Source organism: Paramormyrops kingsleyae, chromosome 23 (genome assembly GCF_048594095.1).
Source record: "Paramormyrops kingsleyae isolate MSU_618 chromosome 23, PKINGS_0.4, whole genome shotgun sequence".
NCBI lineage: Eukaryota > Metazoa > Chordata > Actinopteri > Osteoglossiformes > Mormyridae > Paramormyrops > Paramormyrops kingsleyae.
The window spans coordinates 12,466,333-12,536,520 of NC_132819.1; the positions used below are offsets into that span (position 1 = coordinate 12,466,333).

Here is a 70,188-nt window from a genome sequence, read left to right on the forward strand (position 1 = left end):
AGGCTTCGCCTTGAATCTTCTGCAGACATTACACCGCGATAGAACACTTTTCACCATCTGTCTCCCTCGCAATATCCAGTGTCTTTCTCTTAATTGAACCAGAGTGTCTCGCACACCTGCATGCATCAGGTGTTCATGGTTGTGCTGAACTAACAGTTCACAATATTTGCCTTTCGCAGGCAAGATCCATGGGTGCTGTTGCCTGAAGCTGAAGTCGGATTGCTGCAACCTGCCTCCAACACACAACAATCCATCCTCATCCAAGAACGGCCTTAACTCTCTAATCTTTGAATCTTTGTTTAAAGCCGTCCCAGTTTCCAAAAGTGACACTTCATTTGCAAAGCCTTGTCGTTGCGTCAACTTCATCCAGAACTTTTCTGCCTCAAACAATTCTTCTGCGGTCAGTTCTCCTTTCCTTTTTGTGGTCAAGCGTGTGTTGTCGGCAAATCTTCTTATCCAGGCTGTTATTCGCAATACTGTCACCAGCTTACTGTGTTTTTGTAGGTCTAATACTGGATTCGTTGCTTCATGCTCTTCACTGCTTAGCTGTACTGTTACATATTCACTTACTTCCAGCTCTTCTCTGACCATGTCATTTTCCACTGAATAGTCATCAGACTCTTTCTCAGGTTCAGATAAGACCAGAAACTCAGGCCCTCTCCACCACAGGTGACTCCGACTCAGGTTCACCACAGTCTGGCCACGGGTGGGGAGATCAGCTGGGTTCTCTTTACCCTTACAGTGAGACCATGATGCAGGGTCCGTCAGGGATTGAATTTCTGTCACTCGGTTGGCAACAAACTGTTTCCACTTATGTGCTGAGCTGTGAATCCAGTGTAGTACAATCATTGAGTCTGTCCACATGTAAAGTTGATAGGTTTCCATTTTAAGCAGATTTATCAAGTTTCTTCCCAGCCGGGCTCCTATCAGTGCTCCCATTAGCTCCAAACGCGGCAATGACAGCTTCTTCAAAGGAGCAACTCTGGATTTGGATGCAACCAGTCTAGCAGCCAGCTTTCTGTCTTTCTGCTCCAACTGTAAGTAGGCGACAGCACTGTACGCCTTTTCACTGGCGTCACAGAACACATGGAGTCTAGATGCACTGCCACTCTGTTCCACTCTTTCTCCATACCAGCGTGGTATAGATATTTGGTGAATCACTGGGAGCTCAGAACACCAGCTAATCCATTGTTGATTCAGATCAGGTGGAAGTTCTTCATCCCAGTCAAGCCCTCTTTCCCACATCTCTTGCAGCAGACATTTAACTCTTATGGTGAAAGGGGTTAAAAACCCTATGGGATCAAAGATGCTGGCTGAGTGCTGAAGAACACTCCTTTTGGTGCTCTTCCTCATTGGTTTTTTCAACAGAGGTCTTAGATCAAACACAAAGTCGTCAGTTTGGGTCCTCCACACTAAGCCAAGTACCTTGAGCACTGTTCCATGGGCCTCTGGTTCTTCAGCTTGGCCAATAGGTGTCTGCTTCCACCTTTCCTTCAGTGCTGTAGAGTTAGTCATCCACTTACACAGGTTCATGCCAGCAGCAGACATGATTTCCTTTGCTCTGGTTGTCACAGAGACTGCCTCTTCGACGTCACCAACACTGGCAATAAAATCATCAACATATAATGACTCTTTAATAAGCTGGGCAATATGAGGCTGTTCTTCATACTGCCGAAGATGCTTTCTCACTGTAGCTGCTAACAAGAATAGACTTGATGACACTCCAAACACCACTCTGGACATTCCTCAACACGCGCAGCTTCTCATCAACATCTTCCTTCGGGGTAGCAGTGAACCACAAAAACCTCACCGCATCTCTGTCCCTTTCTGCAAGAGAGATCTGCAAAAAGGCTTGCTTAATGTCGGCCATAAATGCAATTTCATGCAGTCGGAATCTGATCAATATGCCAAGCAGATCTGGATTCAGGTTCGGACCAGTAGACAGACAGTTATTTAGTGAGGGACAGCCTTCTTCATGCGAAGAGGCATCAAACACCACTCTTAGCTTTGTTGTCATCTTATCCTCTCGTACCACAGCATGGTGAGGTAAGTAGTATTCGACAGGTGATGTTAAACACTCACCCTGGTTCACTTCTTCAGCAATGCCCTGTTGAAGATAATCCTCTATTACTTCACTGTATCTCTGGAAGATGACTGCATCTGACCGCAACCTCCGTTTCAGTCCTTCAAATCTTTTTCTTGCGAATCTGTAGTTGTCAGGGAGTTCTGGTTTCTCATGCCGCCATGGCAACTCCACTTCATATCGCCCATTCTTAAACTGTGCTGTTTTCTCAAACCTCTGAAGTGCCTTCTCCTCTTCTGGATCACCAGGGTCCAGTCTTGTGATGCCAAGAGATTCTATCTCCCAAAAGGCTTTCAGCTGGCTTGAGATCAGTCTATCCTCTTCAACATGAATATGCATACATGCTGCTTCATTAACGCTTGACATTGTCATTGGTCCCTGCACACACCATCCAAATACACTCTCAAGAGCGACCAGCGAGCCAGTAAGTCTTTCTACGCGGCCTGACACTGTGCTCCAGTAATAGTCTGCCCCTATTAACACTGACAGTTCGACCTCAGCAACGCCATCTTCAGTTACATCGGCCAACTGTAGACCTCTTCCTTTCAATTCATGCTGAATGCGGTCTCCTGGAACCTTCATCACAGCAGTGCACACTTGTGGTATTTCAATTGCTTCAATTTCTATTTTCTGTCCCTTGTCCCAAATGTTCTCCAGAATTACCTTTACAGTATTGCGTTTCGTTGTTACAGGTGCAGCGGTGGCAAATGTATGAAGAGTGAAGGTCTCTTGTCTTATAACAGGTAGCTTCAGAGCTCTCGCCTGCTTTTCACACACAAAACTCCTTTGACTTCCTCCATCTAGCAGGCAGCGTACTAATCTCCGTCCACCTGGACCTACTGCATGAGCCTGGGCAGTCTGTAGCAGCACTGTATTCTGGTTCCTTGGTTTCACCTTCATTGAATGTGTAGCAAATGAAGAGATCACATCTTCTAATTTGTCACTGGTGAGTGGTGTAGACCTTTCATGGGTTCCACATACAGCACTGTGATGTCTCTTTCCGCACTGGTCACATGAGGTGTCCTTAAACCTACAGTTTCTTGCTATGTGCCTCGGTCCAAGACACACGAAACATCTTCCCATCCTTTTAAGTTTTTCTCTTCGATCAGCTACATTGTAGTTAGGACAAAGTTCTGGTTTGTGCTCTACACCATCACAAAATACACAATTTAGTGTCCTCTGGCTAGCAGTGTGCAAAGCAGCAGCTGATGACAGACTCCTTTTATGTTTTAACTCAGTAGTTGCATCAGTCCTTTTAAATGGTGTATGGAGGCTATGACTATCTTTCTCTATATTGCCTCTTAACAACTGCGTTGTTCTCTCCCTGCTCAGGATCTCATTTTGTAGAAATTTCATCACCTCTGAGACTTGCCATTCTTCACTCAAACATCTTTGTCTATTATACAGGAGAGCTATGTCCTCGGGTATTAGCTGCAGCAGGACTGGGCAGAGCAGACTGCCATAAGTCTCTGACACAACCCCTAGTGACTCCAAACTACGTATCTGTATCTCACATTCATCATAGAGCTGTCTTATAGCAGCAATGTCAGATGATTTCTTCACCGGTTTAAGATTCAGCAACTTTGTCATATGAGCATTCACTATAAGGTCTTTCCTTCCATATCTCTTTTGTAAAATCTCTAGTGCATGGTCGTAGTTGCTGTCTGATAACATTAGTCCAGTCACTGTTTTGGCTGCAGCGCCGGTAAGGTACGATTTTAAATACGTAAACTTTTCAGTTTTGCATAGCGTCTCATTTTTATGTATTGCCGTCTCAAATTGATTCCAAAAATCTCTCCATAAACTTAAATCGCCACTAAATCGTTGAATCGTCAATTTAGGTAACTTTACTGATTTCTGGCTTGGCAATCTCCCTGCCTCGCGCTCCCTTAGGCTACTCACGTTCTCTTGAACATTCCGGATCACTCTTTCTGCACGCGTCTTCATCGTAATAACTCGTTCCTTATATTCCTCCGCGTTCATGATTTCTCCTTCCAAATCTTCCGTGGCAGTTCTTTGTTCAATTTCTTTATCCAAATCCATCAGTGCTTCTTGTTTAACAGACAAGTTCGCTATTAACTCACTCAAACGTCCAACATCAGCATTTTCTTGGTTAACCTCCGTGTCGATACACTGCAGAAGTCTAGTTGTAGCCCCTCGTATTGCTCTTCGTTTCCTAATTAATCTACCCATTTGTTCATCCGTTTCCATTTCGACGTTTGTTGACTAACTTCCCGGGTTTCGGCACCAAATTTACTATTGTATTCTTCGTTTTCAAGTTAGCCAGCATAAAACCACGGACAACTCAAAAGGTCTCTCCTTTATTATTCTTCAAAAAAAACTCTTGCATGCTGGTATTTGCATGGTATCATGGGTAATGATGTTCAACCATATTGTATTATGTTATCATCAAATACAATTCAGTCTAATCAGAAATGAAATAATTATGCATATTAAATCAACAAACATAAATAATATATTATAATTAAACGAACAAACAACTTTAAATATATAGTTGCAACAGAGGCAAAAACTCGGGTTTGGGAAGAGTTTGGTGAGGCCATGGAAAATGACTTCCGGACGGCTTTGAGGCGATTCTGGTCCACCATCCGGCGGCTCCGGGCGGGAAAGCGGTGCAACATCAACACTGTTTATGGTGGGGATGGGGTGCTGCTGACCTCAACCCGGGACGTTTTGGGTCAGTGGAAGGAGTACTTTGAAGACCTCCTCAATCCCACCGACACGTCTTCCAATGTGGAAGCAGAGTATGGGGACTTGGGTGTGGACTCCCCTATCTCTGGGGTGGAGGTCGCTGAGGTGGTTAAAAAGCTCCTCGGTGGCCAGGCCCCGGGGGTGGATGAGATCCGCCCAGAGTTCCTTAAGGCTCTGGATGCTGTGGGGCTGTCCTGGTTGACACGCATTTGCAGCATCGCATGGACATCGGGGGCAGTGCCTCTGGACTGGCAGACCGGGGTGGTGGTCCCCCTCTTTAAGAAGGGGGACCAGAGGGTGTGTTCTAACTATAGGTGGATCAAACTCCTCAGCCTCCCTGGTAAGGTCTATTCGGGGGTTCTGGAGAGGAGGGTCCGCTGGATTGTCGAACCTCGGATTCAGAAGGAGCAGTGTGGTTTTCGCCCCGGCCGTGGAACAGTGGACCAGCTCTATACTCTCCGCAGGGTTCTGGAGGGTTCATGGGAGTTTGCCCAACCAGTCTACATGTGTTTTGCGGACTTGGAGAAGGCATTCGACCGTGTCCCTCGGGGAGTCCTGTGGGGCGTGCTCCGGGAGTATGGGGTGCTGGGCTTCCTTTTAAGGGCTGTTCGGTCCCCGTATGACCGGTGCCAGAGTCTGGTCCGCATGGGCGGCAATAAGTCGGACTTGTTTCCGGTGAGGGTTGGACTCCGTCAGGGCTGCCCTTTGTCACCGATTGTGTTCATAGTTTTTATGGATAGAATTTCTAGGTGCAGCCAGGGCGTTGAGGGTGTCCGGTTTGGTGACCTCAGGATTAGGTCTCTGCTTTTTGCAGATGATGTGGTCCTGTTGGCCTCATCGGACCATGACCTTCAGCTCTCGCTGGGACAGTTCGCAGCCGAGTGTGATATATCCATCCATCCATCCATCCATTTTCCATACTTGCTTGTCCTATTCAAGGTTGCTTAGGTCCAGGTCTCATGCAAAAACCTGTGGTAGCAAGGCAGGGAATAACCCATTGCAGTCTTGGTTTGTCTCCTTTGTGAAATACCAAACCTTGCTTGCCAGACCTTGCCACTTTTTTTCAACATTTTAAAAGAAGAACACAGAGAGACATTTTCATTGCTAATTGCCACACCGCAATGAGATGTGGCTGTTTTATTATGTAAAAATTATGTATTATGTATGTTCAGTCTGGACAAGCGTATGTCACATCACAGTGCACCACCAGACTCCCTGCACTCTCTCTTTCAGCAGTGGAATAGAGGGGGTCTCTGGGCTCTTCTGTCTCCATCTTCATCAGCGCTGGATCTCTTGCCAGCAGCCCAGCGACTAGTGCTGCCATCAGCAGCCAGAAAGATGTTCATCAATTAAGGGAAAAAAGGCAGACACAATGTAACGGATAGATGCTAAGTCAGCATTATGTAATGCAAAATAGAATAGGTCAGTGGTTTTAATGAACACAATCACTATATTTAAAAAAAAAAATTACACTCTTATGCTGTGATATATTCATGTATGTTTTTGAGTATTGAGGCATATTGTAAACACTTAGTGAGTAACACTGTTGCCTCGCACCTCCTGGACTATTGCCTTCACTCCGTGTCCATGTGTGTCCTACATGCTAACACATGCAGTCAGGCTAATTAATGTCTCTGAATTTCCCATTGTGTATGACTATGTGTGCATCCAGAATCATTGGAGGCCCATGTGGTTTCACTGCCTAGCGCCCCTGGAACCCGCTGCTCATGATGTCAGACAAGCACAAACAACAGGGGTAAAGAAGACTTCTTGTTGTTTAATGTTGTGGTTTTTCCTTCCCCGCCAAATCAGAAGTCAGAAGCCACTCGTGTAGATCCAAGTTCAGTCTTTATTACAACAATGAGGTTGCAACCAAGGCCGGACACTTACAAGTGTGTCCATACTGTTTTACACCAATTTTTATACATTTTCCTATCATACCAAACCTTGGCAGCTTCAGCCTGTTGCACATTGTCTAAGTAGAGGGTTGATGATATATTTGTCCTTCAACATAGTGATAAGATATAACACTAATAAAGCTAGATATTCATACATTCAGGGCTAACATAAAGAAGCTAACAGAAACAGAATTACACGATAAAGTACATTTAGTTTTTAGCAGTCTATTATTATATTTCTTATTAAATAGATTTATACAATCACTCGTATGTCAGCTCTTTCCTATAACTCATGTGTTTTTGTTTTTTTATATATATATTTTATTCAGAATAATTTACATACAACGTCAGAAAATATTATATAACAATGAACAATACCAGAGATAAAATATTGTCTACATATATAGTCTACATACATAACAATGCATAGCAATTCATTAGAAAATATGATACCACATGTACATCCAGCAACATAAATAAATATCTCGTGTTTTCCAAGCATTCAAGCCGAACGCTAACGTTGCCCCTCAGTATCTCTGCCACTCAGCGGGTGTGAGCGCAGTGACTTCCGTCTGCTGTGACGTTAAGGGCATAAGCTTTGCAGTATGAGGAGCGTAAGAATATCAGATAAGAAGATGATGATTATGCTGGAAGTATTTTACGGTTTTCTCAACTAGTAGGACGCTAATTTGCAATCTCTGTAAAAGGAAGAAAAAAAGTTTTGAGAGGCAGAAGTAGCGTTTAGTGGAAAATCCCACTGAACAAAGCGCAGACAATTGTGCCTGACAACGCGAGTACGTAATATGAGAAAAACAGTGAGTGATTTGGGAGTCGCTAGCTTGGGCATCTTGCAAGATATTCAAACTGACGCATAAAACAATTGGATGCACAGACAAAGTTTCTAGTAGTAGTAATTAAAGGTTTTGTTTTTCCATCTGTATTTGCTAGTTTAACAAACAATAATAGGCCTATATGAAGTATAAATATGTATATTATATTACTATATTATAGCAAAAAAACGATGTTCCCTCGGTGTAGCTCCCTCGTGGAACTGGTTAATTTCGCCTTTCCAAATCCAGCTTGAAAAAAGTGAGGAGGAAAATATGTAACAAATTAATAGCGTGCACAGCCTGCAGAATTACTAAAAAAAACTTGCAAAGAAACATTAAATACATCCTTGGCTGCATATGCCACAAAGGGAAATTGTCGGTCTACGTTATTGTAACTAATTAACTTTCATTTCCAGAGTTCAACAATGTCCGTGCTTGCGGCTTGCTTATCACAGGAATCGTATATATATATATATATATACAGTATATATATTTTTTTTTCTATTTTCCCCCTTTTTTGGTATTAATCGTATATTAAGTATATTACTCCAGCACAATAACAGTGCGATTCCTAAATTAAATAATAAATATACTTAACTAAATGCAACTTAAATTCCCCTTTATAAAATAATATCATGGCAACAGTTACATTGGCTAATTGCCGGCTTCCTCTCCGCTCGGTATATTAGCAGTACGGAGGCAGGGCTCCGCGCGCCATTTACAGCCGCTGCCCGTGGTGTTTGTTTCCCTCCCTTGGGTTTGGGTACCTGAAAAGGGTACAAAAAGCGTGTCAGATGGTTGATTTAATATTTTCATGAAAACTAGAGCACGATCGAGTTACGGAAATTGATTTATTTTTTTTTGATCGAACTATATAATGCAGATGGGTGTGTTTGCAGAAAAGTTTTATTTAATACCTGTGATTTTTTTGAAAAAAAAAACATGTTCATGTTTTCGTTCGAATTTCCGATGCAGTTGCGTAGTCATGGAACGTACCTTGTTCCGTTGCCTAGTTACTACAGACGCTCCCTCTGCGTTCTCTGTCTTTCTCTAGTCTTACTGCAACATGGCTTGTCCTGCATGGCTCGAAGCTCAGCGGAGAAATGAAGTGCCTGAGATCGTCTTTGATCCCAGAAATGAGCGGTTTTACCGCAAACTGGAACTGTTGGGAGAAGTATGAACTATAAAGATATTTTACACAATTAAGTTGCAATTTATTAGTCTTACTGTAGAGTAGATTCCGGAAAATGGACAATCAGCCACACAATTAGATATGGCAGAAATTCTTAAAATCTTAATACACTTGTGATTTTAGGGAGGTTTTGCGAAATGCTATAAGATGTTGGACATTTTCAGCGGAGAGATCTTTGCGGTCAAGGTAATTCCTATAAAGGACTCTGCTGGAATAAAAGAGGTATGTGGTCTGAATCCTGCTTGAAGTCAGCCCCCTTCACAGTTAAACTGCATTTCCCTTATGCTCATCGTGGTAACGCGTCTGACATTTCAGAGTCTCCGAGAAGTGGAGATTATGAAGAGGCTGCAACACCAGCAAGTCGTGAATTTTTCCCATCATATTGAAGATGAGAAATTCATGTACATCTTCATGGAGCTGTGCAGTAAGGGGGTGAGCCCAGTTGTTTCTGGCCTTTGCAGACAGTTTGTTAAGGTTAAGACTATATGTCGACTCACGCCGTCCTTCCTTTTCCCATTCCAGTCGATGCTAGACATCCTACAGGAAAGAGAGACTCTGAGCAAGCCTGAAGTGCGCTTTTACCTGAGGCAGCTCATCGAGGCTTTAAAATACATGCATGGTGAAGGCATTCTCCACAGGGACCTCAAATTAGGTATGTGTGCGTGTACACGTGATTTGTTTTATTCTTCACGTTAGTGTTGGTATTTTACATGGCATTTCCTGTGTGGTTTATATGATTGCTGCCTGCTGTTGTATTCTGCAATTGTTTAATGCCTGGTGTTATTAGGTGAAGTATTTGAGTCATTGGTCTTTCAGAGAACCTATTATTAACGGAGAACCTTCAACTGAAACTGGCCGACTTTGGACTGGCAACGAAGCTGGAGCCACTGAAAATGAGGCAGAAGTGGGTTGTTTTTCTTAGATTCTCTAGCAAATCTTTCAAATTGCTCATGCAGCAGGCTAAAGGACGTGTATACTGTTTTCATTTTGTGTGTGTTGTAGACGCTTTTGTGGCACTAAAGAGTATGCGGCTCCTGAGGTGTGGAAGATGGAGGGACACGGGCCAGAGGCAGATGTTTGGGCGCTGGGGTGTATCATGTATGTATACCTTCTCAATCGTCCTCACAGTCAGAATGCAGAGTCAAGAATGCATGGTATCTGAAATGCACCTATGCAGAATGTTGTTATATGCAATTGAAACTCAAATGCCTTTGCTCATTTTCTCAATACAGGTATACAATGCTAGTTGGTGCATACCCCTTTGATGGCACAGCTATGGAAATCATGCAGCGTGTCACAGAAGGACAATACACTCTACCCAAGACCCTCTCCTCATCAGCCCGGAAACTGATTTCTTGGATGCTTCAAAGGGATCCACAGGATCGGCCCACGTTAGACCAAATCCTGAGCCACAAGTTCTTCACTAAGGTTAGTGCACATGCAAACTGCTGGTCTGCTGAGTTCAATAATATTCATGCGTCCTGAGGAATTGGTTTGCTCAACCGAAACATCATAAACTACAACCCTAGGGCTTCACTCCTGAGGAACTTCCATCGAATAGCTACCACAGGGTGCCAAGATTTGGAGCTAAACGTGTGAAGAAGTTCTTTGTCAGGCTGTTCTGGCGCATGTTTGGAAAAAGGAGGCCCAAAGGTAAGCTCCTTCAACACAGACCTTGCTAGTCCAGTATCTCTCAGTTCATCAGGCTCAGATACCTGATTTTCCCATGTTTTCTTGCAGATATGCCCGGCAGCCAATGTAAAGTGAAAATCAGCAGAGAGAACAGCAGCCCTTTGGTCTGTAGCAGGGGTGTCCGAACCTGTTTTAGTGAGGGCCACATAAAGAAAAATATTCTGAGGGTTGGGCCAACATATTAGATGTTAGCTATATCAGCCCATCTCTTGCGTATTTAATTTAAATTCGGCAAATTTGGTCAATAAATTGTAATTATGTTTAATAATTTAATTTGTTTACGTCATACCCTGCTCGTCCGCTCCTCCCGTGTGCCATGCCCCCTCCAGGACTGGAGTTTGAGATCCCTGGTGTAGGAGCTATCTTGTTAAAAACAGCACCATCTAGTGTAAAATCTTAGAAGTACAACAGTCAATTTTCATGTGTGGGCCACATTCCATTATGCTTTTGCAATTTGAAGTGGGCCAATTAGAAATGGACAGTGGGCCGCAGTCGGCCCGCAGGCCGTAGTTTGGACACCCCTGGTCTATGGTGAAGCTTGTGGAACCAAATGCCAGCTCACATGTGGTTGCCAAGGTTGAAAACAGGCAGCTGAGCATCGCATCAGAAGCAAAGAAGTCAAGAATGTCTTTCCGGGCAAATCTTTCACATGGACACTTCTTGAGTCTATGCTGGGCAAGCAAATTTAAATGTTCATTTGTCCTGCCTGCCATATGTGTCTCAAATAAATCAGTGTGATTTTTTTTTACTGTGGTTATTGTCTATTGGCTTTTTATTTTTAACCCAGAGGGATTTTAATATTTATATTTGTCTATTTATTATTGTTTGTCTGTTTTGTGTGTGTGTGTGTGTGTGTACAGTAACGTGATTTATGAAATCACTTATTAAGCCAGTCGTAACTCATTCTTCAGTTACATATGTGTACTGTATATAACCTAACTATGTATGGTCCAATCTCCAGTAGAATTAACAGGAGTCCCATGTTCAGTAAAAGAACAGAAATACTGGAAAGCATCTGACTGGGGATCTCTTATTATATGCATTACCAGTGTTGTATGGTGTTCTTTCCACAAAATACTGGAAGCACCTCTTCCTTCTTGTTTTTGGAATTTATACTCTGCTTCAGGAAAAGGTTAAACTGGTTGACATTATTACTGCTGAGAAAGTACTGAAGAAATTTGTTATGGTGTTTGAAAGGTTGTACAGTAAGATGAACATCTCTTAATGTGCATTTGATGACAAGTGTGAGAAACTGGGGTCCTATTGAACTCGGTTCATATTTTAGCACATATTTTAGCACAATTGAATGCACTGTTGCTAGATGTAATTTCTAATGATCCTACCTTGAACAGAGTAGCGCCTAAAATTTGAATGCTTCAACAGTAAAAGCGAATTGAGGAATTAACAGCAGAATTGTTAATACAACTGTTCTCTGTAATGGGTACCGTTGTTTATATGGTTTACGTGAGATGTTGTTTGCAGACATTTATAAGGTGTATGTTATGCAATGTCATGTGCTCCCATGTCCTGGGGGAGGCGGGGGACATTGAGTCCGAATGGGCCATGTTCCGCGCCTCCATTGTGGAGGCGGCTGACCGGAGCTGTGGTGCGGCAATCCGCGAATCCGCTGGTGGACACCAGTGGTGAGAGATGCCGTCAAGCTGAAGAAGGAGTCCTATCGGGCCTTTTTAGCCTGTGGGACTCCAGAGGCAGCTGACAGGTACCGGCAGGCCAAGCGGGATGCAGCTTCGGCGGTCGCTGAGGCTATTGTATTCTTCGTTTTCAAGTTAGCCAGCATAAAACCACGGACAACTCAAAAGGTCTCTCCTTTATTATTCTTCAAAAAAAACTCTTGCATGCTGGTATTTGCATGGTATCATGGGTAATGATGTTCAACCATATTGTATTATGTTATCATCAAATACAATTCAGTCTAATCAGAAACGAAATCATTATGCATATTAAATCAACAAACATAAATAATATATTATAATTAAACGAACAAACAACTTTAAATATATAGTTGCAACAGACTCCCCCCCGATGAACCCTTAGTTCATCATTTAAATCTCCAAATTATATAACAATTGAACTGGTCTTCTCAGTAAGGTTCCAGACGATGTGCGGACTGCACAGGACCGAACTTTCCCATCACGACCAGGAAACAGGTCCTCCACTCTTCCTAGCTTCCAAGTCTGTCTTGGCACGTTGTCATTCCCAAGGAGGACAATATCTCCCACCTTTAACAAAGTAGGTTGCAATGTGTTGGAACAATGGGCTGACTTTAGGCTCAACAGGTAATCCTTTCGCCAGCTGTTCCAGAAAATTGTAAGGAGCCGTTGCCGGTACCGCCATCTCTTTGTAATCTTTTCTCTGTTCAGATTGGCATTCTCAGAGTCAGCCGTAAACTGCTTTGGTGGTAAAGAGGTAAGTCTTTTTCCCACAAGAAAATGGGCTGGCGTCAGTGGCTGTGGTTCATCCAGGTCATTGCTGACAAATGTAAGTGGTCTGGAGTTTAGGATGGCTTCTACCTCTGTCAGAATGGTGGTAAGCTCTTCAAAGTTCAGGGAAGCACGTCCTAGAACCTTTCTCAGGCAGCTTTTCACTGATCTAACTAGCCTTTCCCAGAAACCACCCCACCAGGCAGCTCTTTCAGCGATGAATCGCCAATGTATACCCCTTTTTGAGAAATGTTCTAAAAGTTGCTGCTCTTTAATTCCTTGCCATAGCTCTTTCAGATCTCTGTCAGCTCGTTTGAAGGTTTTTGCATTATCTGAATAAATGACCTTGCATAGTCCCCTTCTAGCGACAAATCTTTTCAGAGCTAACAGGAAATGTTCTGTTGTTTGACTGGAGACGAGCTCTAAATGTACTGCTCTGGTCACTGCACAAGTGAATAATGCAACATAGGCCTTGTCAAGGGTGCTGCCGCTCTTGACAAACAGTGGCCCAGCAAAATCCAAACCAGTGATTTCAAATGGAGGAGATTCTGTAATTCTGTCACGAGGCAATGGAGCAGTAACCTGTTGTACAGGCTTCGCCTTGAATCTTCTGCAGACATTACACCGCGATAGAACACTTTTCACCATCTGTCTCCCTCGCAATATCCAGTGTCTTTCTCTTAATTGAACCAGAGTGTCTCGCACACCTGCATGCATCAGGTGTTCATGGTTGTGCTGAACTAACAGTTCACAATATTTGCCTTTCGCAGGCAAGATCCATGGGTGCTGTTGCCTGAAGCTGAAGTCGGATTGCTGCAACCTGCCTCCAACACACAACAATCCATCCTCATCCAAGAACGGCCTTAACTCTCTAATCTTTGAATCTTTGTTTAAAGCCGTCCCAGTTTCCAAAAGTGACACTTCATTTGCAAAGCCTTGTCGTTGCGTCAACTTCATCCAGAACTTTTCTGCCTCAAACAATTCTTCTGCGGTCAGTTCTCCTTTCCTTTTTGTGGTCAAGCGTGTGTTGTCGGCAAATCTTCTTATCCAGGCTGTTATTCGCAATACTGTCACCAGCTTACTGTGTTTTTGTAGGTCTAATACTGGATTCGTTGCTTCATGCTCTTCACTGCTTAGCTGTACTGTTACATATTCACTTACTTCCAGCTCTTCTCTGACCATGTCATTTTCCACTGAATAGTCATCAGACTCTTTCTCAGGTTCAGATAAGACCAGAAACTCAGGCCCTCTCCACCACAGGTGACTCCGACTCAGGTTCACCACAGTCTGGCCACGGGTGGGGAGATCAGCTGGGTTCTCTTTACCCTTACAGTGAGACCATGATGCAGGGTCCGTCAGGGATTGAATTTCTGTCACTCGGTTGGCAACAAACTGTTTCCACTTATGTGCTGAGCTGTGAATCCAGTGTAGTACGATCATTGAGTCTGTCCACATGTAAAGTTGATAGGTTTCCATTTTAAGCAGATTTATCAAGTTTCTTCCCAGCCGGGCTCCTATCAGTGCTCCCATTAGCTCCAAACGCGGCAATGACAGCTTCTTCAAAGGAGCAACTCTGGATTTGGATGCAACCAGTCTAGCAGCCAGCTTTCTGTCTTTCTGCTCCAACTGTAAGTAGGCGACAGCACTGTACGCCTTTTCACTGGCGTCACAGAACACATGGAGTCTAGATGCACTGCCACTCTGCTCCATTTCATTAAAAAATTCATTATTGGAGTCCAACTGTCTTCAAAATCGATCAATTGATTTTTCTTACAGGCAGACATCCTCTCCATGGAAACATAATCCCAGAGTAGATTTTTGAACAGATTTATGTTTAAATTCTCTTTTGACGTCCAGTTCAGAAGGATTGTTTTCTTAGCAATGGTTAGTACTGTGAGAAGCATGCAAGATTTATTCATGTCCATATTAGTGTCAGTGAGGTCCCCAAGCAGGCAGAGTGAGGGGGAGGGTGGGATGGGATGCCCTAGGTGTGTCGATAAGTCTTCACAAATCCTTTGCCAGAATTCGTTGACCGGTGTGCAATACCAGAAAGCATGCAGGTAATTATCTGGTGCATCCGTCTTACAAGTTAGGCATATGTCAGTATCTCTGATACCCATCTGGAACATCCTCTGCCCTGTGTAGTGTGTTCTGTGTAAAATTTTGTATTGTAAAAGCTGCAGGTTGGAGTTCCGATTCATTCGAAAGGTATTCAAGCAAATTTGCCTCCAGAAGTTAGTGTCTTGATTGATAAGTAAATCCCTTTCCCATTTGTGGGTAGGGAGTGAGAGCGTTGTATCAGATTCTGCTAGATGCACGTAAATCCTAGACAGTAGTTTTTTAGTTGGAGTTATTAAGAAGTTTGCTATTTTAGGTGAAAGCTCCAGATCTAATTGCTTACGGCACCATCTATTGTGTATTATTGATTTAAGTTGAAGATATTCTAAGTATTTGTTTTTCTCAATGTTATAAGTTTCTGTAATTTTGTCAAATGATATCATGCAATTGTCTTGGATTATATGTTCGAGGCGCTTGATTCCTTTATTATGCCATGCCAGGAAGTTTATCACTTTTTTATTTAACAGGATGTCAGGGTTGTTCCAGATGGGTGTCAGTTTGCATGGGACCACTGAAGTTTGGTTTATTCTAAGAAATTCCCACCAGGCTGTCAGCGATGTGCTGATGTTGATGCTCTTAAAACAGCAATGTCGTTTAAGTATATGACTGATAAATGGCAGGTCCTCGACTCGAATATCATTACAGAAAGTTTGCTCAATATCCAACCAGTTAAGGTCTAAGTTATTTTGCGTAGTCCATTTTAGGACATATATCAATCTATTGGCAAGAAAGTAGTTGTAGAAATTGGGAAGCTCCAAACCCCCACAGTTTTTGGATTTCTGTAAAGTTTTTAAACTTATTCGTGGTGGTTTGGATTTTCATAGATATTTTGAAACTAAGGAGTCCAATGATTTAAACCAAGTCCGCGGAGGTTGACTCGGAACCATTGAGAACATGTAGTTAATTTTTGGTAGGATCATCATTTTGATTGTAGCTACTCTTCCCAGAAGTGATGTGGGTAGATTGTTCCACCGTGCAAGGTCATCTTCTATCTTTTTAAGCAGCGGACTATAATTTAATCGCGTCAGATCTGACAGCTTGGCAGAAATGTTAATACCCAGATATCTAATGTTCCCAGATTGAAGTGGGATAGTTGGATTGGACTGGAAGTCACAAGATATTGGAAGAGTAGTCGACTTGTTCCAATTAATAGAGTAATCTGATATGGAGGAGAATTTTTCTATAAGTCTTATCGTCTCCGTGAGGGAACCCTGTGTATTTTGAAGAAAAAGTAATACATCATCTGCATAAAGACTAATTTTATGGGTTATACTTGCTGTTTGAATACCTTTGATATTATTATTATTCCGAATTGCTGCTGCCAATGGTTCAATAAATATAGAAAATAGTGATGGAGAAAGTGGACAACCTTGCCTAGTGCCCCTTCTGAGAGTGAAGCTTGGGGAGATTTGATCATTCGTTTTTACACAGGCTTTAGGTGAACTGTATAAAATTTTAATCCAGGTTACGAAGTTCTCACGAAATCCAAATTTTAGTAAGGTTGCCATTAGAAATTTCCAGTTGACCCTGTCAAAAGCCTTTTCTGCGTCCAATGACATGATTATGGCTTCCTTATTTTGAATGTTGCAGTAGTCTATTACGCCAATTAGTCTCCTCATGTTGTTAGTGGACTGTCTGCCTTTAATGAAACCCGTTTGATCTGGATGTATTATATAAGGTGTCACTTTTTCAATTCTACTAGCCAGTGCCTTGCTGATGATTTTAAGGTCCGCATTTATAAGTGATATTGGTCGGTAGCTAGAGGGGAGAGCAGGATCTTTGTCAGGTTTGAGGAGCAGGTTAATGTCTGCACAATTCATATTTGGAGGGATGCTGCCAGTTTCTTTAATTTCTATAACCATTCTATGGAAGAGTGGTGCTAGCAGAGGCCAAAATATTTTGTAGAATTCTGCTGGAAATCCATCTGGACCTGGGGCTTTCCCGTTAGGCATACATTGTAGTGCATCATGAAGTTCCACTATTGAGAGAGGTAACTCTAATGCCGTTATTTGTTCATTAAACAAGTGCTTCTTGTTTAACAGACAAGTTCGCTATTAACTCACTCAAACGTCCAACATCAGCATTTTCTTGGTTAACCTCCGTGTCGATACACTGCAGAAGTCTAGTTGTAGCCCCTCGTATTGCTCTTCGTTTCCTAATTAATCTACCCATTTGTTCATCCGTTTCCATTTCGACGTTTGTTGACTAACTTCCCGGGTTTCGGCACCAAATTTACTATTGTATTCTTCGTTTTCAAGTTAGCCAGCATAAAACCACGGACAACTCAAAAGGTCTCTCCTTTATTATTCTTCAAAAAAAACTCTTGCATGCTGGTATTTGCATGGTATCATGGGTAATGATGTTCAACCATATTGTATTATGTTATCATCAAATACAATTCAGTCTAATCAGAAACGAAATAATTATGCATATTAAATCAACAAACATAAATAATATATTATAATTAAACGAACAAACAACTTTAAATATATAGTTGCAACAGAGGCAAAAACTCGGGTTTGGGAAGAGTTTGGTGAGGCCATGGAAAATGACTTCCGGACGGCTTTGAGGCGATTCTGGTCCACCATCCGGCGGCTCCGGGCGGGAAAGCGGTGCAACATCAACACTGTTTATGGTGGGGATGGGGTGCTGCTGACCTCAACCCGGGACGTTTTGGGTCAGTGGAAGGAGTACTTTGAAGACCTCCTCAATCCCACCGACACGTCTTCCAATGTGGAAGCAGAGTATGGGGACTTGGGTGTGGACTCCCCTATCTCTGGGGTGGAGGTCGCTGAGGTGGTTAAAAAGCTCCTCGGTGGCCAGGCCCCGGGGGTGGATGAGATCCGCCCAGAGTTCCTTAAGGCTCTGGATGCTGTGGGGCTGTCCTGGTTGACACGCATTTGCAGCATCGCATGGACATCGGGGGCAGTGCCTCTGGACTGGCAGACCGGGGTGGTGGTCCCCCTCTTTAAGAAGGGGGACCAGAGGGTGTGTTCTAACTATAGGTGGATCAAACTCCTCAGCCTCCCTGGTAAGGTCTATTCGGGGGTTCTGGAGAGGAGGGTCCGCTGGATTGTCGAACCTCGGATTCAGAAGGAGCAGTGTGGTTTTCGCCCCGGCCGTGGAACAGTGGACCAGCTCTATACTCTCCGCAGGGTTCTGGAGGGTTCATGGGAGTTTGCCCAACCAGTCTACATGTGTTTTGCGGACTTGGAGAAGGCATTCGACCGTGTCCCTCGGGGAGTCCTGTGGGGCGTGCTCCGGGAGTATGGGGTGCTGGGCTTCCTTTTAAGGGCTGTTCGGTCCCCGTATGACCGGTGCCAGAGTCTGGTCCGCATGGGCGGCAATAAGTCGGACTTGTTTCCGGTGAGGGTTGGACTCCGTCAGGGCTGCCCTTTGTCACCGATTGTGTTCATAGTTTTTATGGATAGAATTTCTAGGTGCAGCCAGGGCGTTGAGGGTGTCCGGTTTGGTGACCTCAGGATTAGGTCTCTGCTTTTTGCAGATGATGTGGTCCTGTTGGCTTCATCGGACCATGACCTTCAGCTCTCGCTGGGACAGTTCGCAGCCGAGTGTGATATATCCATCCATCCATCCATCCATTTTCCATACTTGCTTGTCCTATTCAAGGTTGCTTAGGTCCAGGTCTCATGCAAAAACCTGTGGTAGCAAGGCAGGGAATAACCCATTGCAGTCTTGGTTTGTCTCCTTTGTGAAATACCAAACCTTGCTTGCCAGACCTTGCCACTTTTTTTCAACATTTTAAAAGAAGAACACAGAGAGACATTTTCATTGCTAATTGCCACACCGCAATGAGATGTGGCTGTTTTATTATGTAAAAAAGCATACACTTCAGCTGCATTTCATGCCTTAGTTGTGATATATTTATCAGTACATATAAAAGGTGTGTAAAAGCAGGTTATTTGCGATGGTGCATAGCTGCCTTCATACTCTACTCCTGCAGCATGCTGTTCAGTCTGGACAAGCGTATGTCACATCACAGTGCACCACCAGACTCCCTGCACTCTCTCTTTCAGCAGTGGAATAGAGGGGATCTCTGGGCTCTTCTGTCTCCATCTTCATCAGCGCTGGATCTCTTGCCAGCAGCCCAGCGACTAGTGCTGCCATCAGCAGCCAGAAAGATGTTCATCAATTAAGGGAAAAAAGGCAGACACAATGTAACGGATAGATGCTAAGTCAGCATTATGTAATGCAAAATAGAATAGGTCAGTGGTTTTAATGAACACAATCACTATATTTAAAAAAAAAAATTACACTCTTATGCTGTGATATATTCATGTATGTTTTTGAGTATTGAGGCATATTGTAAACACTTAGTGAGTAACACTGTTGCCTCGCACCTCCTGGACTATTGCCTTCACTCCGTGTCCATGTGTGTCCTACATGCTAACACATGCAGTCAGGCTAATTAATGTCTCTGAATTTCCCATTGTGTATGACTATGTGTGCATCCAGAATCATTGGAGGCCCATGTGGTTTCACTGCCTAGCGCGCCCCTGGAACCCGCTGCTCATGATGTCAGACAAGCACAAACAACAGGAGTACAGAAGACTTCTTGTTGTTTAATGTTGTGGTTTTTCCTTCCCCGCCAAATCAGAAGTCAGAAGCCACTCGTGTAGATCCAAGTTCAGTCTTTATTACAACAATGAGGTTGCAACCAAGGCCGGACACTTACAAGTGTGTCCATACTGTTTTACACCAATTTTTATACATTTTCCTATCATACCAAACCTTGGCAGCTTCAGCCTGTTGCACATTGTCTAAGTAGAGGGTTGATGATATATTTGTCCTTCAACATAGTGATAAGATATAACACTAATAAAGCTAGATATTCATACATTCAGGGCTAACATAAAGAAGCTAACAGAAACAGAATTACACGATAAAGTACATTTAGTTTTTAGCAGTCTATTATTATATTTCTTATTAAATAGATTTATACAATCACTCGTATGTCAGCTCTTTCCTATAACTCATGTGTTTTTGTTTTTTTATATATATATTTTATTCAGAATAATTTACATACAACGTCAGAAAATATTATATAACAATGAACAATACCAGAGATAAAATATTGTCTACATATATAGTCTACATACATAACAATGCATAGCAATTCATTAGAAAATATGATACCACATGTACATCCAGCAACATAAATAAATATCTCGTGTTTTCCAAGCATTCAAGCCGAACGCTAACGTTGCCCCTCAGTATCTCTGCCACTCAGCGGGTGTGAGCGCAGTGACTTCCGTCTGCTGTGACGTTATGGGCATAAGCTTTGCAGTATGAGGAGCGTAAGAATATCAGATAAGAAGATGATGATTATGCTGGAAGTATTTTACGGTTTTCTCAACTAGTAGGACGCTAATTTGCAATCTCTGTAAAAGGAAGAAAAAAAGTTTTGAGAGGCAGAAGTAGCGTTTAGTGGAAAATCCCACTGAACAAAGCGCAGACAATTGTGCCTGACAACGCGAGTACGTAATATGAGAAAAACAGTGAGTGATTTGGGAGTCGCTAGCTTGGGCATCTTGCAAGATATTCAAACTGACGCATAAAACAATTGGATGCACAGACAAAGTTTCTAGTAGTAGTAATTAAAGGTTTTGTGGCATACATTTTCCATCTGTATTTGCTAGTTTAACAAACAATAATAGGCCTATATGAAGTATAAATATGTATATTATATTACTATATTATAGCAAAAAAACGATGTTCCCTCGGTGTAGCTCCCTCGTGGAACTGGTTAATTTCGCCTTTCCAAATCCAGCTTGAAAAAAGTGAGGAGGAAAATATGTAACAAATTAATAGCATGCACAGCCTGCAGAATTACTAAAAAAAACTTGCAAAGAAACATTAAATACATCCTTGGCTGCATATGCCACAAAGGGAAATTGTCGGTCTACGTTATTGTAACTAATTAACTTTCATTTCCAGAATTCAACAATGTCCGTGCTTGCGGCTTGCTTATCACAGGAATCGTATATATATATATATATATATACAGTATATATATTTTTTTTTCTATTTTCCCCCTTTTTTGGTATTAATCGTATATTAAGTATATTACTCCAGCACAATAACAGTGCGATTCCTAAATTAAATAATAAATATACTTAACTAAATGCAACTTAAATTCCCCTTTATAAAATAATATCATGGCAACAGTTACATTGGCTAATTGCCGGCTTCCTCTCCGCTCGGTATATTAGCAGTACGGAGGCAGGGCTCCGCGCGCCATTTACAGCCGCTGCCCGTGGTGTTTGTTTCCCTCCCTTGGGTTTGGGTACCTGAAAAGGGTACAAAAAGCGTGTCAGATGGTTGATTTAATATTTTCATGAAAACTAGAGCACGATCGAGTTACGGAAATTGATTTTTTTTTTTTTGATCGAACTATATAATGCCGATGGGTGTGTTTGCAGAAAAGTTTTATTTAATACCTGTGATTTTTTTGAAAAAAAAAAACATGTTCATGTTTTCGTTCGAATTTCCGATGCAGTTGCGTAGTCATGGAACGTACCTTGTTCCGTTGCCTAGTTACTACAGACGCTCCCTCTGCGTTCTCTGTCTTTCTCCAGTCTTACTGCAACATGGCTTGTCCTGCATGGCTCGAAGCTCAGCGGAGAAATGAAGTGCCTGAGATCGTCTTTGATCCCAGAAATGAGCGGTTTTACCGCAAACTGGAACTGTTGGGAGAAGTATGAACTATAAAGATATTTTACACAATTAAGTTGCAATTTATTAGTCTTACTGTAGAGTAGATTCCGGAAAATGGACAATCAGCCACACAATTAGATATGGCAGAAATTCTTAAAATCTTAATACACTTGTGATTTTAGGGAGGTTTTGCGAAATGCTATAAGATGTTGGACATTTTCAGCGGAGAGATCTTTGCGGTCAAGGTAATTCCTATAAAGGACTCTGCTGGAATAAAAGAGGTATGTGGTCTGAATCCTGCTTGAAGTCAGCCCCCTTCACAGTTAAACTGCATTTCCCTTATGCTCATCGTGGTAACGCGTCTGACATTTCAGAGTCTCCGAGAAGTGGAGATTATGAAGAGGCTGCAACACCAGCAAGTCGTGAATTTTTCCCATCATATTGAAGATGAGAAATTCATGTACATCTTCATGGAGCTGTGCAGTAAGGGGGTGAGCCCAGTTGTTTCTGGCCTTTGCAGACAGTTTGTTAAGGTTAAGACTATATGTCGACTCACGCCGTCCTTCCTTTTCCCATTCCAGTCGATGCTAGACATCCTACAGGAAAGAGAGACTCTGAGCAAGCCTGAAGTGCGCTTTTACCTGAGGCAGCTCATCGAGGCTTTAAAATACATGCATGGTGAAGGCATTCTCCACAGGGACCTCAAATTAGGTATGTGTGCGTGTACACGTGATTTGTTTTATTCTTCACGTTAGTGTTGGTATTTTACATGGCATTTCCTGTGTGGTTTATATGATTGCTGCCTGCTGTTGTATTCTGCAATTGTTTAATGCCTGGTGTTATTAGGTGAAGTATTTGAGTCATTGGTCTTTCAGAGAACCTATTATTAACGGAGAACCTTCAACTGAAACTGGCCGACTTTGGACTGGCAACGAAGCTGGAGCCACTGAAAATGAGGCAGAAGTGGGTTGTTTTTCTTAGATTCTCTAGCAAATCTTTCAAATTGCTCATGCAGCAGGCTAAAGGACGTGTATACTGTTTTCATTTTGTGTGTGTTGTAGACGCTTTTGTGGCACTAAAGAGTATGCGGCTCCTGAGGTGTGGAAGATGGAGGGACACGGGCCAGAGGCAGATGTTTGGGCGCTGGGGTGTATCATGTATGTATACCTTCTCAATCGTCCTCACAGTCAGAATGCAGAGTCAAGAATGCATGGTATCTGAAATGCACCTATGCAGAATGTTGTTATATGCAATTGAAACTCAAATGCCTTTGCTCATTTTCTCAATACAGGTATACAATGCTAGTTGGTGCATACCCCTTTGATGGCACAGCTATGGAAATCATGCAGCGTGTCACAGAAGGACAATACACTCTACCCAAGACCCTCTCCTCATCAGCCCGGAAACTGATTTCTTGGATGCTTCAAAGGGATCCACAGGATCGGCCCACGTTAGACCAAATCCTGAGCCACAAGTTCTTCACTAAGGTTAGTGCACATGCAAACTGCTGGTCTGCTGAGTTCAATAATATTCATGCGTCCTGAGGAATTGGTTTGCTCAACCGAAACATCATAAACTACAACCCTAGGGCTTCACTCCTGAGGAACTTCCATCGAATAGCTACCACAGGGTGCCAAGATTTGGAGCTAAACGTGTGAAGAAGTTCTTTGTCAGGCTGTTCTGGCGCATGTTTGGAAAAAGGAGGCCCAAAGGTAAGCTCCTTCAACACAGACCTTGCTAGTCCAGTATCTCTCAGTTCATCAGGCTCAGATACCTGATTTTCCCATGTTTTCTTGCAGATATGCCCGGCAGCCAATGTAAAGTGAAAATCAGCAGAGAGAACAGCAGCCCTTTGGTCTGTAGCAGGGGTGTCCGAACCTGTTTTAGTGAGGGCCACATAAAGAAAAATATTCTGAGGGTTGGGCCAACATATTAGATGTTAGCTATATCAGCCCATCTCTTGCGTATTTAATTTAAATTCGGCAAATTTGGTCAATAAATTGTAATTATGTTTAATAATTTAATTTGTTTACGTCATACCCTGCTCGTCCGCTCCTCCCGTGTGCCATGCCCCCTCCAGGACTGGAGTTTGAGATCCCTGGTGTAGGAGCTATCTTGTTAAAAACAGCACCATCTAGTGTAAAATCTTAGAAGTACAACAGTCAATTTTCATGTGTGGGCCACATTCCATTATGCTTTTGCAATTTGAAGTGGGCCAATTAGAAATGGACAGTGGGCCGCAGTCGGCCCGCAGGCCGTAGTTTGGACACCCCTGGTCTATGGTGAAGCTTGTGGAACCAAATGCCAGCTCACATGTGGTTGCCAAGGTTGAAAACAGGCAGCTGAGCATCGCATCAGAAGCAAAGAAGTCAAGAATGTCTTTCCGGGCAAATCTTTCACATGGACACTTCTTGAGTCTATGCTGGGCAAGCAAATTTAAATGTTCATTTGTCCTGCCTGCCATATGTGTCTCAAATAAATCAGTGTGATTTTTTTTTACTGTGGTTATTGTCTATTGGCTTTTTATTTTTAACCCAGAGGGATTTTAATATTTATATTTGTCTATTTATTATTGTTTGTCTGTTTTGTGTGTGTGTGTGTGTGTGTACAGTAACGTGATTTATGAAATCACTTATTAAGCCAGTCGTAACTCATTCTTCAGTTACATATGTGTACTGTATATAACCTAACTATGTATGGTCCAATCTCCAGTAGAATTAACAGGAGTCCCATGTTCAGTAAAAGAACAGAAATACTGGAAAGCATCTGACTGGGGATCTCTTATTATATGCATTACCAGTGTTGTATGGTGTTCTTTCCACAAAATACTGGAAGCACCTCTTCCTTCTTGTTTTTGGAATTTATACTCTGCTTCAGGAAAAGGTTAAACTGGTTGACATTATTACTGCTGAGAAAGTACTGAAGAAATTTGTTATGGTGTTTGAAAGGTTGTACAGTAAGATGAACATCTCTTAATGTGCATTTGATGACAAGTGTGAGAAACTGGGGTCCTATTGAACTCGGTTCATATTTTAGCACATATTTTAGCACAATTGAATGCACTGTTGCTAGATGTAATTTCTAATGATCCTACCTTGAACAGAGTAGCGCCTAAAATTTGAATGCTTCAACAGTAAAAGCGAATTGAGGAATTAACAGCAGAATTGTTAATACAACTGTTCTCTGTAATGGGTACCGTTGTTTATATGGTTTACGTGAGATGTTGTTTGCAGACATTTATAAGGTGTATGTTATGCAATGTCATGTGCTCCCATGTCCTGGGGGAGGCGGGGGACATTGAGTCCGAATGGGCCATGTTCCGCGCCTCCATTGTGGAGGCGGCTGACCGGAGCTGTGGTGCGGCAATCCGCGAATCCGCTGGTGGACACCAGTGGTGAGAGATGCCGTCAAGCTGAAGAAGGAGTCCTATCGGGCCTTTTTAGCCTGTGGGACTCCAGAGGCAGCTGACAGGTACCGGCAGGCCAAGCGGGATGCAGCTTCGGCGGTCGCTGAGGCTATTGTATTCTTCGTTTTCAAGTTAGCCAGCATAAAACCACGGACAACTCAAAAGGTCTCTCCTTTATTATTCTTCAAAAAAAACTCTTGCATGCTGGTATTTGCATGGTATCATGGGTAATGATGTTCAACCATATTGTATTATGTTATCATCAAATACAATTCAGTCTAATCAGAAACGAAATCATTATGCATATTAAATCAACAAACATAAATAATATATTATAATTAAACGAACAAACAACTTTAAATATATAGTTGCAACAGACTCCCCCCCGATGAACCCTTAGTTCATCATTTAAATCTCCAAATTATATAACAATTGAACTGGTCTTCTCAGTAAGGTTCCAGACGATGTGCGGACTGCACAGGACCGAACTTTCCCATCACGACCAGGAAACAGGTCCTCCACTCTTCCTAGCTTCCAAGTCTGTCTTGGCACGTTGTCATTCCCAAGGAGGACAATATCTCCCACCTTTAACAAAGTAGGTTGCAATGTGTTGGAACAATGGGCTGACTTTAGGCTCAACAGGTAATCCTTTCGCCAGCTGTTCCAGAAAATTGTAAGGAGCCGTTGCCGGTACCGCCATCTCTTTGTAATCTTTTCTCTGTTCAGATTGGCATTCTCAGAGTCAGCCGTAAACTGCTTCGGTGGTAAAGAGGTAAGTCTTTTTCCCACAAGAAAATGGGCTGGCGTCAGTGGCTGTGGTTCATCCAGGTCATTGCTGACAAATGTAAGTGGTCTGGAGTTTAGGATGGCTTCTACCTCTGTCAGAATGGTGGTAAGCTCTTCAAAGTTCAGGGAAGCACGTCCTAGAACCTTTCTCAGGCAGCTTTTCACTGATCTAACTAGCCTTTCCCAGAAACCACCCCACCAGGCAGCTCTTTCAGCGATGAATCGCCAATGTATACCCCTTTTTGAGAAATGTTCTAAAAGTTGCTGCTCTTTAATTCCTTGCCATAGCTCTTTCAGATCTCTGTCAGCTCGTTTGAAGGTTTTTGCATTATCCGAATAAATGACCTTGCATAGTCCCCTTCTAGCGACAAATCTTTTCAGAGCTAACAGGAAATGTTCTGTTGTTTGACTGGAGACGAGCTCTAAATGTACTGCTCTGGTCACTGCACAAGTGAATAATGCAACATAGGCCTTGTCAAGGGTGCTGCCGCTCTTGACAAACAGTGGCCCAGCAAAATCCAAACCAGTGATTTCAAATGGAGGAGATTCTGTAATTCTGTCACGAGGCAATGGAGCAGTAACCTGTTGTACAGGCTTCGCCTTGAATCTTCTGCAGACATTACACCGCGATAGAACACTTTTCACCATCTGTCTCCCTCGCAATATCCAGTGTCTTTCTCTTAATTGAACCAGAGTGTCTCGCACACCTGCATGCATCAGGTGTTCATGGTTGTGCTGAACTAACAGTTCACAATATTTGCCTTTCGCAGGCAAGATCCATGGGTGCTGTTGCCTGAAGCTGAAGTCGGATTGCTGCAACCTGCCTCCAACACACAACAATCCATCCTCATCCAAGAACGGCCTTAACTCTCTAATCTTTGAATCTTTGTTTAAAGCCGTCCCAGTTTCCAAAAGTGACACTTCATTTGCAAAGCCTTGTCGTTGCGTCAACTTCATCCAGAACTTTTCTGCCTCAAACAATTCTTCTGCGGTCAGTTCTCCTTTCCTTTTTGTGGTCAAGCGTGTGTTGTCGGCAAATCTTCTTATCCAGGCTGTTATTCGCAATACTGTCACCAGCTTACTGTGTTTTTGTAGGTCTAATACTGGATTCGTTGCTTCATGCTCTTCACTGCTTAGCTGTACTGTTACATATTCACTTACTTCCAGCTCTTCTCTGACCATGTCATTTTCCACTGAATAGTCATCAGACTCTTTCTCAGGTTCAGATAAGACCAGAAACTCAGGCCCTCTCCACCACAGGTGACTCCGACTCAGGTTCACCACAGTCTGGCCACGGGTGGGGAGATCAGCTGGGTTCTCTTTACCCTTACAGTGAGACCATGATGCAGGGTCCGTCAGGGATTGAATTTCTGTCACTCGGTTGGCAACAAACTGTTTCCACTTATGTGCTGAGCTGTGAATCCAGTGTAGTACGATCATTGAGTCTGTCCACATGTAAAGTTGATAGGTTTCCATTTTAAGCAGATTTATCAAGTTTCTTCCCAGCCGGGCTCCTATCAGTGCTCCCATTAGCTCCAAACGCGGCAATGACAGCTTCTTCAAAGGAGCAACTCTGGATTTGGATGCAACCAGTCTAGCAGCCAGCTTTCTGTCTTTCTGCTCCAACTGTAAGTAGGCGACAGCACTGTACGCCTTTTCACTGGCGTCACAGAACACATGGAGTCTAGATGCACTGCCACTCTGCTCCACTCTTTCTCCATACCAGCGTGGTATAGATATTTGGTGAATCACTGGGAGCTCAGAACACCAGCTAATCCATTGTTGATTCAGATCAGGTGGAAGTTCTTCATCCCAGTCAAGCCCTCTTTCCCACATCTCTTGCAGCAGACATTTAACTCTTATGGTGAAAGGGGTTAAAAACCCTATGGGATCAAAGATGCTGGCTGAGTGCTGAAGAACACTCCTTTTGGTGCTCTTCCTCATTGGTTTTTTCAACAGAGGTCTTAGATCAAACACAAAGTCGTCAGTTTGGGTCCTCCACACTAAGCCAAGTACCTTGAGCACTGTTCCATGGGCCTCTGGTTCTTCAGCTTGGCCAATAGGTGTCTGCTTCCACCTTTCCTTCAGTGCTGTAGAGTTAGTCATCCACTTACACAGGTTCATGCCAGCAGCAGACATGATTTCCTTTGCTCTGGTTGTCACAGAGACTGCCTCTTCGACGTCACCAACACTGGCAATAAAATCATCAACATATAATGACTCTTTAATAAGCTGGGCAATATGAGGCTGTTCTTCATACTGCCGAAGATGCTTTCTCACTGTAGCTGCTAACAAGAATAGACTTGATGACACTCCAAACACCACTCTGGACATTCCTCAACACGCACAGCTTTTCATCAACATCTTCCTTCGGGGTAGCAGTGAACCACAAAAACCTCACCGCATCTCTGTCCCTTTCTGCAAGAGAGATCTGCAAAAAGGCTTGCTTAATGTCGGCCATAAATGCAATTTCATGCAGTCGGAATCTGATCAATATGCCAAGCAGATCTGGATTCAGGTTCGGACCAGTAGACAGACAGTTATTTAGTGAGGGACAGCCTTCTTCATGCGAAGAGGCATCAAACACCACTCTTAGCTTTGTTGTCATCTTATCCTCTCGTACCACAGCATGGTGAGGTAAGTAGTATTCGACAGGTGATGTTAAACACTCACCCTGGTTCACTTCTTCAGCAATGCCCTGTTGAAGATAATCCTCTATTACTTCACTGTATCTCTGGAAGATGACTGCATCATTCCATTTCGACGTTTGTTGACTAACTTCCCGGGTTTCGGCACCAAATTTACTATTGTATTCTTCGTTTTCAAGTTAGCCAGCATAAAACCACGGACAACTCAAAAGGTCTCTCCTTTATTATTCTTCAAAAAAAACTCTTGCATGCTGGTATTTGCATGGTATCATGGGTAATGATGTTCAACCATATTGTATTATGTTATCATCAAATACAATTCAGTCTAATCAGAAACGAAATAATTATGCATATTAAATCAACAAACATAAATAATATATTATAATTAAACGAACAAACAACTTTAAATATATAGTTGCAACAGAGGCAAAAACTCGGGTTTGGGAAGAGTTTGGTGAGGCCATGGAAAATGACTTCCGGACGGCTTTGAGGCGATTCTGGTCCACCATCCGGCGGCTCCGGGCGGGAAAGCGGTGCAACATCAACACTGTTTATGGTGGGGATGGGGTGCTGCTGACCTCAACCCGGGACGTTTTGGGTCAGTGGAAGGAGTACTTTGAAGACCTCCTCAATCCCACCGACACGTCTTCCAATGTGGAAGCAGAGTATGGGGACTTGGGTGTGGACTCCCCTATCTCTGGGGTGGAGGTCGCTGAGGTGGTTAAAAAGCTCCTCGGTGGCCAGGCCCCGGGGGTGGATGAGATCCGCCCAGAGTTCCTTAAGGCTCTGGATGCTGTGGGGCTGTCCTGGTTGACACGCATTTGCAGCATCGCATGGACATCGGGGGCAGTGCCTCTGGACTGGCAGACCGGGGTGGTGGTCCCCCTCTTTAAGAAGGGGGACCAGAGGGTGTGTTCTAACTATAGGTGGATCAAACTCCTCAGCCTCCCTGGTAAGGTCTATTCGGGGGTTCTGGAGAGGAGGGTCCGCTGGATTGTCGAACCTCGGATTCAGAAGGAGCAGTGTGGTTTTCGCCCCGGCCGTGGAACAGTGGACCAGCTCTATACTCTCCGCAGGGTTCTGGAGGGTTCATGGGAGTTTGCCCAACCAGTCTACATGTGTTTTGCGGACTTGGAGAAGGCATTCGACCGTGTCCCTCGGGGAGTCCTGTGGGGCGTGCTCCGGGAGTATGGGGTGCTGGGCTTCCTTTTAAGGGCTGTTCGGTCCCCGTATGACCGGTGCCAGAGTCTGGTCCGCATGGGCGGCAATAAGTCGGACTTGTTTCCGGTGAGGGTTGGACTCCGTCAGGGCTGCCCTTTGTCACCGATTGTGTTCATAGTTTTTATGGATAGAATTTCTAGGTGCAGCCAGGGCGTTGAGGGTGTCCGGTTTGGTGACCTCAGGATTAGGTCTCTGCTTTTTGCAGATGATGTGGTCCTGTTGGCCTCATCGGACCATGACCTTCAGCTCTCGCTGGGACAGTTCGCAGCCGAGTGTGATATATCCATCCATCCATCCATCCATTTTCCATACTTGCTTGTCCTATTCAAGGTTGCTTAGGTCCAGGTCTCATGCAAAAACCTGTGGTAGCAAGGCAGGGAATAACCCATTGCAGTCTTGGTTTGTCTCCTTTGTGAAATACCAAACCTTGCTTGCCAGACCTTGCCACTTTTTTTCAACATTTTAAAAGAAGAACACAGAGAGACATTTTCATTGCTAATTGCCACACCGCAATGAGATGTGGCTGTTTTATTATGTAAAAAAGCATACACTTCAGCTGCATTTCATGCCTTAGTTGTGATATATTTATCAGTACATATAAAAGGTGTGTAAAAGCAGGTTATTTGCGATGGTGCATAGCTGCCTTCATACTCTACTCCTGCAGCATGCTGTTCAGTCTGGACAAGCGTATGTCACATCACAGTGCACCACCAGACTCCCTGCACTCTCTCTTTCAGCAGTGGAATAGAGGGGATCTCTGGGCTCTTCTGTCTCCATCTTCATCAGCGCTGGATCTCTTGCCAGCAGCCCAGCGACTAGTGCTGCCATCAGCAGCCAGAAAGATGTTCATCAATTAAGGGAAAAAAGGCAGACACAATGTAACGGATAGATGCTAAGTCAGCATTATGTAATGCAAAATAGAATAGGTCAGTGGTTTTAATGAACACAATCACTATATTTAAAAAAAAAAATTACACTCTTATGCTGTGATATATTCATGTATGTTTTTGAGTATTGAGGCATATTGTAAACACTTAGTGAGTAACACTGTTGCCTCGCACCTCCTGGACTATTGCCTTCACTCCGTGTCCATGTGTGTCCTACATGCTAACACATGCAGTCAGGCTAATTAATGTCTCTGAATTTCCCATTGTGTATGACTATGTGTGCATCCAGAATCATTGGAGGCCCATGTGGTTTCACTGCCTAGCGCGCCCCTGGAACCCGCTGCTCATGATGTCAGACAAGCACAAACAACAGGAGTACAGAAGACTTCTTGTTGTTTAATGTTGTGGTTTTTCCTTCCCCGCCAAATCAGAAGTCAGAAGCCACTCGTGTAGATCCAAGTTCAGTCTTTATTACAACAATGAGGTTGCAACCAAGGCCGGACACTTACAAGTGTGTCCATACTGTTTTACACCAATTTTTATACATTTTCCTGTCGTACCAAAACTTGGCAGCTTCAGCCTGTTGCACATTGTCTAAGTAGAGGGTTGATGATATATTTGTCCTTCAACATAGTGATAAGATATAACACTAATAAAGCTAGATATTCATACATTCAGGGCTAACATAAAGAAGCTAACAGAAACACAATTACACAATAAAGTACATTTAGTTTTTAGCAGTCTATTATTATATTTCTTATTAAATAGATTTATACAATCACTCGTATGTCAGCTCTTTCCTATAACTCATGTGTTTTTGTTTTTTTATATATATATTTTATTCAGAATAATTTACATACAACGTCAGAAAATATTATATAACAATGAACAATACCAGAGATAAAATATTGTCTACATATATAGTCTACATACATAACAATGCATAGCAATTCATTAGAAAATATGATACCACATGTACATCCAGCAATATAAATAAATATCTCGTGTTTTCCAAGCATTCAAGCCGAACGCTAACGTTGCCCCTCAGTATCTCTGCCACTCAGCGGGTGTGAGCGCAGTGACTTCCGTCTGCTGTGACGTTAAGGGCATAAGCTTTGCAGTATGAGGAGCGTAAGAATATCAGATAAGAAGATGATGATTATGCTGGAAGTATTTTACGGTTTTCTCAACTAGTAGGACGCTAATTTGCAATCTCTGTAAAAGGAAGAAAAAAAGTTTTGAGAGGCAGAAGTAGCGTTTAGTGGAAAATCCCACTGAACAAAGCGCAGACAATTGTGCCTGACAACGCGAGTACGTAATATGAGAAAAACAGTGAGTGATTTGGGAGTCGCTAGCTTGGGCATCTTGCAAGATATTCAAACTGACGCATAAAACAATTGGATGCACAGACAAAGTTTCTAGTAGTAGTAATTAAAGGTTTTGTTTTTCCATCTGTATTTGCTAGTTTAACAAACAATAATAGGCCTATATGAAGTATAAATATGTATATTATATTACTATATTATAGCAAAAAAACGATGTTCCCTCGGTGTAGCTCCCTCGTGGAACTGGTTAATTTCGCCTTTCCAAATCCAGCTTGAAAAAAGTGAGGAGGAAAATATGTAACAAATTAATAGCGTGCACAGCCTGCAGAATTACTAAAAAAAACTTGCAAAGAAACATTAAATACATCCTTGGCTGCATATGCCACAAAGGGAAATTGTCGGTCTACGTTATTGTAACTAATTAACTTTCATTTCCAGAGTTCAACAATGTCCGTGCTTGCGGCTTGCTTATCACAGGAATCGTATATATATATATATATATATACAGTATATATATTTTTTTTTCTATTTTCCCCCTTTTTTGGTATTAATCGTATATTAAGTATATTACTCCAGCACAATAACAGTGCGATTCCTAAATTAAATAATAAATATACTTAACTAAATGCAACTTAAATTCCCCTTTATAAAATAATATCATGGCAACAGTTACATTGGCTAATTGCCGGCTTCCTCTCCGCTCGGTATATTAGCAGTACGGAGGCAGGGCTCCGCGCGCCATTTACAGCCGCTGCCCGTGGTGTTTGTTTCCCTCCCTTGGGTTTGGGTACCTGAAAAGGGTACAAAAAGCGTGTCAGATGGTTGATTTAATATTTTCATGAAAACTAGAGCACGCCAAACTCTTAGGGTGTACATTGTGATCGAGTTACGGAAATTGATTATTTTTTTTTTTGATCGAACTATATAATGCCGATGGGTGTGTTTGCAGAAAAGTTTTATTTAATACCTGTGATTTTTTTGAAAAAAAAAACATGTTCATGTTTTCGTTCGAATTTCCGATGCAGTTGCGTAGTCATGGAACGTACCTTGTTCCGTTGCCTAGTTACTACAGACGCTCCCTCTGCGGTCTCTTTCTTTCTCCAGTCTTACTGCAACATGGCTTGTCCTGCATGGCTCGAAGCTCAGCGGAGAAATGAAGTGCCTGAGATCGTCTTTGATCCCAGAAATGAGCGGTTTTACCGCAAACTGGAACTGTTGGGAGAAGTATGAACTATAAAGATATTTTACACAATTAAGTTGCAATTTATTAGTCTTACTGTAGAGTAGATTCCGGAAAATGGACAATCAGCCACACAATTAGATATGGCAGAAATTCTTAAAATCTTAATACACTTGTGATTTTAGGGAGGTTTTGCGAAATGCTATAAGATGATGGACATTTTCAGTGGAGAGATCTTTGCGGTCAAGGTAATTCCTATAAAGGACTCTGCTGGAATAAAAGAGGTATGTGGTCTGAATCCTGCTTGAAGTCAGCCCCCTTCACAGTTAAACTGCATTTCCCTTATGCTCATCGTGGTAACGCGTCTGACATTTCAGAGTCTCCGAGAAGTGGAGATTATGAAGAGGCTGCAACACCAGCAAGTCGTGAATTTTTCCCATCATATTGAAGATGAGAAATTCATGTACATCTTCATGGAGCTGTGCAGTAGGGGGGTGAGCCCAGTTGTTTCTGGCCTTTGCAGACAGTTTGTTAAGGTTAAGACTAGAGATGCACCGATACCGATATTCGGATCGGTATCGGCGCCGATCCAGACCTATTTGACGGATCGGGAATCGGCCATGCGTGACCGATCCACGTCCTATACTTACTTATTTAGTTTTTGGCAATCAATCGCACGACAGCTCTTTCCCATTTTACATGTGTGTTTTTGCGGAATTCAAATCGAACGCTATCACTGCCCCTAAGTCTTTTTTGCTACTCAGTGGGTGTGAGTACAGTGACTTCCGCCTGCTGTGAGGTCATGCGCATACCCTTCGCAGTACGAGGAGCGTAAGATAAGACGTGACGATCTGGGAGTATTTTAGGCTTTTAACAGAAATCGGAAGCACAGCGTTTTGCAATCTATGTAAAATAAGGTTTTGAGGTGGGAATAGCGTTTAATGGAAAATCCCATTTAACAAAGCGCACGCAACTGCGAGACAAAACAAAGCAATGGATGATTTGGGAGTCGCTAACTTAATTGGACTGTTTTGCGAACTCGTTGCTTGAGATACAAGAGGGGCTGCCATCGCAACAAAAGTGTAACTGCGCTGATGCCAATGGGAGAAAAACTGTTAAAATTTTAAGCATTCGCCACTTGTGTATATTTGCTTTGAAGATATTCATATTGAACTGCAAATGCCTCAAAAACGCTTAAAACAAATGAGGTGGAACAGTACGTTATGTATGTTTGTAGTAGCCTAATTAAATATTTTTTGTCATACATTTTTTCCATCTGTATTTACTAGCTTAAAAAAAATAATATGTAAAGTATAACAAAGTAAAAAGAGCTCTTGTATCGGAATCTGTATCGGTATCGGCAGTTGTGTATCGGAATCGGATCGGAACTGAAAAAACGTGGATCGCCCATCTCTAGGTAAGACTCTATGTCGACTCACGCCGTCCTTTCTTTTCCCATTCCAGTCGATGCTAGACATCCTACAGGAAAGAGAGACTCTGAGCAAGCCTGAAGTGCGCTTTTACCTGAGGCAGCTCATCGAGGCTTTAAAATACATGCATGGTGAAGGCATTCTCCACAGGGACCTCAAATTAGGTATGTGTGCGTGTACACGTGATTTGTTTTATTCTTCACGTTAGTGTTGGTATTTTACATGGCATTTCCTGTGTGGTTTATATGATTGCTGCCTGCTGTTGTATTCTGCATTTGTTTAATGCCTGGTGTTATTAGGTGAAGTATTTGAGTCATTGGTCTTTCAGAGAACCTATTATTAACGGAGAACCTTCAACTGAAACTGGCCGACTTTGGACTGGCAACGAAGCTGAAGCCACTGAAAATGAGGCAGAAGTGGGTTGTTTTTCTTAGATTCTCTAGCAAATCTTTCAAATTGCTCATGCAGCAGGCTAAAGGACGTGTATACTGTTTTCATTTTGTGTGTGTTGTAGACGCTTTTGTGGCACTAGAGAGTATGCGGCTCCTGAGGTGTGGAAGATGGAGGGACACGGGCCAGAGGCAGATGTTTGGGCGCTGGGGTGTATCATGTATGTATACCTTCTCAATCGTCCTCACAGTCAGAATGCAGAGTCAAGAATGCATGGTATCTGAAATGCACCTATGCAGAATGTTGTTATATGCAATTGAAACTCAAATGCCTTTGCTCATTTTCTCAATACAGGTATACAATGCTAGTTGGTGCATACCCCTTTGATGGCACAGCTATGGAAATCATGCAGCGTGTCACAGAAGGACAATACACTCTACCCAAGACCCTCTCCTCATCAGCCCGGAAACTGATTTCTTGGATGCTTCAAAGGGATCCACAGGATCGGCCCACGTTAGACCAAATCCTGAGCCACAAGTTCTTCACTAAGGTTAGTGCACATGCAAACTGCTGGTCTGCTGAGTTCAATAATATTCATGCGTCCTGAGGAATTGGTTTGCTCAACCGAAACATCATAAACTACAACCCTAGGGCTTCACTCCTGAGGAACTTCCATTGAATAGCTACCACAGGGTGCCAAGATTTAGAGCTAAACGTGTGAAGAAGTTCTTTGTCAGGCTGTTCTGGCGCATGTTTGGAAAAAGGAGGCCCAAAGGTAAGCTCCTTCAACACAGACCTTGCTAGTCCAGTATCTCTCAGTTCATCAGGCTCAGATACCTGATTTTCCCATGTTTTCTTGCAGATATGCCCGGCAGCCAATGTAAAGTCAAAATCAGCAGAGAGAACAGCAGCCCTTTGGTCTGTAGCAGGGGTGTCCGAACCTGTTTTAGTGAGGGCTACATAAAGAAAAATATTCTGAGGGTTGGGCCAACATATTAGATGTTAGCTATATCAGCCCATCTCTTACGTATTTAATTTAAATTAGGCAAATTTGGTCAATAAATTGTAATTATGTTTAATAATTTAATGTGTTTACGTCATGCCCTGCTCGTCTGCTCCTCCCGTGTGCCATGCCCCCTCCAGGACTGGAGTTTGAGATCCCTGGTGTAGGAGCTATGTTGTTAAAAACAGCACCATCTAGTGTAAAATCTTAGAAGTACAACAGTCAATTTTCATGTGTGGGCCACATTCCATTATGCTTTTGCAATTTGAAGTGGGCCAATTAGAAATGGACAGTGGGCCGCAGTCGGCCCGCAGGCTGTAGTTTGGACACCCCTGGTCTATAGTGAAGCTCAGCTTGTGGAACCAAATGCCAGCTCACATGTGGTTGCCAAGGTTGAAAACAGGCAGCTGAGCATCGCATCAGAAGCAAAGAAGTCAAGAATGTCTTTCCGGGCAAATTTTTCACATGGACACTTCTTGAGTCTATGCTGGGCAAGCAAATTTAAATGTTCATTTGTCCTGGCTGCCATATGTGTCTCAAATAAATAAGTGTGATTTTTTTTTACTGTGGTTATTGTCTATTGGCTTTTTATTTTTAACCCAGAGGGATATTAATATTTATATTTGTCAATTTATTATTGTTTGTCTGTTTTGTGTGTGTGTGTGTCTGTGTACAGTAACGTGGTTTATGAAATCACTTATTAAAAAGCCAGTCATAACTCATTCTTCAGTTACTGTACATATGTGTATATAACCTAACTATGTATGGTCCAACCTCCAATAGAATTAACAGGAGTCCCATGTTCAGTAAAAGAACGGAAATACTGGAAAGCATCTGACTGGGGATCTCTTATTATATGCATTACCAGTGTTGTATGGTGTTCTTTCCACAAAATACTGGAACCACCTCTTCCTTCTTGTTTTTGGAATTTATACTCTGCTTCAGGAAAAGGTTAAACTGGTTGACATTATTACTGCTGAGAAAGTACTGAAGAAATTTGTTATGGTGTTTGAAAGGTTGTACAGTAAGATGAACATCTCTTAATGTGCATTTGATGACAAGGGTGAGAAACTGGGGTCCTATTGAACTGGGTTCATATTTTAGCACATATTTTAGCACAATTGAATGCACTGTTACTAGATGTAATTTCTAATGATCTTGAACAGAGTAGCGCCTAAAATTTGAATGCTTCAACAGTAAAAGCGAATTGAGGAATTAACAGCAGAATTGTTAATACAACTGTTCTCTGTAATGGGTACCGTTGTTTATATGGTTTACGTGAGATATTGTTTGCAGACATTTATAAGATGTATGTTATACAATGTCATGTGCTGTTAAGCATCACCAAAGTGTATTTGTTGGTTTAATACACTTATGCTTTATTTTGAAATCAGGGGGAAGTGATGTAATTTGCCATAGTACATTTTCTTTTTTTATTCCCACCCCTCATGATTTAAAAGGAAATGCATTGTCAGTAAATTAAACGTTCTTCAGACAAACTAACTTGCATGGTCATTATAAGTAGTTTCCACTATCGCAACAGATATAATGCAAAGAAATACAACTGAAATAAGAAAATGCTTAACTGATAAAGTCTTCTGCTACAGTAACTAAATAAATAAGGATCCTCAATGATTAGCAAATCACAGGGAACCAGATGAGAGGTATTTTTCAAATTCATTTTCCAGCTGAGACCCCTCCCCCTCCCAGGAAACAGTCATAAACGAATGCATTATATCAAATATTGTGGTGTCTGTGCGGGTCGGAAGTTCCGACTTCTACTTTTCCTGTAAATCCCTTTTTATTCCAACCACGAAGACTATGCATTGGAGGAATGCATACAGCAGTGGAGGAAATAACTACAGCAGGTAGTTATCACAAACTTTCTCCCATCAACATCTGCCTCAATAAAATCATAATTATAAAATATGATATACCAATGGCATGAATAAAATGGGCACATAGTCTTTGCTTAAAAACATGAATGCAAATGTGAATTTTAGTGTTTTCATTCATGTTAGCAGCATACAGCCAGAAGGGGGGGACAACGCCGAAAGGGAAAAGGTCATTTCAGTTCATAGTAAAAGCCGCAGGCCTTTCAGCACGGTCAACCTTTACCTGTCCTCAGAGCTCTGTGTTCAGGTGTGACAATGACTCTGCCTGACAGGATGACAAGGGGAGCTGTCGCAAGATGAAGCTGGAGTATCCCGACAAGGCCGTGTCCCCTGAGTCGCATGCGGACTCCGAAATCGGGGAGGTGAGCCCCAACCCCCCCCCACCGAGCCCTACGCTTTTTCCTGTCTTTGTGCTCTTAAAATAAAAAATAAAATATGAAGTGTCTTGTGCTGCCATCTTAGAGTGACTCGAAGAAACAGAAAAGAAGTAGTGAAGAGAAGGAAAGAAGTACGGTCAGTAACCGTGAGCAGACACCAGTAACATATGGAGAGAAGTACGGTCAGTAACCGTGAGCAGACACCAGTAACATATGGAGAGAAGTACGGTCAGTAACCGTGAGCAGACACCAGTAACATATGGAGAGAAGTACGGTCAGTAACCGTGAGCAGACACCAGTAACATATGGAGAGAAGTACGGTCAGTAACCGTGAGCAGGCACCAGTAACATATGGAGAGAAGTACGGTCAGTAACCGTGAGCAGGCACCAGTAACATATGGAGAGAAGTACGGTCAGTAACCGTGAGCAGACACCAGTAACATATGGAGAGAAGTACGGTCAGTAACCGTGAGCAGACACCAGTAACATATGGAGAGAAGTACGGTCAGTAACCGTGAGCAGACACCAGTAACATATGGAGAGAAGTACGGTCAGTAACCGTGTGCAGACACCAGTAACATATGGAGAGAAGTACGGTCAGTAACCGTGAGCAGACACCAGTAACATATGGAGAGAAGTACGGTCAGTAACCGTGAGCAGACACCAGTAACATATGGAGAGAAGTACGGTCAGTAACCGTGAGCAGGCACCAGTAACATATGGAGAGAAGTACGGTCAGTAACCGTGAGCAGACACCAGTAACATATGGAGAGAAGTACGGTCAGTAACCGTGAGCAGACACCAGTAACATATGGAGAGAAGTACGGTCAGTAACCGTGAGCAGACACCAGTAACATATGGAGAGAAGTACGGTCAGTAACCGTGAGCAGACACCAGTAACATATGGAGAGAAGTACGGTCAGTAACCGTGAGCAGACACCAGTAACATATGGAGAGAAGTACGGTCAGTAACCGTGAGCAGGCACCAGTAACATATGGAGAGAAGTACGGTCAGTAACCGTGAGCAGACACCAGTAACATATGGAGAGAAGTACGGTCAGTAACCGTGAGCAGACACCAGTAACATATGGAGAGAAGTACGGTCAGTAACCGTGTGCAGGCACCAGTAACATATGGAGAGAAGTACGGTCAGTAACCGTGAGCAGACACCAGTAACATATGGAGAGAAGTACGGTCAGTAACCGTGAGCAGACACCAGTAACATATGGAGAGAAGTACGGTCAGTAACCGTCTGCAGGCACCAGTAACATATGGAGAGAAGTACGGTCAGTAACCGTGTGCAGGCACCAGTAACATATGGAGAGAAGTACGGTCAGTAACCGTGAGCAGGCACCAGTAACATATGGAGAGAAGTACGGTCAGTAACCGTCTGCAGGCACCAGTAACATATGGAGAGAAGTACGGTCAGTAACCGTGTGCAGGCACCAGTAACATATGGAGAGAAGTACGGTCAGTAACCGTGAGCAGACACCAGTAACATATGGAGAGAAGTACGGTCAGTAACCGTCTGCAGGCACCAGTAACATATGGAGAGAAGTACGGTCAGTAACCGTGAGCAGGCACCAGTAACATATGGAGAGAAGTACGGTCAGTAACCGTGAGCAGGCACCAGTAACATATGGAGAGAAGTACGGTCAGTAACCGTCTGCAGGCACCAGTAACATATGGAGAGAAGTACGGTCAGTAACCGTGTGCAGGCACCAGTAACATATGGAGAGAAGTACGGTCAGTAACCGTGTGCAGGCACCAGTAACATATGGAGAGAAGTACGGTCAGTAACCGTGTGCAGGCACCAGTAATATATGGAGAGAAGTACGGTCAGTAACCGTGAGCAGGCACCAGTAACATATGGAGAGAAGTACGGTCAGTAACCGTGAGCAGGCACCAGTAACATATGGAGAGAAGTACGGTCAGTAACCGTGAGCAGGCACCAGTAACATATGGAGAGAAGTACGGTCAGTAACCGTGTGCAGGCACCAGTAACATATGGAGAGAAGTACGGTCAGTAACCGTGAGCAGGCACCAGTAACATATGGAGAGAAGTACGGTCAGTAACCGTGAGCAGACACCAGTAACATATGGAGAGAAGTACGGTCAGTAACCGTGAGCAGACACCAGTAACATATGGAGAGAAGTACGGTCAGTAACCGTCTGCAGGCACCAGTAACATATGGAGAGAAGTACGGTCAGTAACCGTGTGCAGGCACCAGTAACATATGGAGAGAAGTACGGTCAGTAACCGTGTGCAGACACCAGTAACATATGGAGAGAAGTACGGTCAGTAACCGTGAGCAGACACCAGTAACATATGGAGAGAAGTACGGTCAGTAACCATGAGCAGACACCAGTAACATATGGAGAGAAGTACGGTCAGTAACCGTCTGCAGGCACCAGTAACATATGGAGAGAAGTACGGTCAGTAACCGTCTGCAGACACCAGTAACATATGGAGAGAAGTACGGTCAGTAACCGTCTGCAGGCACCAGTAACATATGGAGAGAAGTACGGTCAGTAACCGTGAGCAGACACCAGTAACATATGGAGAGAAGTACGGTCAGTAACCGTCTGCAGGCACCAGTAACATATGGAGAGAAGTACGGTCAGTAACCGTGAGCAGGCACCAGTAACATATGGAGAGAAGTACGGTCAGTAACCGTGAGCAGGCACCAGTAACATATGGAGAGAAGTACGGTCAGTAACCGTCTGCAGGCACCAGTAACATATGGAGAGAAGTACGGTCAGTAACCGTGTGCAGGCACCAGTAACATATGGAGAGAAGTACGGTCAGTAACCGTGTGCAGGCACCAGTAACATATGGAGAGAAGTACGGTCAGTAACCGTGTGCAGGCACCAGTAATATATGGAGAGAAGTACGGTCAGTAACCGTCTGCAGGCACCAGTAACATATGGAGAGAAGTACGGTCAGTAACCGTGTGCAGGCACCAGTAACATATGGAGAGAAGTACGGTCAGTAACCGTGTGCAGGCACCAGTAACATATGGAGAGAAGTACGGTCAGTAACCGTGTGCAGGCACCAGTAATATATGGAGAGAAGTACGGTCAGTAACCGTGAGCAGGCACCAGTAACATTTGGAGAGAAGTACGGTCAGTAACCGTGAGCAGGCACCAGTAACATATGGAGAGAAGTACGGTCAGTAACCGTGAGCAGGCACCAGTAACATATGGAGAGAAGTACGGTCAGTAACCGTGTGCAGGCACCAGTAATATATGGAGAGAAGTACGGTCAGTAACCGTGAGCAGGCACCAGTAACATATGGAGAGAAGTACGGTCAGTAACCGTGTGCAGGCACCAGTAACATATGGAGAGAAGTACGGTCAGTAACCGTGTGCAGGCACCAGTAACATATGGAGAGAAGTACGGTCAGTAACCGTGTGCAGGCACCAGTAATATATGGAGAGAAGTACGGTCAGTAACCGTGTGCAGGCACCAGTAACATATGGAGAGAAGTACGGTCAGTAACCGTGTGCAGGCACCAGTAACATATGGAGAGAAGTACGGTCAGTAACCGTGTGCAGGCACCAGTAACATATGGAGAGAAGTACGGTCAGTAACCGTGTGCAGGCACCAGTAACATATGGAGAGAAGTACGGTCAGTAACCGTGTGCAGGCACCAGTAACATATGGAGAGAAGTACGGTCAGTAACCGTGTGCAGGCACCAGTAATATATGGAGAGAAGTACGGTCAGTAACCGTGAGCAGGCACCAGTAACATATGGAGAGAAGTACGGTCAGTAACCGTGTGCAGGCACCAGTAACATATGGAGAGAAGTACGGTCAGTAACCGTGTGCAGGCACCAGTAACATATGGAGAGAAGTACGGTCAGTAACCGTGTGCAGGCACCAGTAACATATGGAGAGAAGTACGGTCAGTAACCGTGTGCAGGCACCAGTAATATATGGAGAGAAGTACGGTCAGTAACCGTGAGCAGGCACCAGTAACATATGGAGAGAAGTACGGTCAGTAACCGTGAGCAGGCACCAGTAACATATGGAGAGAAGTACGGTCAGTAACCGTGAGCAGGCACCAGTAACATATGGAGAGAAGTACGGTCAGTAACCGTGTGCAGGCACCAGTAACATATGGAGAGAAGTACGGTCAGTAACCGTGAGCAGGCACCAGTAACATATGGAGAGAAGTACGGTCAGTAACCGTGAGCAGACACCAGTAACATATGGAGAGAAGTACGGTCAGTAACCGTGAGCAGACACCAGTAACATATGGAGAGAAGTACGGTCAGTAACCGTCTGCAGGCACCAGTAACATATGGAGAGAAGTACGGTCAGTAACCGTGTGCAGGCACCAGTAACATATGGAGAGAAGTACGGTCAGTAACCGTGTGCAGACACCAGTAACATATGGAGAGAAGTACGGTCAGTAACCGTGAGCAGACACCAGTAACATATGGAGAGAAGTACGGTCAGTAACCGTGAGCAGACACCAGTAACATATGGAGAGAAGTACGGTCAGTAACCGTGAGCAGACACCAGTAACATATGGAGAGAAGTACGGTCAGTAACCATGAGCAGACACCAGTAACATATGGAGAGAAGTACGGTCAGTAACCGTCTGCAGGCACCAGTAACATATGGAGAGAAGTACGGTCAGTAACCGTCTGCAGACACCAGTAACATATGGAGAGAAGTACGGTCAGTAACCGTCTGCAGGCACCAGTAACATATGGAGAGAAGTACGGTCAGTAACCGTGAGCAGACACCAGTAACATATGGAGAGAAGTACGGTCAGTAACCATGAGCAGACACCAGTAACATATGGAGAGAAGTACGGTCAGTAACCATGAGCAGACACCAGTAACATATGGAGAGAAGTACGGTCAGTAACCGTGAGCAGACACCAGTAACATATGGAGAGAAGTACGGTCAGTAACCATGAGCAGACACCAGTAACATATGGAGAGAAGTACGGTCAGTAACCGTGAGCAGACACCAGTAACATATGGAGAGAAGTACGGTCAGTAACCATGAGCAGACACCAGTAACATATGGAGAGAAGTACGGTCAGTAACCGTGAGCAGACACCAGTAACATATGGAGAGAAGTACGGTCAGTAACCGTGTGCAGGCACCAGTAACATATGGAGAGAAGTACGGTCAGTAACCGTGAGCAGACACCAGTAACATATGGAGAGAAGTACGGTCAGTAACCGTGAGCAGACACCAGTAACATATGGAGAGAAGTACGGTCAGTAACCGTCTGCAGGCACCAGTAACATATGGAGAGAAGTACGGTCAGTAACCGTCTGCAGGTACCAGTAACATATGGAGAGAAGTACGGTCAGTAACCGTGAGCAGGCACCAGTAACATATGGAGAGAAGTACGGTCAGTAACCGTGAGCAGGCACCAGTAACATATGGAGAGAAGTACGGTCAGTAACCGTGAGCAGGCACCAGTAACATATGGAGAGAAGTACGGTCAGTAACCGTGAGCAGACACCAGTAACATATGGAGAGAAGTACGGTCAGTAACCGTGAGCAGACACCAGTAACATATGGAGAGAAGTACGGTCAGTAACCGTGTGCAGGCACCAGTAACATATGGAGAGAAGTACGGTCAGTAACCGTGTGCAGGCACCAGTAACATATGGAGAGAAGTACGGTCAGTAACCGTGTGCAGGCACCAGTAACATATGGAGAGAAGTACGGTCAGTAACCGTGTGCAGGTATCAGTAACATATGGAGAGAAGTACGGTCAGTAACCGTGTGCAGGCACCAGTAATATATGGAGAGAAGTACGGTCAGTAACCGTGAGCAGGCACCAGTAACATATGGAGAGAAGTACGGTCAGTAACCGTGAGCAGGCACCAGTAACATATGGAGAGAAGTACGGTCAGTAACCGTGAGCAGGCACCAGTAACATATGGAGAGAAGTACGGTCAGTAACCGTGTGCAGGCACCAGTAACATATGGAGAGAAGTACGGTCAGTAACCGTGAGCAGGCACCAGTAACATATGGAGAGAAGTACGGTCAGTAACCGTGAGCAGACACCAGTAACATATGGAGAGAAGTACGGTCAGTAACCGTGAGCAGACACCAGTAACATATGGAGAGAAGTACGGTCAGTAACCGTCTGCAGGCACCAGTAACATATGGAGAGAAGTACGGTCAGTAACCGTGTGCAGGCACCAGTAACATATGGAGAGAAGTACGGTCAGTAACCGTGTGCAGACACCAGTAACATATGGAGAGAAGTACGGTCAGTAACCGTGAGCAGACACCAGTAACATATGGAGAGAAGTACGGTCAGTAACCATGAGCAGACACCAGTAACATATGGAGAGAAGTACGGTCAGTAACCGTCTGCAGGCACCAGTAACATATGGAGAGAAGTACGGTCAGTAACCGTCTGCAGACACCAGTAACATATGGAGAGAAGTACGGTCAGTAACCGTCTGCAGGCACCAGTAACATATGGAGAGAAGTACGGTCAGTAACCGTGAGCAGACACCAGTAACATATGGAGAGAAGTACGGTCAGTAACCGTCTGCAGGCACCAGTAACATATGGAGAGAAGTACGGTCAGTAACCGTGAGCAGGCACCAGTAACATATGGAGAGAAGTACGGTCAGTAACCGTGTGCAGGCACCAGTAACATATGGAGAGAAGTACGGTCAGTAACCGTGTGCAGGCACCAGTAACATATGGAGAGAAGTACGGTCAGTAACCGTGTGCAGGCACCAGTAATATATGGAGAGAAGTACGGTCAGTAACCGTGTGCAGGCACCAGTAACATATGGAGAGAAGTACGGTCAGTAACCGTGTGCAGGCACCAGTAACATATGGAGAGAAGTACGGTCAGTAACCGTGTGCAGGCACCAGTAACATATGGAGAGAAGTACGGTCAGTAACCGTGTGCAGGCACCAGTAACATATGGAGAGAAGTACGGTCAGTAACCGTGTGCAGGCACCAGTAACATATGGAGAGAAGTACGGTCAGTAACCGTGTGCAGGCACCAGTAATATATGGAGAGAAGTACGGTCAGTAACCGTGAGCAGGCACCAGTAACATATGGAGAGAAGTACGGTCAGTAACCGTGTGCAGGCACCAGTAACATATGGAGAGAAGTACGGTCAGTAACCGTGTGCAGGCACCAGTAACATATGGAGAGAAGTACGGTCAGTAACCGTGTGCAGGCACCAGTAACATATGGAGAGAAGTACGGTCAGTAACCGTGTGCAGGCACCAGTAATATATGGAGAGAAGTACGGTCAGTAACCGTGAGCAGGCACCAGTAACATATGGAGAGAAGTACGGTCAGTAACCGTGAGCAGGCACCAGTAACATATGGAGAGAAGTACGGTCAGTAACCGTGAGCAGGCACCAGTAACATATGGAGAGAAGTACGGTCAGTAACCGTGTGCAGGCACCAGTAACATATGGAGAGAAGTACGGTCAGTAACCGTGAGCAGGCACCAGTAACATATGGAGAGAAGTACGGTCAGTAACCGTGAGCAGACACCAGTAACATATGGAGAGAAGTACGGTCAGTAACCGTGAGCAGACACCAGTAACATATGGAGAGAAGTACGGTCAGTAACCGTCTGCAGGCACCAGTAACATATGGAGAGAAGTACGGTCAGTAACCGTGTGCAGGCACCAGTAACATATGGAGAGAAGTACGGTCAGTAACCGTGTGCAGACACCAGTAACATATGGAGAGAAGTACGGTCAGTAACCGTGAGCAGACACCAGTAACATATGGAGAGAAGTACGGTCAGTAACCGTGAGCAGACACCAGTAACATATGGAGAGAAGTACGGTCAGTAACCGTGAGCAGACACCAGTAACATATGGAGAGAAGTACGGTCAGTAACCATGAGCAGACACCAGTAACATATGGAGAGAAGTACGGTCAGTAACCGTCTGCAGGCACCAGTAACATATGGAGAGAAGTACGGTCAGTAACCGTCTGCAGACACCAGTAACATATGGAGAGAAGTACGGTCAGTAACCGTCTGCAGGCACCAGTAACATATGGAGAGAAGTACGGTCAGTAACCGTGAGCAGACACCAGTAACATATGGAGAGAAGTACGGTCAGTAACCATGAGCAGACACCAGTAACATATGGAGAGAAGTACGGTCAGTAACCATGAGCAGACACCAGTAACATATGGAGAGAAGTACGGTCAGTAACCGTGAGCAGACACCAGTAACATATGGAGAGAAGTACGGTCAGTAACCATGAGCAGACACCAGTAACATATGGAGAGAAGTACGGTCAGTAACCGTGAGCAGACACCAGTAACATATGGAGAGAAGTACGGTCAGTAACCATGAGCAGACACCAGTAACATATGGAGAGAAGTACGGTCAGTAACCGTGAGCAGACACCAGTAACATATGGAGAGAAGTACGGTCAGTAACCGTGTGCAGGCACCAGTAACATATGGAGAGAAGTACGGTCAGTAACCGTGAGCAGACACCAGTAACATATGGAGAGAAGTACGGTCAGTAACCGTGAGCAGACACCAGTAACATATGGAGAGAAGTACGGTCAGTAACCGTCTGCAGGCACCAGTAACATATGGAGAGAAGTACGGTCAGTAACCGTCTGCAGGTACCAGTAACATATGGAGAGAAGTACGGTCAGTAACCGTGAGCAGGCACCAGTAACATATGGAGAGAAGTACGGTCAGTAACCGTGAGCAGGCACCAGTAACATATGGAGAGAAGTACGGTCAGTAACCGTGAGCAGGCACCAGTAACATATGGAGAGAAGTACGGTCAGTAACCGTGAGCAGACACCAGTAACATATGGAGAGAAGTACGGTCAGTAACCGTGAGCAGACACCAGTAACATATGGAGAGAAGTACGGTCAGTAACCGTGTGCAGGCACCAGTAACATATGGAGAGAAGTACGGTCAGTAACCGTGTGCAGGCACCAGTAACATATGGAGAGAAGTACGGTCAGTAACCGTGTGCAGGCACCAGTAACATATGGAGAGAAGTACGGTCAGTAACCGTGTGCAGGTATCAGTAACATATGGAGAGAAGTACGGTCAGTAACCGTGTGCAGGCACCAGTAACATATGGAGAGAAGTACGGTCAGTAACCGTGTGCAGGTATCAGTAAACTGGGGAAACACCAACCAAGAAGATTATTTTCTGTTCTCACAGGACGAATCAAAGAAAAAAAGGAAAAAGAAACAGAATAAGCATGACAGAAAAAAGAAGAAGGATGCTAGCTAGGATCACAAGTCAGATTAAGGTATTGTCCTGTAGCACCCACTGGTGGTAGCAGGCAGAGGTGTGAGTGCATGGAAGGTGGGTGTCAGGCTGCCACAGCAACATGGTAATCCCTGCATGAGCTGGGACCCATCCATTCATCCATTAACTTCCGCTTATCCGAGGTCGGGTCGCAGGGGCAGCAGTCTCAGCAGGGAAACCCAGACTTCCCTCTCCCCGGCCACTTCCTCCAGCTCCTCTGGGGGAATCCCGAGGCGTTCCCAGGCCAGCCGAGAGACATAGTCCCTCCAGCGTGTCCTGGGTCTTCCCCTGGGCCTCCTCCCAGTGGGACATGCCCGGAACACCTCACCAGGGAGGCGTCCAGGAGGCATCCTAAGCAGATGCCCGAGCCACCTCATCTGGCTCCTCTCAATGTGGAGGAGCAGCAGCTCTACTGTGAGTCCCTCCCAAATGACCGAGCTCCTCACCCTATCTCTAAGGGAGAGCCCAGCCACCCTGTGGAGAAAACTCATTTCGGCCGCTTGCACTAGCAATCTCGTTCTTGCGGTCACTACCCACAGCTCGTGACCATAGGTGAGGGTAGGAACGTAGATCGACTGGTAAATCGAGAGCTTTACCTTTTGGCTCAGCTCCTTCTTCACCATGACAGACCGATGCAGCGCCCGCATCACTGCTGATGCCGCACTGATCCGTCTGTCGATCTCCCGTTCCATCCTTCCCTCACTCGTGAACAATACCCCGAGATACTTAAACTCCTCCACTTGGGGAAGGACCTCCTCCCCGACCCGGACAGAGCACTCCACCCTTTTCCGGCTGAGGACCATGGTCTCGGATTTGGAGGTGCTGATCTTCATTCCAGCCGCTTCACACTTGGCTGCGAACTATTCCAGTGAGAGCCGAAGGTCACGGTCTGATGAGGCCAACAGAACTGCATCATCTGCAAAAAGCAGAGACCAAATCTTAAGGTCACCAAACCGGACACCCTCAACACCCTGGCTGCACCTAGAAATTCTGTCCATAAAAGTTATGAACAGAATCGGTGATAAAGGGCAGCCCTGGCGGAGTCCAACTCTCATCGGGAATGAGTCCGACTTACTGCTGGCAATGCGGACCAAGCTCTGACACCGGTTGTACAGGGACCGAACAGGCCTTATAAGGTAGCCTGGCACCCCATACTCCCGGAGCACTCCCAACAGGACTCCCTGAGGGACGTGGTTGAATGCCTTCTCCAAGTCCGCAAAACACATGTAGACTGGTTGGGCAAACTCCCACGCACCCTCCAGGACCCTGCCGAGAGTATAGAGCTGGTCCACTGTTCCACGTCCACGCGATGCCACAGATGCGTGTCAACCAAGACAGCCCTGCAACATCCAGAGCCTTGAGGATCTCATCCACCCCCGGAGCCTGGCCACCGAGGAGCTTTTTAACCACCTCGGCGACCTCTGCCCCAGAGATAGGCGAGTCCACCCCCAAGTCCCCAGACTCTGCTTCCTCATTGGAAGGCGTGTCGTGGGATTGAGGAGGTTTTCGAAGTATTCCTTCCACCGACCCACAACATCCCGAGCTGAGATTAGCAGCGCACCATCCCCACCATAAACAGTGTTGATGCTGCACCGCTTTCCCACCCTGAGACACCGGATGGTGGACTAGAATCTCCTCGAAGCCGTCCGGAAGTTGTTTTTCATGGCCTCGCCAAACTCCTCCCATACCCGAGTTTTTGCCTCAGCGACCACCGAAGCCGTGTTCTGCTTAGCCCGCCGGTACTCATCAGCTGCTTCCGGAGTTCCACAGGCTAAAAAGGCCCGATAGGACTACTTCTTCAGCTTGACGGCATCCCTCATCGCCGGTGTCCACTAGCGGGCTCTGGAATAAGCTGTGTGGAGACATATAGAAAAACCGCTTTGTTGCATGATGCATTCTGCCCCAATGTTTATACCCTGACAGTGATCCATAGCACATTAGTGGCTACAAACAGGATGAACTACTCTCATAAAATGGGAATCTTTCAATGTGGAATGCGACACGTGCAGTACAAGCTGAATGTGTACAGTACATCTGTTGTCGTAATGCCACAATATTTTGCCACAGGTGTATAAAATCAAGCACCTAGCCATGCAGTCATGTTTACAAAACATTTGTGAAAGAATGGGTCGTTCTGAAGAGGTCAGTGAAATCCAGCGTCGTGCTCTCATATGATGCCACCTTTGCAATAAGTCAGTTCGTGAAATGTCTTCCTTGCTAGATATTCCACAGTAAACCATAAATTGTATCATTGTGAAGTGGAAGTGGTCAGGAACAACAGAAACTTAAACTCGGCACAAAAACTGTGTCCATCGGGAGCCTCATGGAATGGGCTTCCATGGCCAAACAGCTGCATGCCAGCCTCACATCACCAAGCACGATGCCAAGTGTCGGATGGAGTGGTGTAAAGCATGACGCCACTGGATTCTGGAGCCATGGAAACATGCTCTGTGGAGTGACGAATCACCTTGTTCTGTCTGGCAGTCTGATGGATGTCTGGGTTTGGCGGATGCCAGGAGAACGTTACCTGCCTGACTGCATTGTGCCAACTGTACAGTTTGGTGGAGGAGGGATAATGGTATGGGGTAGTTTTTCAGGGACTGGGCAAGGTCCCTTAGTTCCAGTGAAGGGAACTCTTAATGCTTCAGCATATCAAGATATTTTGGACTATTCTATGCTTCCAACTGTGTGGTAACAGTTTGGGGAAGGCCCTTTTCTGTTCCAGCATGACTGTGCCCCAGTGCACAAAGCAAGGTCCATAAAGACATGGTTGGGTGATGTGGAAGAACTTGACTGGCCTGTACAGAGCCCTGACCTCAATCCCACCTTCCTCATCGTTTACTCCTCAGTAGGTGAGAGCACATACAAAATATACAATATTATTGTTTTATGTATGTTTAATACTGCATTTAAATATAATAATAGTCTTTATTCTGTTTACTAAATTTCATTTATCCCAAAAAGTGCACTCCTTGCTCACAAAACTTTCAACATAGGCAAACAGTCTTAGTGATTCAGTAATTTTTAAGGAAGTTTCAGTCAAAATAAAAGTGTTACCATTTGACTGCAATAAAAAAATGAATTTCCTTCCAGTTGTATACGATATACATCACGACTAGGTCCTGTGTGACCTATTTATTTGTCCCTAATATTCTTATGGGATTTACAGTCTGCTTGGGGCTGGAAACTAGCTGCCATGTAATAGATGGGTCTTGTGTGACTTTCACTTTACCCAGCGGTCAGTCGCATGTCTCTCATGGCGATATCACAGCTGAGTTGCTGAAAGTAGGTTTGCTTTGTGACCTCCAGCTCCCTCTGAGATATGCCTGTATAGAACCTACACTGCATGTACAGTATTGGTGGTTTGCTGTTATCAACCTGATATTGAAGTTGTCATGATTTTTGAAGCAAATGAAATTAAAATTAAAAAATTCACATGCATGTAGTGTACTATATTCAGTAATCCTATTAACACCTGTTTTTTTTTCTTCAGAATCAGAATCAGTTTGTTGGTCAAATATGCTCATGCATACAAGGTTTTGCTTTAAATCATCAACATAACATTTGATGTAAATTAATTGTATGCACGGGGTGGGAAAAAATCGCGAAAACACCGCATGAAAAAGGACTGAATACCTATATTACATCGACAAGCACAGCGACAAAGGGTAGGCTGAATGTCAAGTGGCAGTGAGATATGTCAGGAAAACCTTAAACAAGAGTAGCGTGCATGGCAGGATAGCAAGGTGAAAGTTACTACGCTCCAGTATAGGCAGAGCTTAGCAGGTGGTGATGTAATAAGGGGGCGGGGCTTGTATGGCATTCCGTCACAAGCTAGGTCACGTACCCTCCCCTCCCCCCACACACACAGGCACACACACCCCCTCCTTATTGCGAAAACCAGGCACAAATAGACTAATAAGTTTTAAAGTGGGTCACACATCACCCACACCCCCTTATCACAAACACCAGGCGCAAACAGACTTGTTTTAAGGAAGAAAACTTTAACAGTATTTGTTAAAATGGTATTTTCAATGAGTATAAAATGTGCTATAAAACATTTAGCCCACAAGAGTTATGGAATAATGTAAATGCTTTAACTCACATGTATTCTGGCCTCCTGTAAAGTTACCCCCAAATCTTGACCAGGATAAGCTGCTAAAAGATGGATGAATGGAATAATATGTTCTAGGGCCCTATTATTCAAATCACGGTCCTCGGGGTCAGAGCATTGCTGGTTTTCCAGTGTTCCTTTACCTGTGAGCCAGGTGTGAAGCCTCTGACCAATCAGAATCAGTAATTATTAAACTAACTACCTGGGAGAACTGAAAACAAGGCCTGGATTTGGAATCGAGGTCCAAATTTGAAGAACCCTCTTCTAGGGTGTCCCTGGGGCTCAGTGTGTAACACAGCTGTCTCTCGCACCTCCAGGGTAGGGGGTTTAAAGAGCCCCCCCGGAGCTTGTATGTCCCCCCCATGTAGTGTGGGTTACCTACAGCTGCTCCAGTTTCCTCTCACAGTCCAAAAGCACATGGTTCTGGGAATTGCCTTCTCTAATTTACACACAGCGTGTGTGTGTATGTGGGTGACCTGTAATGGACTGACTCCCCAGCCAAGGTGACCTACTGCCTTGTGTCCAGGGCTGCTGGAGGCTCAAGGCTCTCTGTCAGCCTGTACTGTATATACAGATGGATGGAATAAAGTGCTTGATGGTACCAGGTGTTGGACATTCCAGGGTACAAGCCTTTCAAACGTATTTGTTTCAGAATTGAAGTTAATATGTGTTGACATGTTATTTCCTATTGCAACACTTTCAAAGGGAAAAAACTTCATCAGCAAAAGAGCATTTCAAATTAGAATAGATCATTTAGCCAATGAGATTTAAGGCTGAGTTGAAGTACTGTAACACTCTGGTCTCGTGGGCCAGTGCATGTTGCTCACATGCTCACAGCCAGGGTTCCAGCCTGTCAGACTGTCAGATACTGTATAGCAACTGGGTTGGGTCTTATTACAAACAATACAGGGGCTGCCAATAAGAATTTAGGATGAATTTAAACACTTTTTTGTTAATGTGTTATTAGAGATAAGTATAAAATATTTAAACAAATAAGTTTTAAGGAAGAAAGCACTTAAACTCTTATTGTTAATGTGTTATATTAAGTATAAAGTAAGTTTTAAATGAGGGGAAATCCAAAAATGTGTAGGGCTCCAGCCGTCCAGGACTGGAGCTTGAGATCCCTGGTGTAGAAGCTGTCTTGTTAAAAACAGCACCATCTAGTGTAAAAACTTAGAAGTACAACAGTCAATTTTCACGTGTGGGCCATTTGCCATTATGTTTTTGGAATTTGAAGTGGGCCAATTAGAAATGAACAGTGGGCCGCAGTTGGCCCGCAGGCCGTAGTTTGGACACCCCTGGTCTATAGTGAAGCTCAGCTTGTGGAACCAAATGCCAGCTCACATGTGGTTGCCCAGGTTGAAAACAGGCAGCTGAGCTTCCGGTGTACCTGGATGATCCATATGGCAGTAGCGCGGGAATCGTGAGGGACTGTCTCTGTCAATGTGTATGAAACGGAGCAATGGCATATAATATGCATACAATGTATTAATTGATAACAGTGAGAGAGAAAGTTATTCTGAAAACCCAAGGAGTTAAGTTGCAGTTTATTAATCTTGCTGTAGAGTAAATTCCGGAAAATGGACAATCAGCCAATCAATTAGATATGGCAGAAATTCTCAAATTCTTAATAACTTGTGTTTTTAACCCTTAGGAGTCTGAAGGTGTTTTGGAGCCCTGAAGAGATTCTGACATGTCCTGACATTTGTGTATTTTTCAGTTACTTATAAACATATAAATGTCTAAAGTCTGATAACATTGTATTCAGCAGAAACTGGGCTACAATAATATATGAGCAGCATGTATGTACAAGTCGTTATATTGGAGAAAATAACAGTTACGCGTGATTCTTGAAAACAACAAAAAAATAAGTCACTGAAATTAGACCACAAAACACATTCATGACATTTGTGTACAAGACTTTTGTGACCTGGATCTTGTAGTGTAGAGGTTTTACTTCAAAATGATGTGACAATCATCTCACTCACTCATTTACAGAAAACAATACATCCATTTAAATTTTCTAAGAAACTTTTTGTTTGGAAAGGCCATATGCGAGGAGGTGGGAATGCTCATGAATAATGCTGTAGTTCACATCAGAGAAGACAAAGACCTGCATAATGAGCTGTATAATTACCCCTTTCATTCAGGTATGGGACAGAGGAAAGTGCTACAAGAAAATACTTTGAGGACAGAAACATATTTCTTGGTTTGTGGTTTATTTAGCATGCATGTCCCGATGTGAGGTGCTGGTGAAGGCAAGGGTGATGCAGACACATTCCTAAAAACAAATAAATAAAAAAATGTTAGCATCTCAAACATTTACACCCGAAATGTTTGTGCTAAATAACATTACCGATAGCAGTATTATAGGCTAACCAAAACGGAGCCAAATATATATTAGCAACCATAATTTAAAGCTATCCAAAACGAGGTGAAATACATTAGGACATTTACAAACATCTGTAAACTCCATAAGGCATTATCTTAGCCACCAGGAAACAACATGTTTGCTACATAAGGCAGCATGTTAGCAGAGTTATCTACATGCTACACTAACCTATGTAAATGGCATTGAAAGCCAATGTTTCACATAAGCTGACAAAAGCTAGCTGAAGTGAGGAAAATATTTACTAATATTAGTTTATTATTATCAGAATAAGAGTTATATAAGACTTAATAACTTACCCCAGGGCTGTCAAGTTTTGAACACAGGCAAGAGTGACATTCCACAGGATGCCTTTTCATTGGTTGTTGTGTTGTATTTTACCCAGATACAATAGTACTATTTTCTGATTGGCTATTGTGTAGGCCCTTTCTTTTTTTTTGATTGGCTGGTAAGTGACAGGCTCTTGGGGCAAATCTTGTCCGACTTCAACGTCATGAAAAAGGCGTGTTTCCGACGGGAAGCGACGTTTTTCTTGACGTTTCGTGACGTTTTCATCCGAGTTCCGACTTGGAGAGAAATAGTCGAACGCACCATAATGTCACTCAACTCAGAATTTCCGAGATCCGAGAGAAAAACGAACGCACCATTAGACTGTATGTGTTTTTAAACCGGGGGGCGTGGCCTTGTACGCATGCTGCCCGGGGAAGCCTCCGCCGCTCTGCCCGAGCCCTGCCCAGGGGAAGCCTCCGCCGCTCTGCCCGAGCCCTGCCCAAGGGAAGCCTTCGCCGCCTCTTTCTCATCACTCTCCAGTTCCTGTCCTGTTCCTTCCTCATCGCTCCCCACTTCCCATCCTACAGACCCCTCCTCGTCTTTCCCCAGTCCTGTAGTCCATTCCTCGTCACCCTTAATTCCCAGTTCCAGTCCTGCAGTCACCTCATCGCCCTCCAGTCCTGCACTCCCTTCGTTGTCCCCTTCCAGTTCCCATCCTGCAGTCTCTTCCTCATCGCTTCCTGGTTCCTGTCCTGCAGTCCCTTCCTCGTCGTTCCCCAGTTCCCGTCCTCATCCTGCAGTCCCTTCCTCCTTGCCCTCCAGTCAGTCACAGAGCCCACAACCTACCCATCCTTTCCCTTTTCTGTTTCCTGGCCAGCTGCCCCAACAAGTCCCATTTCTGCCCTTCCCTTTCAGTTCATCTGCCCCATTTCAGTCCCAGTGTCATGTCCCTGGTCATTTTCCCTCACCCTGCTCCTTTTGTACCTTTCCTTTCCGGTTCCCCTACACCATTTTGTTTTCTGCCTCGTGCCCCTGGTCCTGATCCTCAGTGTCCGCGTCCATTTGTTCCTGGTCCCCTAGTTCTGCCCCATACTGTGCTCCCTTTTTTTGGCGTGATTATAAATGTGCTGTGTGTTATGTCATGTATAGTGGTTAATGATTATTGTGAGAACTGATGTTTTACGCGTAAAAAAGTTACGCGTAAAAAAGTTACGCGTAAAAAAGTTACGCGTAAAAAAGTTACGCGTAAAAAAGTTACGCGTAAAAAAGTTACGCGTAAAAAAGTTACGCGTAAAAAAGTTACGCGTAAAAAAGTTACGCGTAAAAAAGTTACGCGTAAAAAAGTTACGCGTAAAAAAGTTACGCGTAAAAAAGTTACGCGTAAAAAAGTTACGCGTAAAAAAGTTACGCGTAAAAAAGTTACGCGTAAAAAAGTTACGCGTAAAAAAGTTACGCGTAAAAAAGTTACGCGTAAAAAAGTTACGCGTAAAAAAGTTACGCGTAAAAAAGTTACGCGTAAAAAAGTTACGCGTAAAAAAGTTACGCGTAAAAAAGTTACGCGTAAAAAAGTTACGCGTAAAAAAGTTACGCGTAAAAAAGTTACGCGTAAAAAAGTTACGCGTAAAAAAGTTACGCGTAAAAAAGTTACGCGTAAAAAAGTTACGCGTAAAAAAGTTACGCGTAAAAAAGTTACGCGTAAAAAAGTTACGCGTAAAAAAGTTACGCGTAAAAAAGTTACGCGTAAAAAAGTTACGCGTAAAAAAGTTACGCGTAAAAAAGTTACGCGTAAAAAAGTTACGCGTAAAAAAGTTACAAACTCAGAAGGAACTGAAATCAGGTAAAGTAAGAACTGACCAAGGAAACAGAAACTAACACTGGAATTAAACATGTAAAGACACAATCAGGGGCACAAGGAACAAAACCAAAACCAACTACAAAATCAGATACAAGAACTAAAGAAACTCAAATGAAACACTATGGAGCAAAATACAACAGAGGAGGTGGGATTCAAACACAGGACAGAAGTGTACACGGACAACCACATGTGCAACACATTGAGCTACGTGACTAGACAGGTAACAGGGGAAACTCAAAGACAAACATGAAGGACGGGATGACCAGCAATGCCTGCTGGCCAAACGGGGAAGGGACACAGAGTGACAACAGCAGGGGCTGACCCTGACAGTACTCCCCACCTAACGCGCAGACACCGGACGCGGACAAGGGCACTGCCAGGGCCACAGAGAACGGGAGGACAGGACAAGGACATAGAACAAGACAGGGAACCCACTAACGAAAACCAAGGAACTGGACAGACAGAATCAAGAGCTCAGACAAGGGAACAAAAACAGATAGGGCAGACACCAGGAGCTGGGACAAGAAGACTAGACGAGGGAGCACAGTAGGGGGCAGAACTGGGGGACCAGGAACAAACGGATGCGGACACTGAGGAACAGGACCAGGGGCACGAGGCAGAAAACAAAATGGTGTAGGGGAACCGGAAGGGAAAGGTACAAAAGGAGCAGGGCTAGGGAAAGGACCAGGGACATGACACTGGGACTGAAATGGGGCAGACGAACTGAAAGGGAAGGGCAGAAATGGGACTTGTTGGGGCAGCTGGCCAGGAAACAGAAAAGGGAAAGGATGGGTAGGTTGTGGGCTCTGTGACTGACTGGAGGACGACGACGGGACTGCAGGACTGGGGAACGACGAGGAAGGGACTGCAGGACAGGAACCAGGAAGCGATGAGGAAGAGACTGCAGGATGGGAACTGGAAGGGGACAACGAAGGGAGTGCAGGACTGGAGGGCGATGAGGTGACTGCAGGACTGGAACTGGGAATTGAGGGTGATGAGGAAGGGACTACAGGACTGGGGAATGATGAGGAGGGGTCTGTAGGATGGGAAGTGGGGAGTGATGAGGAAGGAACAGGACAGGAACTGGAGGGTGATGAGAAAGGGACTGCCTGGTGTGTCCCCGTCTCCCCTTTCGGGAGACAGAACTGGCCTGGCCCTCTGCTGGACCTCCACCAGCGCCATGCAAGGTTCGCTTGGGTGGAGGTAGTAGTTTGACATTTGGGGATTGGGGCCAGGACGGCCTTGGCCAGAGAACCAGGAGCAAAGTCAAAAGGCATGGCCCCCTGTGGGCTGAGCGTGGGCGGTGCAGGCAGAGCAGTGGCGGCTGCGGCTTCACCTGGGCAGGGCTCGGGCAGAGCTGCGGAGGCGGCGGCTGCGGCTTCCCCTGGGCAGGGCTCGGGCAGAGCGGCGGAGGCGGCGGCTGCGGCTTCCCCTGGGCAGGGCTCGGGCAGAGCGGCGGAGGCGGCGGCTGCGGCTTCCCCTGGGCAGGGCTCGGGCAGAGCTGCGGAGGCGGCGGCTGCGGCTTCCCCTGGGCAGGGCTCGGGCAGAGCTGCGGAGGCGGCGGCTGCGGCTTCCCCTGGGCAGGGCTCGGGCAGAGCTGCGGAGGCGCGGCTGCGGCTTCCCCTGGGCAGGGCTCGGGCAGAGCTGCGGAGGCGGCGGCTGCGGCTTCCCCTGGGCAGGGCTCGGGCAGAGCTGCGGAGGCGGCTTCCCCTGGGCAGGGCTCGGGCAGAGTGGCGGAGGCTTCCCCTGGGTAGGGCTCGGGCAGAGGAGACTTGTTTTTGTCCACCAGGTGTCAAAAAAAACAACAAAAAAAAAAAACACTGTCTCCAGCCTACACACCTCCTCCTCTGGAGATGCAGGAGAGAGCTGGAGAAGTTGGTTGCCAGCCTCCATCAGGGCCTGGCACAACCATGGTGACCGGAGGACTGTAGGGGTCAGGAATAGCCATTTCCAGACGACCTGAAGGGAACGGAGTTGCTCCACACGAGCCTGGACGTCATCCAGACCTTCAGGGGGGGCAGGTGTCCCGGAGCCTGGGGATCGTCCTTGAGGGTGGTTCGTTCTGTCATGGTACCGGGCGGCTCGTGTTTCTGCATATGTTACGCGTAAGAAAGTTTGTCACAGTACCGGGCAGCTCGGGTGCGGGAACGAGGCATAGTGCAGGCACAAAAAGGGGCGGACGACCCACTTGTGGTTCAGAGACAGATGGGGATTTATTCAAATAAAACAGAAAACACTATAAACACAATGAAACCAAAAGGACCACGAGGGGTCAAAACTAAAGGGGATAATTAAAGACTTATTACAAAACAAAAACTAGGAAGGGGGGGGAAAAAAAAAAAAAACCCAGGACACAGATCTAAGCAAAACTAACCAAGACAAGCAATAACACACTCAGACAGAAACTACAATGAACCACTGGAGAACTGAACAAAAGCAGGAACTAAAATACTAAGGGGTAACGAGACTAACACAGGACAGGTGAGACTAATTAACAAAGACCAAGGAAACAGGGCACAGGTGAAACTAATAAACTCAAAAGGAACTGAAAACAGGTAAAGTAAGAACTGACCAAGGAAACAGAAACTAAACACTGGAATCAAACATGTAAAGACACAATCAGGGGCACAAGGAACAAAACCAAAACCAACTACAAAATCAGATACAAGAACTAAAGAAACTCAAATGAAACACTGAAACATGAATGCCGGCGGCTCGGGCACGGGAGCACGGCATGGTGCACGAAAAAAGGGCAGACGACCCACTTGCGGCTCCAAGAACAAAAAAGGGTTTATTACAAAAGACAGAAAAACTACAAACACAAAGAAACCAAAAGGACCACGAGGGGTCAAAAACCAAAAAGGGATTAACTAGCAAAATTAAATAACAAACCTAACTACACAACTAATACGGGGAATATCAGAAACCAACCATGAAACATAAGTAATACAAATCAACTAACACACAATCACAAACAACCTAGACATAGACAATGAACCACTGGGGAACTGAACACAGGCAGGAACTAAAATACTAATGGGTAACGAGACTAACACAGGACAGGTGAGGCTAATTAACAAAACCAAGGAAACAGGGCACAGGTGAAACTAATGAACTCAAAAGGAACTGAAAACAGGGAAACTAATAACTAACCAAGGAAACAGAAACTAACCCTGGGGAATCTAAACAGGTAAAGACACAAGCAGAGGGCACAAGGAACAAAACCAAGAACCATATACAAAATCACCAAATACAATAACTAGACAAACTCAACTGAAACACTAGGGAGCAAAATACAAAAACAGGAGGCAGGATTCAAACATAGGACGGAAGGGTACTCAAGACAGAAGGGTACACAGACAACCACATGCTCTACACATTGAGCCACAAGACCAGACAGGTAACAGGAGAAACTCAAAGACAAACATGAAGGACGGGATGACCAGCAATGCCTGCTGGTCAAACGGGGAAGGGACACGGAAGGACCACAGCAGGGGCTGACCCTGACACTTATTAATAAATAATATTTTTATATCACTATTATTTTTAAAAGAGTTGCTGATTTTGTAATACTGCTGCAGCATTCTCCACATGCTAATCACTGCCCACATCGAATTGGCACTTTGATCTGCCACATATCACTTTACTACCCCCTGTTGAATGTTGTATTGTATGTTGTTAGATATCTCGTAGTAGTAAGTACTTCATTATTAGGCTGCACAATATTGGAAAAGATGTATTTCTTCAATGAGTATTGCAGTATTTATTTAAATTTAAAATGCTTAAAACAAACCAATTTCTCACAAACACATCTATTTATGAGTGATTTAAACGGCAAGGATGAAAATTATTAGGATTAGCTCTTATGATTAGCTCTTGCCAAAATAGGACTTGTCAACTTTTGTGGTACTCAGAATTAACCCAAACAACTATGACTCTATAATCCTCTATAATCACTCTCACTCTGTCACACTTGAATCAAACTCCAGACCTCGCATGTAATGGGCAAAGTTTTCTTCTTTATTCAGCAATCCAGCATAGGGACAGAAGAAGGATTGACAAATTGGTGCGGAAGTCTAGCTCTGTGCTGGGATGCCCTCTGGAGACTGTAGAGGTGGTGGGTGAGAGGAGGATGCTAGCTAAGCTGACATCCATCATGAACAACCCACATCACCCTCTGCATGAGACTGTGAGTGTGCTGAGCAGCTCCTTCAGTCAGAGACTGATACACCCTCGCTGCAGGAAGGAGCGCTTTCGCAGATCATTCATCCTGACAGCAGTTAGACTCTATAACACATCATGATGTCATGAGTCACCCAGATACTTACCTCTACGGTCACCACTACTTACCACCTCATACATAACGCACCTTATAGAGGTAAATGCAACTGTTTTAGTAGTGAAATAGTTGTTATTTATATTACTTGCACTTTTTCCCACAACCCACTATCCATATATTACATACTGTGTATGGGTGTACATAGGCACTACTGCTGTATTCAGTGTTTATCTTATTTTATATTGTTATGTATTTTATTTTTTTCTTGTATTCTTATTCTGTATTTTTAATTTTTTTTTACTCTTGTACTCTTTTTATCTGTCTAGAGCTGTGGTAACACACAAATTTCCCCACTGTGGGATCAATAAAGTCCTATCCTATAGTGTTCCAGCCACACTTGGGTACAATGCGCAATGCACCCCGCACCCAGAAATCAGCAGACGAATTCCCCTATATGGACTTCTAAGTCCTGATTGGTTACCAAACATCTGCAAACCAGGTTTCGAACATACAACAAACATAATACGCCACCTCTATTGGTCTACTTCAAGGATGTTCAGCTTCCAATCCTCGTTAGGCCTAGGCCTCCTATGAGTCCCACACATAAGCCTGTCTATCCAGCCTAGGAAGGAGGGCAAAAACCCTAAAGATTAGGGAAATTCCACTCCCAACCCAGCAAAAAGGTGCAACCCCCCCCTTCTGTCACACCCTGCTCCGTACGATCCGGATGTGTGCCACGCCCCCCTCATTACCTCGTGTTCTTCCCTGATGGATCTCACCTGTTGCTCGTTTCCCTCAGCTTGTTTAGTGTATTTAGTCCTTGTCAGAGTCAGTCATCCCCAGATCAGTCATTGTTGTACTGTCCGTAGATGTCCGTGCCTGTCCGTCTGTGTAAATAAATCCCGGTTACCTGACGTTCTGGCTGCACGTCGCCTGTTTCCACGGCTCGCCCGCCCCGTATCGTGACAGAATGACTGATCTCCGAAAAAGCACAAAGCGGCAGACCGAGCACGATCGGCTCGGTCTGCTGCAGGAATTTGTGTACTGGCGTTCCCAGCCAGAGGTCGAGGAGGACCCCGTAGCCCTGGAGTTGGCTAACCGGGCACGGACCTCCTTGGCAAGTGACATTGAGATTTTTATACAACAGAAAAGGAGAGATTACCCGAAATAACCTGTAATGAAATAGGACTTGTTATTATCTACCAATTAACATAGCATGACAAATAGGTTAGTGGTGTTGCCCCGAGCTGCAACAACAGACACAAAACAGTACCTAATCCGATGAGTAATATTGTGCATGCGCACATCGCAATGATGTGTGCAGGTGGATTTTTCGTACAGCACAACTCAGATCGTTATGTAAAACAATTATTTAAACAAATTATTTACATGAAACAATTATTTCAGTCATTGTAGTAACATCTAAAATGTTCTTTTCTCAAACTGAGCTGAAACCATCCAAAAACACTATCAATAAAAAAGAAACGTTTGAGAGAAAACTCAGTCACTGTCTTGAATTTGTCGTCGTGTAGATGGCCCAGGTTCTTCTTCCGCTGCCTGAAAATCATAAATAACAATATTTTCCAGTCACTTCATTTACTTTTTAATTGCTTTTGATTACCCTTAGGTGTACAGGCTATGAGGTAACTTAGCATATTAACCAAATGTGTTTGCCATGTAAAGTGTGGAAATATAAGAGAAAAGTGAGATTATTAGTGGTTAGACTATGAGTAGGTGTCCATGAATTTGTGACAGAAACAAAGGTTTAATAGAGACAAGGTGAAGGGTAATAAAAGTAACGAGTTACACTAATATCTTGGATGTCCTCCTATGTTGCCATAAAATGTTACAGCACCTTTGTCACGACCGGGTGACGGGCGAGCGAGTGGGGTGTGGGATAGCAGGATCAGGGAGACTGCAATCCAAGGGCAACGGGGTTTATTATGGAGAACAAGCAGACAAGGGAGCACTCGGTTAACAACATCAATGACAGACCTGGGGAAACAGACTCGAACGCGGACTGAAATACACAAGACAAGCCGAAATAACAGGAAACAGGTGATCACAATCGGGGTAGTGCACGTGAGTAATGAGGGGACGTGGCACGCACGAGGATCGGACGAGCTGGGCGTGACAACCTTGGCTTGTCCGATTTAAGTGAACAGGTACTATAAATTTAAAAATGGCATCAATGTGCAGTGCAGTTTTAAGTGTTAACTGCTCCGAAGAAAAACAAAAAAAACTTACAGGTGGATCTTTGCACGGTGAGGTGCGTGTTTTAGGGTATCCCCTATATAATTTTCAATGTCCTTCTCGCTAAACCTCGGAAATTGTGCAGCACAAGCTCCTAGAAAAAATGCAGTATTTAATAAATATTAAATAATGGGTCTATGCAATGTAATGGACAACATTTTGTGAAATCTAACCGTTTAACATACTAGGTAATTCATTTAGCGATATATGTGGTTTTTAATTTTCTGTTTCAAACATATGCATGATTATAAGAAGAAGGGTCTTTTAGAAGCTTACTTAAAACAACATGGTGGAGTGCTGTTCCCAAGAAGGACAGCTTTCCTTTTCGGCCTTTCAGGCCGTAACGTGACCAGACCTCGTTTGTAGCTATCTTTCTGAGGATTCTCCTCACATCGTCCCCAATGCTGCAGCCTCCCATCAGACTAAAAAACGGATCTATACAACATATGAAGACAAATACTTAAAAACAATTCTTAGTGTTGCTATTAGACAAACCCTTTTAAACAGCAATATGGCATATCAACATACCATCTTTTGTTTTTGTTCTGGGCCCTCCAACTGCAATTTGAATCCCTCAAGCTCTTGCACTGTCCTGCAGGGCTTCTCAAAACACATGTTCTCCATGGACGCCGGGCCAGGGGGATTTTTTTGAATGGTCTGGACCAGGCGTTCAATACTGTTTCCAGTGTCTGCCTGCATCCTTTCAATGGCCATCATGATTCTTTCATGGACGGGGTCTAGGGGGCTTAACAGGGTTGCCAACTAACGCATCTAGCGTGACACTTAAGGCCAATTGATGCTTCACTTTTCCGTGTTCGCTTTCAGTTGCGGACAAGGGGACGTCACGTTAATTTCACGGTTTCTCGCGTTCGATTTTTACAATCTTATCCTAATTTTATCATATCCTATGTTATCTAATGTTATACAACCTATCCTATCCTTATATATAATATTATATATTATTTTATGCTATACAATCTTATTCTAACCTTATCGTAAGCTATCCTAATTTTATCGTATCCTATGTTATGTTATATAATGTTATCTTAACCTTATCTCTACTTATCATTATCTTAATCTTATCCTTTATCTTATACAATTTTATCTTAAACTTCTTCTTTTAACCTATCCTATCTTGATTTTATGGTATCCTATGTTATGCAATTGTTTCTTTTTTTTGTCAATGTATTTTTTATTGGTTTTTTCAGACATACAAAAACCCCCCACGGATACAAGCATTAAGACAAATAAACACAACACCACAAGACAAATTAAAAAAAAAACACAGGGTCCAGAGTAGTCACTCAGTTACTTTGTACACATCACACATTATCCAGAGTCAAGGTGCATTGTCAGCTGTTCTATATGAGAAATAAAAGGATGTCATACCATATCAAACTTTCCCACTGATCCATGCAATGCATATCTAATCTTTTCAATCTTAAGGAAAAACATGACACCACATATCCATCTGCCAAAGGAGGGGGGTTTCCTCATTTTTCCAATTTAAAAGAATGAGTCGCCGAGCCAAAAGGGAGGAGTAGGCTATACAATTTAATTGTGTCTTTCGTAATAGGAGATCATTGAATGGTACGCCAAAAAGTCCGATAAAAGGACCAAGGTCAAATGTTACCCCCGAAATCACAGAATACACCTCAAATATTGAAGACCAGAATGCAGTCATACTTGGACATGACCAAAAAGTGTGAAAGAGAGTAGCAGGTGCTTGTCTACATCTGTCACAAATAGGATTGACCCCCGGGTAAATCTTGGATAACTTAACCCCAGACATGTGAAGTCTATGTACAATCTTGAACTGAATGAGGCAGTGCCTCGAACAAATAGAGGAGGAGTGGATTCTTTGAAGTATGTTAGACCATTGATCATCATTAATAGTTGTACCCATATCCAGGGGCGGATTAACGCACAGGCTAGATATGGCTTAAGCCTAGGGGCCCCACGTGTGCCAGCCTGCAAGGGGGCCCCCATTGGCGCGGAGCGGGGCTGGGTTGGGGGGCCCACAGACTACTGTAGCCTAGGGGCCTCCGTACACCTTAATCCGCCCCTGCCCATATCCTTCTCCCAATTTTCTTTTACTATTGTCAGTGAAGAACCTTCCATGTCAAATATATTTGTGTACAGCTTTGAGACGGTTCCCCTAACCTCTGGCTGAGTTTCTATGATTGAATCAAGAAATGATGTCTGAGGTAGTGAAGGAAAATGACTGATGTTATTCTGTATGAAATGTCTAACTTGTAGGTATCTGAAAAAGTGATTTGCTGGCAGAGCAAACTCCTGTCTAACCTGATCAAATGACATGAAGACGCCATCCTTATATAACGTCTTAATATTCAACACTCCATTTTTAAACCATTGTCTGAATGCATTATCTAATAGAGAAGCTGGAAATAGCAGGTTGGCCATGACAGGGACGTAAACAGACATGGAGGCTAGGCCATAATGTTTACGAAACTGAGACCAGATTCTTAGTGAATGAAGCACTACTGGATTCCGGCAGGTCTGGGGTGCATGTAAAGGAATAGATGAACACAAAAGAGCTGAAAGTGAGATTGGACCACAAGAAGTAGATTTGATTTGCAGCCAGCCTGGAAGATCAATAGAGGAAGTGTCCCAACGCCAATTCAGTAGGCATTTGATATTAGCAGCCCAATAATAAATTAGAAAATTTGGCAGAGCCATTCCTTCATATCTTTTAGGTCTTTGCAGAAACAACTTCCTGATTCTAGGTGTTTTATTATTCCAGATAAAAGTTGAAATAACTCTATCAAGTTTTGTAAAAAATGTTTTTGTAAGAAAACAGGGAATACACTGGAATAAAAATAGGAACTTGGGAAGGATGTTCATTTTAATTATACTAATTCGCCCAGCTAATGATAATGGCAGTGTGGACCAGCGTGTAAGATCCTTTTGGGTGCGCTCCTTTTGGGTGTGCTTTGGGTGCATGATGGCGGCGCCCGCCGCGGCGCCCCCTGCTGGCCGCGTGATGGCGGCTCCCGTCGGGGCGCCCCCTGCTGGCCAGGAACTGAGGGTGCCCGCTGCAGCTCCACCCGAGGGCCTGGCTTCGCCTCCGCCTGCAGCGCTCTGTCCGAGGCGCCCCCTATTGGCCGCACGCCCGAAGCGCCTGCCGAGGCGCCCCCTGCTGGCCACACGCCCAAGGTGCCCGCCGAGGCGCCCCCTGCTGGCCAAGTGATGACGGCGCCCGCCGAGGCGCCCCCTGCTGGCCACACGCCCAAGGTTCCTGGCGAGGCGCCCCCTGCTGGCCAAGTGAAGACGGCGCCCGCCGAGGCGCCCCCTGCTGACCACACACCCGCGGCCCTGCCTGAGGCCGCCTCTCCCGTCCTGCCCGCGGCCCTGCCTGAGGCCACCTCTCCCGTCCTGCCCGCAGCCCTGGCTGAGGCCGCCACTCCCGTCCTGCCCGCGGCCCTGCCTGAGGCCGCCTCTCTGCCCATCCAGCCCAGCTCTTCTGTCCAGCCCGTCCAGCCCGGCTCGCCAGTCCTGGCTGAGGCTCCGGCTGCACCGCCTGCTGCCACGCCACCTTCTTTGCCCGAGCCTCCACCCACTTCAGTTCCTATGACTCCCCCGCCCCTGCCCCGGCAAGGCCAACACCCCCAAAGACCCTGCCTTTCGGTGTCCCGTAAGGGACGGGGACACAGGTGTCGGGCCCGGGTCCCACCCGCCCTGCCCCCTGACTCGCCCGTTCGGCCCCTGGCTGTGGCTCGGTGGCTGCCTGCGGGTCCTCCGGCTCGGGGTCGGCGGTCGCCTTCGGGTCCCCTCTCGGTGCCGGTCCTCGGCGTCGCCTCCGGCTCCATGTCGGTCGCCTCCGGGCCCCCCTGCTTTGGCGGGGCGTCGGGCGGCGCCTTCGCCGGCTCCGGCTGCGCCATCGCCTGCCGCGGCTTCCCCCTCCTGCCCGCCTTCGCTGGTGTTCCCTCCTGCTCCCTCCGTGTCCCCTCCGTCTCTCCCTCGTCCCGTTCCCTCGGCCCCTGTGTGGTTCCCTCCTGCTCCCTTCTCCCTCTCGCCTGTGGCCCCTCCGGCCGCTGCCCGTCGCCTGTCTGGGGTCCTTCAGGTGCCCCTTGTTCCTCCTCCCTTTCCCTTTCTGCCTCCTGTCTCTGCTCCTCCGCCCTCTGTGTCTCCTCTGTTCCCTCCTCGTCCCTTTGTCCCTCCTGTCTCTGCTCCTCGTCCCCCTCTGGTTCCTTTGTTCACTCCTGGCCCCTTCGTGTCACCTGTGGGTGTTCCTGTTGTGTTTCCCTTCTCTGTCTGCCTGTCTGCCTTTCCTGTTCTTTGTCGTGTCCTGTCTTTCTTTTCGTCCTTGTTCCTGTTCTGTGTCTCTGTCCTGTTTCCGGTGTCTGGTTGATGTTTTGCTTCTGTCTTCCAGGTTTTGGGCCCCTCGTCTCGTCCGTTGCCTCCTCTCGGGCGTGCCCGGTGTGCGCGCCTTTGGGGGGGGGTTATGTCACGCACTGCTCCGTCCTCTGCTAATGTGTGCCACGCCCACCTCGTTACCTCGTGTTCATCCCTAATTGTTCTCATCTGTGGCCTGTTCTGTTCACCATATCTTGTCCATATTAGTCCGCGTCTCCCACTGTTTCCGAGATCGGTCATTGATGTTGTCAAGTCTCGTGCCAGTCCGTGCTTGTTTACCCTGTCTTCCCTGAATAAACCCCGTTTGCCTGACCGCTTGGCTCTACTCGCCTGCTTCCCCACTCACCAGCGAACATAACACATAGCCTATTTATATGAGGAAGAGAACAAGAATTCCTGGCATGTTGAAAAAAGTGCCTACACCAAACCTTGCCATAGACTAATAAGAACCGAGAGAAAAAAGGGAAAATAAATGTCTTTCTCATAAATTGAGCAACATAGCACTATCTGCATTTAGTAGGCTATAGACCTGGTTAATTCAACTTTGACACTGACGGTGAAATAAACCTGTACAGTTCGGTCACTTAAAAAACACTGACCGTTTTTGAAAGTTATGTCTGTACCTGATCATGATGGAGGAGAATGGTAGTCTTTATATACGAGATGGCACGATGAGGATCGGTAAAGGTTTTTTCCTCGCCATCAAATGTAGCTGGATAACGGAGACCAAATTTCACATCCTTAACAGTTCTAAGGAGCTGCTTTGCCTCTTTAAAGGCAGCTCACTTCTTTGCTATCTCCGGAGTGAAGTCCGGAAAGATGTGCACACGCTTCTCCTTGTAAAACAGCTGCTTCTTCTGGCTGGAGAGGCGAAGGATGCGATCCTTCATGTCACCATGATGTACGCGGATTATGAATGGTCTTGGCCTCTCCCCTTCCCGCAGCCTCGGTGCTAATGAACGGTGGCCCCGGTCCAGACGTGGAGTTTCCTCCAGGTTCGGTATCTCCTTCAAAGCAGTCGCGCAGAATTGCCACGGGTTGGTCCCCTCTTAGCCCTCCTCTATTCCAACAAGCCAAATATTCTGATGCCGGCTACGGGCTTCCAAATCCATGCATTTAGTTGTCAGGTTACACACATCTGACTGCAGTTTTTTTGCGGCAGTTTCCAAAGTAAAGACTGTAGAGCTCCACGCCGTGGTAGACTGCTCGAGGTCGTCCAAACGCTTGGAATGCTGTGCATTAGCAGTCTGTAAGGAGCTAGCCGTAGAATGCAACTCTTGGTGGATAGAAGTTATTTCTTGCCAGAGGACAGCAGTTTGTGTATCTATTGTGTATCGCTGTCATAATTTTCTCAACCGAATCCGAAGAAAGTTGCTGTGCATCACCCTCAGTGGTAGCCTTCTTGCTAGCTGTAGCAGGTTTCTGTGAGCGACTAGCCATTTTTAAACGAGGAGGAAAACAAAACTTTTAAATGCGTTTTCTTGCTGCCTTAGTCCTTCAATTAGTGATGTTAAACTTTTCAGATAAATATTTATCTATCAATATGGCTTCTGCAAGTATGTAAATATAATGAAAATGAAATTGCTCGCTGAGCTCCAGGACCTCACAGCCTCACATGTCTCATTGGAGACAGGAAACGAATGCTTGGGAGACTTATGCGCTGGTCCCGGATTGGGCCGCCTGCATTTCCGTAGGGGTACTTCACCTATAAAAACACACCAGTCAGTGCACAGATTGCCTGATATGCAGAACAGCATTTACTATAGAGAATAGCAACGCTGGAAAGGTTCATGTGCACCAAGGCTAGCAGCCCACTCAATCCAAATGCTGGCATCAGGAACTGACTATTGAATCAAATAATTTATATAAGTGAACTTTATTGTCATTCACACCATACAACAGTACAACAACGGAAGCATAGCTGTACAAAATTGCGTATCTCCAGGCTCAATGTGCAGACATAAAAAGACAGCTGCACATAGTCAACATATGGATAACACAAAGAAAATTTCGCTTCTTACACAGAAGTAATTAAGACTGTGTAACACAGCATAAGGCAGCACAGGGCAGACACTAAATATACAAACCAATATACATATATATTGCGCCTTCCATAAATTGCATTATTTCTTTACTCTCAGAGTACCTAAAGTAAGAATTCTGCCTTTTCTGATTTAAATTATGGGGACATATTCACCTGTTATTTTACTATTTCACAATGATTATCTGTGATGTTTAAACACATCAAAGCAGCAGAATTTACCGATTCCATTATACAATACAGTAACCATGTGGATTAGAGCCCTGTATGTTTACCGTTTCATGGTAACAAACATGATCTATTACAGTAAGTAAAACTCCATCCATCCCTTATGAATATTTTATTTTTAAGTATTCCAAGACACACACTTCCAAAACAAGATGATTGTCACAGAATACAAGACTCAACAACACCAGACAGCCCTATTCTGACTTTCATTCTTCAAGTGTTGAGTTACTCTGGCCATCGTTTTGCCATTCTTACCGGGGCTAATGGAACCAGGGCTGTTTTCTGGAGCAATCCACACAAGTTTCGGGGTGACAATGAAACAAGACGGACCAATTAGTGCTGGGCTGTTTATCGGATATTTACGGAATATCGATATATTATCAAAACCAGATAAAGGAGGACACAATACAGTTTATATCGACATAATTTGGTCGTTAGTTAAAATCGGGCACTATTAAAGACTTTGAATATAATTCCTTCCCCTTTTAGAAGTAACGCGAGAGCTGTGGTCCCGATGTTGCACAGACTCCCAAAATTCACAGCAAAAAGCGACCCATTCAGTTAGGATTCATGGGGGTTTGGTGGAGGGCTTAAGTCAAGGGAGGTGATGCTACGATTATACAATTCCTTGGTAAGACCCCACCTAGAATATTGTGTGCAGGTTTGGTCACCATACCTTAAGAAGGACATTGGTGCGTTGGAAAGGGTGCAAGGTAGGGCTACAAGAATGATTCCTGGTCTTAGAGGAATGTCTTATGAGGAGAGGTTAGCGGAACTGAATCTGTTTAGCCTTGAGCAAAGGAGACTAAGGGGGGACATGATCCAGGTCTATAAGATTCTAACAGGTCTGGATGCTGTTCAGCCAAATGGCTACTTTAATATTACTTTAAATAGTAGAACTCGTGGCCATAAGTGGAAATTA

At 44.7% G+C, this 70,188-nt stretch overlaps 4 protein-coding genes and 2 long non-coding RNA genes across 11 annotated transcripts in view; 4 read left to right on the top strand and 2 right to left on the bottom strand.

Moving 5' to 3' along the window:
- Window positions 1–6,597: 6,597 nt before the first annotated feature.
- Window positions 6,598–8,364, bottom strand: LOC140581913 (uncharacterized). The gene is made up of 3 exons (XR_011984956.1): window positions 8,173–8,364; window positions 7,695–7,772; window positions 6,598–7,391 (listed from the first exon to the last, which is right to left on the bottom strand). It is a non-coding gene; the product is annotated as an uncharacterized lncRNA (long non-coding RNA).
- LOC140581912 (serine/threonine-protein kinase PLK3-like) lies at window positions 7,412–11,160 on the top strand. 2 transcript variants are annotated; one of them, XM_072705758.1, is made up of 10 exons: window positions 7,412–7,508; window positions 8,578–8,697; window positions 8,839–8,937; window positions 9,031–9,147; window positions 9,238–9,367; window positions 9,532–9,619; window positions 9,718–9,813; window positions 9,948–10,143; window positions 10,245–10,368; window positions 10,456–11,160. In XM_072705758.1, the coding sequence occupies exons 1-10, from the start codon at window positions 7,497–7,499 to the stop codon at window positions 10,590–10,592; spliced, it is 1,119 nt and encodes a 372-aa protein (XP_072561859.1). In that variant the 5' UTR covers window positions 7,412–7,496; the 3' UTR covers window positions 10,593–11,160. The 2 variants fall into 2 exon arrangements, with proteins under 2 accessions (XP_072561859.1, XP_072561860.1); XM_072705759.1 differs by lacking the exon at window positions 7,412–7,508 and adding an exon at window positions 7,680–7,782.
- An 8,405-nt stretch (window positions 11,161–19,565) lies between these two features.
- On the bottom strand, window positions 19,566–21,386 carry LOC140581908 (uncharacterized). Its single transcript, XR_011984954.1, has 3 exons — window positions 21,160–21,386; window positions 20,680–20,757; window positions 19,566–20,368 (listed from the first exon to the last, which is right to left on the bottom strand). It is a non-coding gene; the product is annotated as an uncharacterized lncRNA (long non-coding RNA).
- On the top strand, window positions 20,389–24,148 carry LOC140581907 (serine/threonine-protein kinase PLK3-like). Of its 2 annotated transcripts, none has more exons than XM_072705752.1 (10): window positions 20,389–20,485; window positions 21,566–21,685; window positions 21,827–21,925; window positions 22,019–22,135; window positions 22,226–22,355; window positions 22,520–22,607; window positions 22,706–22,801; window positions 22,936–23,131; window positions 23,233–23,356; window positions 23,444–24,148. In XM_072705752.1, exons 1-10 carry the CDS (start codon window positions 20,474–20,476, stop codon window positions 23,578–23,580), a joined length of 1,119 nt encoding a protein of 372 aa, XP_072561853.1. In that variant the 5' UTR covers window positions 20,389–20,473; the 3' UTR covers window positions 23,581–24,148. The 2 variants fall into 2 exon arrangements, with proteins under 2 accessions (XP_072561853.1, XP_072561854.1); XM_072705753.1 differs by lacking the exon at window positions 20,389–20,485 and adding an exon at window positions 20,665–20,767.
- Window positions 24,149–31,786: 7,638 nt separating this feature from the next.
- Window positions 31,787–36,489, top strand: LOC140581989 (serine/threonine-protein kinase PLK3-like). 4 transcript variants are annotated; one of them, XM_072706016.1, is made up of 10 exons: window positions 31,791–31,924; window positions 33,022–33,141; window positions 33,283–33,381; window positions 33,475–33,591; window positions 34,562–34,691; window positions 34,856–34,943; window positions 35,042–35,137; window positions 35,272–35,467; window positions 35,569–35,692; window positions 35,780–36,489. In XM_072706016.1, the coding sequence occupies exons 1-10, from the start codon at window positions 31,913–31,915 to the stop codon at window positions 35,914–35,916; spliced, it is 1,119 nt and encodes a 372-aa protein (XP_072562117.1). In that variant the 5' UTR covers window positions 31,791–31,912; the 3' UTR covers window positions 35,917–36,489. The 4 variants fall into 4 exon arrangements, with proteins under 4 accessions (XP_072562120.1, XP_072562117.1, XP_072562119.1 ...); XM_072706018.1 differs by having other exon boundaries at window positions 31,806–31,903; XM_072706017.1 differs by lacking the exon at window positions 31,791–31,924 and adding an exon at window positions 32,044–32,198.
- Window positions 36,490–61,337: 24,848 nt separating this feature from the next.
- LOC140581995 (serine/threonine-protein kinase PLK3-like) overlaps window positions 61,338–70,188 on the top strand; it is an 11,471-nt gene continuing 2,620 nt past the window's right edge. Inside the window, exons 1-3 of the mRNA XM_072706024.1 lie at window positions 61,338–61,488; window positions 66,027–66,275; window positions 67,942–68,034. Coding sequence (XP_072562125.1) covers window positions 61,338–61,488; window positions 66,027–66,275; window positions 67,942–68,034 — 493 coding nt within the window. The remainder of the gene's footprint in view (window positions 61,489–66,026; window positions 66,276–67,941; window positions 68,035–70,188) is intronic.

What these genes read in the sequence shown, in the direction of transcription:
- LOC140581912 (XM_072705758.1), top strand. An exon ending in AACTGGAACTGTTGGGAGAA is followed by an intron (nt 8,698 to 8,838) that starts GTATGAACTATA and finishes TTGTGATTTTAG; the next exon opens with GGAGGTTTTGCGAAATGCTA. An exon ending in TGGAGCTGTGCAGTAAGGGG is followed by an intron (nt 9,148 to 9,237) that starts GTGAGCCCAGTT and finishes TTCCCATTCCAG; the next exon opens with TCGATGCTAGACATCCTACA.
- LOC140581907 (XM_072705752.1), top strand. An exon ending in GCCACAAGTTCTTCACTAAG is followed by an intron (nt 23,132 to 23,232) that starts GTTAGTGCACAT and finishes CTACAACCCTAG; the next exon opens with GGCTTCACTCCTGAGGAACT. An exon ending in TGGAAAAAGGAGGCCCAAAG is followed by an intron (nt 23,357 to 23,443) that starts GTAAGCTCCTTC and finishes GTTTTCTTGCAG; the next exon opens with ATATGCCCGGCAGCCAATGT.
- LOC140581989 (XM_072706016.1), top strand. An exon ending in ACTCTGCTGGAATAAAAGAG is followed by an intron (nt 33,382 to 33,474) that starts GTATGTGGTCTG and finishes CTGACATTTCAG; the next exon opens with AGTCTCCGAGAAGTGGAGAT. An exon ending in TGGAGCTGTGCAGTAGGGGG is followed by an intron (nt 33,592 to 34,561) that starts GTGAGCCCAGTT and finishes TTCCCATTCCAG; the next exon opens with TCGATGCTAGACATCCTACA.